At 38.6% G+C, this 72,089-nt stretch overlaps 1 protein-coding gene across 1 annotated transcript; it reads right to left on the bottom strand.

The window, feature by feature from the left end:
- Positions 1–26,014: 26,014 nt before the first annotated feature.
- LOC127623236 (mothers against decapentaplegic homolog 6-like) lies at positions 26,015–64,783 on the bottom strand. The gene is made up of 4 exons (XM_052097582.1): positions 63,160–64,783; positions 59,421–59,477; positions 58,650–58,727; positions 26,015–28,976 (listed from the first exon to the last, which is right to left on the bottom strand). The coding sequence occupies exons 1-4, from the start codon at positions 63,965–63,967 to the stop codon at positions 28,435–28,437; spliced, it is 1,485 nt and encodes a 494-aa protein (XP_051953542.1). The 5' UTR covers positions 63,968–64,783; the 3' UTR covers positions 26,015–28,434.
- Between the last annotated feature and the right edge of the window lie 7,306 nt (positions 64,784–72,089).

Here is a 72,089-nt window from a genome sequence, read left to right as displayed (position 1 = left end):
CCGCTGTCAAGCCTGAGGTTAAACTTGCACTCTTGTAGCTGCAGGGTCATTCCTAATGTGGATTCTTGGCCTTGTTAATGAATGTTTGAACGTTGTCAGCATCGTCATCCCTGACAGACTGCCGCCACTTGTACCTGCAGCCACAGGCGAGGGGAAGGGCGCTTACATAAATCTCCCCACAGGAGTCCGTGAGAACCAGGCCAGGAATGTCCACATATATGCAACTTTGCCCAGTAATTTTTCATGTTCTGAATATTGAGTTTTTCTTTGAAGTTTGTAAGAAGGTTGCACATTTTGTTTTAGCTGCCTGTACCTGTGGGTTTAACAGTATACATTCTACAGACATCAATCCGTCTGTGAGGGTGTGTGCTAGGTTTGACACTAAACCGCCATGGAAAGGACCAGATGGAAACACTTCGATGCTCCCTCTTACTTAAACCAGGCCTGCAAAGTTCCACCAATGACATGTAATATATTCCTCCAATAACCTGCCTTAACATTCTCAAGGTCTTCTTCAGGCTCAGAGCCGATTACAAACTCCAGACATTTAGAATACATGTAATGCAATTACTGTATCATATGCCAGATTTTTTAAATTACAACCTACAGTGACTATTAATCCAACCCTGTATTATTTTTTTTTCGTTCAAGTAATTTTTCCATCTAACACAAAATTTGTTATCAGGCAGTATGTTAATGGTGCTCTTGATACTATGAAATTGAATGGTGATCAGGGCCTGTCAAGCTCCAAAAATTGTAAAACAACATCATGAAAGCACCATTACAATGTCCATATGACTCACGCGCTATACTATAAAACATCTCATAACAAAGGACAGCTTTGTGTAAGTATTCAGTGAATAACAACCAACATTTTTCTATCACGTGGTTTCATAAGACTTGGAATATAGTGCATGAGTCTATTATAATGGTACTTTTATGGTGGACTACAGTTATGGAACTTTTATTGTTCTTTTTTTGTCATTTTAGGAGCTTGACAGCCACTGGTCACCATTTGCCATCATTTTATGGAAAAGAACAGCTTGAGTACATTTTTGTTAGTTGAAAGAAAATCATACAGGTTTGGAACACCATGAGGGTAAATAATGATGACAGTGTTTACATTTTTAGGTGAACTATTCCTTTACTGGATTTATTGCAACATTTACTGAAGGTTTGGCAGAAAAGTCTTCTATCAGTAAATGTGCAGCTCATATAAACCTTCTCCCCATCTTTCCTTTCTCTCTCTCTTTCTTTCTGTCTCATTCACTTGTCCCCCTCTCTGTCCCCCAAACCTCAGGTATTTACTCCCATGTGCTGACAGAAGTAAGCATTCATAGTCAATCAATGCGGGCCTTAACAGGGCAGAGCTGACAGACAGGTCAAGATTAAGGCCTTAAAGAGCCTGCAGTAGGATGGCACAAGACAAGCGAAGTAGTCAGGAGCTCCGGCAGTTTCAAAAGCTTAAAATGTAGTCAAACAAAAGACAGGGGAATGTGAGCAGGGGCTTGGGTTACACAGCGGATCAGGAATAACACAGGTTATTAACAGGGTGCTGCCAGGTCCTTTTAAAGCCTTTAGCAGAGTATTTTCTTTTCATTCAGGTCTGAAGGCCCTGGTCCCTTGGATGAAGATATGGCCATGTAGAGGCACATACAGAGAACAATCAGAAAATAAATTCAAGTTTTGCTGCTCTTTACTTTGTGAAATATTTACCCGAACAGGAAACATTATTGTCAGGAAGCAGATTGAGTAAAACATGTTTTTAAAGAAGGTCAAAACAGTGACTCAATTTGATTTCTTATGCCATACAGTACGCTATTGGTTTCAGCTTGTTTTTATTCACAACTCAAATCAAGTTGGCAATCCAACATAGTACCAAAATTGTTTAGCATCCAAAATGTCGGTTGTCAACAAACATTTTAAAGATTTAAATATATTTATATAATCATTAACTGCAGAGGCCCAAAAATATGCAAAGTTATTAACATGACATAGGCTGAAAATGAAAATTTTGTTAATGCGTAAACAACAGATTTACCAGGCTAACACATGGGGATTAAACACTGGGCTAAAAATGTTAATATGAGTGGCATTTGCATGCCACTCCCCCAGACATACTCGTATAAAAGGAGCTGAAATGCAACCAATCATTCAGATTTTTTCTTCAGAGCCAAGCGGTTGTGTTCAGCAAGCTGAATTACTCTGCCGATCCATTCACCTCTGAAACCAGTGAAGCTGTAGGATTTATGGTGCATTTCAGGGGATTTTCCCCCTCTTGCTCCAGCGTCGTGCAGAGAACGCCCCTGGGTGCTTCATCAGCTAAAAGGGGTATACAGTCTTCCTCTAAAATAATATATTTCCTTCTAAAAGAGTGGCACCAACGAAAGCATCACTGTCTCATGTGTCTGGGCGCTACCCATGCTTTCATGAATGTCATGTCCTCATTGTGTAACAAGACCATTGCAACTTTGCAGTCATGGCTTTCTTTTTTGTCAGAGGGAAAGCCACCCCAGCTGCTCCCTGCCTCAGTCCTTCAATGAGGCAGAGTCGGTTAGCACTGGGGGCGGTTTGGGAGCCTAAATGCCTCACAAGTCATTTGTAACTCTGAGAAATGCAGTCTCTGTACTGTGATGGGGCCTAAATCCTGACTGAAATTGTTCATACAGGTGAAACTCGAAAAATTAGAATATCGTGCAAAAGTTCATTAATTTCAGTAATTCAACTTAAAAGGTGAAACTAATATATTATATAGACTCATTACAAGCAAAGTAAGATATTTCAAGCCTTTATTTGATATAATTTTTATGATTATGGCTTACAACTTATGAAAACCCTAAATTCAGAATCTCAGAAAATTAGAATATTACATGAAATCAATAAAAAAAAAAGGATTTTAAATACAGAAATGTCGGCCCTCTGAAAAGTATAATCATGCATATGTACTCAGTACTTGGTTTGGGCCCCTTTTGCATTAATTACTGCTATCAGCCTGTGGCACTGCTGAGGTGTTATGGAAGACCAAGATGCTTCAATAGCGGCCTTCAGCTCTTCTGCATTGTTTGGTCTCATGTCTCTCATCTTTCTCTTGGCAATGCCCCATAGATTCTCTATGGGGTTCAGGTCAGGCGAGTTTGCTGGCCAATCAAGCACAGTAATACCATGGTCATTGAACCAGGTTTTGGTACTTTTGGCAGTGTGGGCAGGTGCCAAGTCCTGCTGGAAAATGAAGTCAGCATCTCCATAAAGCTTGTCTGTTGAAGGAAGCATGAAGTGCTCTAAAATGTCCCGGTAGATGGCTGCGTTGACTCTGGACTTAATAAAGCACAGTGGACCAACACCAGCCGTTGACATGGCTCCCCAAACCAACACAGACTGTGGAAACTTCACACTGGACTTCAAGCATCTTGGATTGTGTGCCTCTCCATTCTTCCTCCAGACTCTGGGACCTTGGTTTCCAAATGAGATGCAAAATTTGCTCTCATCAGAAAAGAGGACTTTGGACCACTGAGCAACAGACCAGTTATTTTTTTCTTTAGCCCAGGTAAGACGCTTCTGACATTGTTTGTTGTTCAGGAGCGGCTTGACAAGAGGAATACGACATTTGAAGCCCATGTCCAGGACCCGTCTGTGTGTGGTGGCTCTTGATGCAGTAACTCCAGCCTCAGTCCACTCCTTGTGAAGCTCCCCCACACATTTGAATGGCCTTTTCCTGACAATCCTCTCCAGGCTACGGTCATCCCTGCTGCTTGTGCACCTTTTTCTTCCACACTTTTCCCTTCCACTTAACTTTCTATTAATGTGCTTTGATACAGCACTTCCAACTTCTTTTGCAATTACCTTTTGAGGCTTTCCCTCCTTGTGGAGGGTGTCAATGATGGTTTTCTGCACAACTGTCAGGTCAGCAGTCTTCCCCATGATTGTGAATTCAACTGAACCAGACTGAGAGACCATTTAAAGGCTCAGGAACCCTTTGCAGGTGTTTTGGATTAATTAGCTGATTAGAGTGTGACACTTTGACCCTACAATACTGAACCTTTTCACAATATTCTAATTTTCTGAGATTTAGAATTTGGGGTTTTCATAAGCTGTAAGCCATAATCATAAAAATTATATCAAATAAAGGCTTGAAATATCTTACTTTGCTTGTAATGAGTCTATATAATATATTAGTTTCACCTTTTAAGTTGAATTACTGAAATTAATGAACTTTTGCACGATATTCTAATTTTCCGAGTTTCACCTGTATATACCATTTCTATCAGGAAGACTCACAGACTTGAGTGAAATTTAAGATGACATTTATTTGATGAATACAAAACAGAAAAGTAATGTCTCTCTTTGTTGTAGGCCCCAGTCATATCCTGACAGGGATAGGAGGCAGAGGCGAGGATCCTACCCCCGTGCAGGACGGGACTCCACTGGTGGTGGTGGTGGTGGAGGTTGCTGTGTAAGCACACTGAAACAGCAATGTGATAGATTGTGAGCAGACTTATAAAGCAATGGCTTACATGTGATTGGCTGGGAATTACCAAGCTAATGGTGCGATGATGTACAGCTTCTAGTCTTCCTGCTAGAACTACGCTGTGCTTACATTTCTATCAGGATGACTCGCAGACTTGAGTGAAATTTAAGATTACATTTATTTGATGAATATAAAACAGAAAAGTAATGTCTCTCTTTGGCGTAGGCCCCTTCTGGATGTCCGAAGAAGTTGAACTCAGAACCATCATATCCTGCCTGAGATAGGAGGCAGGGGCGAGGTGCCTACCCCCCAAAAGAGAGAGAATGTTGCATACTAACCCCAAAAGAGATACGGGCAGTTGGGTACGAGCCAGGCCTTGTGTTCATTCTGTAGAAGAGGTGAGAGAAAAGAGATGCGAACATCTAGATTTGACATGAAATGCGCAATATTTCTGACATGGTTGTGCAATACCTTTGCAATAGGAAAAGTCGTGCAATAGGGAAAGCCATGCATTCACCTTCGTTCTCTTTGAGTTTGATTTATTTCATTTTTTTTATTCTCCTTGAGTTAGATTTTTTCCTTGTGCTTTTTTTTTCCTTCTTTCTCCTTTCTCCTTGAGTTAGATTTTTTTTTCTCTTTCTCCTTGAGTTAGATTTTTTGCCTTGTGCGTTTTTTTGTTCTTCTTTCTCCTTGAGTTAGATTTTTTTTTTCTTCTTCTCCTTTTCTTTGTCCTCGAGTGAGATTTTGGACACTCTGTCGAGGGCCCCGGTTGTGCAGATTCTTTGCCAAAGATGAACAACGGGGTAGGGATTGCATGCAACGTCGGCCTAACATTGGGCCACAGTGCAATCGTTGCGTGCAATCCCTTCTTTGAAAGAAAACAACATCTGATTATGAAAACCCTCCGACGAGGAAAGAGTTGTTTGATGGTTATCTTTGCCCTTTGTCCTTTATCTTTGATGGTTATCTAAGGTGAACAGCATACATAAAGCCATACGATAATGGCGATGTTGTCGTGCAATACCCTGTTGAAAGATATCGGTATTTACACTGTCAGTCATATTGGTTTTGATTCTTTTGTTGCTGTACAGCGCGAGCTGTAAAGGCACTGCCCTCTGATGGAAAGGGGGTGGGGCGCAGCAGATAATTTGCATTTAAAGAGACACACAAAATCAGCGGGTTTTTGATTTCGCTCAAAGGAGACATTTACAATGTGGTATAATAAATGATCCGTGGGGTATTTTGAGCTGAAACTTCACAGACGCATTCTGGAGACACCTGAGACTTATATTACATCTTGTAAAAGGGGCATAATAGGTCTCCTTTAACGGTAACAGAATTATATAATGAGCTTGACTCGGCACAGGTTTTATCCAATGATTGCCAGACCTACTTACCTGCTACTAAAATATACCGTCCCTGACCATGAACATTAAAAGGAAACGGCATCATATCGAAATGCTTTGATACTTAAAAGTAATGTAGTTGGGCTGACATGACTTTTAGACTCATGGGCTTTGAAATTTGGAACATTGATAAATCCCCAAGTGCTTGAAGATCCCTATAGATTGAAACATGGTCTAAACAAAGATGAGTGAATGATTTATGAAGACATACCATACAAATTTATGCACTTTAATGATGCCTGAAGGAGTAATAAAATGTAAATATGCCATGAAATAAGAATTACTCCCTGTATGACCTGATCATATGGTGATATGCATTACGCTGGTAATTAAATGATCTGATGAATAAAGGGATGTGGTGTGGAGCCTGCCGCTAGGTGTCAGAGGCATGCCACACCAGCGGTGTTTCCAATGAGAACGTGGAAGTACGTATAGAGTAAGAAAGCGCTGCATTTTGCGGATCGGCATAATGCACCCTTGGAGGCGCTCGGGTAGGGAACACCGCTCGAAATGTTGAACCGAACAAAATACATTTATTTCACCAATGACCCTTTCGCAAGACTTTAGTGAGGGCTATATTGAACTGTGATACCATGCTCCCTCGGAGTGCCCACAGCACTCTGTCTTTCCTAGTGTGTAGGGCATAGGGATGATGAATTGTATTGGAAAGCACCCACTACGTGATTAGAGCGAAGGCGACCAACAAAACAGGGATATCTTACTGAGTGGTGAAGGGCCACCTTACAATAAGCACTGACTGCACATGATGATATTCCTGATTAATGATCTTAATTACCCGATGGGGAACATTCGGGCATGCAACACGGTGAATGACATGCAAGTGAACCTTGACCGAGTTACCCTCATGTGATCACGCGGTGAACGCATGATTGCCTGCACTATGAGAGTGAATGCACTGTTGACATGAAATACTGGCTTTTGAAATTAATGCGGATGCGTTATGATGAACAGACCAGGGGTGCCCAATACGTCGATCGTGATCTACCAGTCGATCGCAAAAGCAGTGCTGGTAGATCGCACAAAATGTAAATGTGCTTTCATTCAATATTAATACAAATATAATGTCTTTCCTTCATTTAATTTCTGTCTGATTTGCAATTGATGAGTACATTTTGACCAGGCGAGATTTTTGTTTATTCAGTTGCCGTGACAACTAGGTTTGCGCCTTCCAAGGGCTTCTGAGAACAGAGAGCGAAATTGCGAAGATAGCAGTGTTTGAGACTAGCTACCAGCAGCTACTGCCCGGATTATGCAAAACTGTCTGATTCATTCAGTGCAAATCATCAGAATAAGGTAAATGCCCTGGCTATTGTAATCTATTGTGTTGTAGGTGTGTTGGGTTTAGTGTTAAAACTGAATGATATCAACATTGAACATTATTAAATATTGTTTAATTCATTAGAAGATGAATTCCATGTAGGGATACATGCAGTAGTCCCAACAAGCATTTTTTTTGTAATTATTTTTTTAGTTGGTAGATCTTATTGCGTTGGTCATTTAAAAGTAGGTCATCACGCAAAAAAGTGTGGACACCCCTGCCCTACATGGAATTCATCTTCTAATGAATTAAACAATATTTAATAATGTTCAATGTTGATATCATTCAGTTTTAACACTAAACCCAACACACCTACAGCACAATATAAACAATAGCCAGGGCATTTACCTTATTCTGATGATTTGCACTGAATGAATCAGACAGTTTGGCATAATCTGGGCAGTAGCTGCTGGTAGCTAGTCTCAAACACTCGCAATTTCACGCTCTGTTCTCAGAAGCCCTTGGAAGGCGCAAATCTAGTTGTCATGGCAACTGAATAAACAAAAATCTCGCCTGGTCAGACAGATACTACACGCAGTAGTCCCAACAAGCATTTTTTTTTAATGAAACTTTTTTTTAGTTGATAGAGCTTATTGAGTTGGTCATTAAAAGTAGATCATCACGCAAAAAAGTGTGGACACCCCTGGCCTAGACCCATGACTAAGTCAGAATGCATTTGATGGATGTGATAACAACTTAGCTTATTTCTGATGGAAAACAACTTCTGCCTGAGCCGGTGATTTTGACGGACTTAGCAAGGAGCGCACTCCATCCATGCCGGGTTGTGCATACCAACTGAGGATGCAGTGGCTCGATTGAGGGAGATCTCCTAAGTGAAAGAGACATGGATGAAGATCCGGGATTGCTGGTTATTTACTCCCCATGGGGTTGATGTGGGCAGAAGTTGAGATGAAGTGATGACGTCGTTGGAAAGGGAAGGCAGGCTTCCAGAGATGTTCTGTGCACTGGCTCTCCAGTGGCCTGGAGAGGTCGGAACATGTCTATTATGATTCCAGGAGTTCGCGATCCCACTGAGAAACCAGAAATGTACAGAGGTGTGTTGCGCCAGGACTGCTGCTACTGGATGAGAGGTAAGGAGCAGTGAATAAGTCTGTGTCCAATCTGGATGTTAACTAGTCTGATAGCGAATTGGATTCAACGTCAGACAGTGCCATCTGATGATATTGCCGTGTTAGCACACTGAAACAGCAATGTGATAGATTGTGAGCAGACTTATAAAGCAACGGCTTACATGTGATTGGCTGGGAATTACCCAGCTAATGGTGCGATGATGTACAGCTGCTAGTCTTCATGCTAGATCTACACTGCGCTTACATTTCTCTGTAGAAATGAACATAGTTGGGAGGACACAACATTTTCTAGTATTTTCAAGTAGATTTGAAATCGGTCTGTAACTAGCCAGTTCTCCAGGACCAAGCTATGGCGTCTTAGTAAGTGTTTTGATAACTGCCATTTTAAAGTTTTTTGGGACATGTCCTAAGGATAGTGAGGAGTTAATAATATTAAGACGAGGTTCTGTGATTACAGGGAATACCTCTTTTAAGGGTTTAGTTGGTATTGGATCTAACATACATGTTGAGGCTTTTGATTTTTGAAGTTTTGTTAGCTCTTCATGACCTATGACAGCAAAGGAATGAAATTGAGACACTGTTTTTGTAGGTGCTATGACAGTTGATTGAAAATTTTATTTCTGATTATTTCAATTTTGTCATTACTATTGCACTGCGATGGAATATCTGGTTCAGCCAATGATTTATTCCTAACCAGTTTAGCCACAGTACTGAATAAACACCTAGAATTGTTGTGGCTATTTTCTACAAGTTTGCTAAAATTTGCTGACCTGGCAGCTTTTAGTGACTGTCTGTAGCTAAAGACACTATCCGTCCTTGCACTGCGAAATACCTCTAATTTTGTATTCTTCCATTAGTGCTCCATTTTCCGAGCTGCTCTCTTGAGTGCATGAGTGTGATCATTGTACTATGGTTCGGGACTATCAAGCTAGAGAAGACTGTATTTATATTTTCTTTTATTACATCAAGTTCTTCTAGATATTTTTGCATTACTGAGTATGTGAGACAATTCTGGAAAATTAATAGTGAAGCTATCTTTAGTGGTCGAAAGAATAGTTCTTCCTGAACGATAGTGTGGTGTAGATTGAGTGACATTAGCTGATCGCAGCAAACAAGGGACGAGGTAATAGTCTGAGATACCATCGCTCTGCAGTAGAATTTCTATAGTATCAACATCAACTCCATATTACAGAATTAAATCTAGTGTGTGATTATGGCAATGAGTTGGTACTATCACATTTTGTCTGACACCAAGAGAGTCAAACAGAGCACATCCGTATTATAATTTTTGTAATAATTTTATTTACAATTAGTGTTTTGGTAGAAAGAGATCTAATATTTAGTATCCCTACCTTTATATGATGTTGATCTTAATTTTTGTTTTTTTTTAAGATAAACTGGATGGACTTGATCAAATTAAAAATTTAATCAAATTTTTTCTAAATGATTTAGTGAGGGGGTTGTGTTTGGTAGTTTGGGTAACAGACACAGTCTCTATATGATATTTAGGTGATTCAGTCTCTATGTGTAGTAATTTACTGTATGTGACCTGAGTGATGTCTCAAGGTAGCTAGCAGACGTTCTGATTAACCAGTTTGTCTGCTTCTAGACTTTGTCTTTTATAAGTAAAATACATAAGTAAAAAACTGTGAAAACCACTTGCAAATCAGCTGATGTTGATGTTCAATTAATAAAACACGTCATTCGCTGTACATCCAGTTCTCTTTCCATAGAATTCAGAAAATAATAAAATAAACAGCATTGTTTCCTTAATCAAAGCCATAGTGTGGAAGGCCCTTGTCCTGCTCCCTCTTTTTCTCTCTCTCTCTCTTTGAACACACACACACACACACACACACACACACACACACACACACACACACACACACACACACACACACACACACACACACACGCACACACACACACACACACACACACACAGTCCAGTAGGCACCAGCAGCACTTAAAGCCACTCCCGTGGTTTCTCTTACTGGATTCCTCAGAGTTTTAAGGGCACAAGCTTTTCCGCAAATTAGACTAAAACAGCAACGCTCTTTCTTTGTTTCTCTTCTTTTCTTTTCCCTTTCCGTTTTCTTCCTTCATTTTGTCTCTCATATGTGATTGTTTATGGCTTCCAGTTGTATCAAATACATGTGGTAGTGTGTCTTAACGAAATCAGTTTGAGATGTTTTTTATGTATTTAGATGTTTACCACAAAAACTGGCATTCTGGTTCTGAGACAATTGAGTTATTATCTATAAACAGTCTCCCATGAAATTGAGAACCAAACATTCAATTTCCTGGTTAGGAGTAATTCTTTATACTGATCAATTGTTTTACGCAAATGACGCAGTGTTTAGCAAATAAAAACCCATGCCCAGAGAATTCAATTGAAGATTGGTTATTAAAATGAGACCGACGATTCAAACTCTGCATGGGTGTGGCCTCTGTGACTCAGATATCAGAACGATTGAAGAGGGCGTTCAACATCTGGAAAGTACATGTGTGGGGGTAAGTCCCTGGAGCTCTTTGGACATTTACAGCCCAATTAGAGTGGCTGCCTCTGGGCTCCTCTCTCTCATTACTCCTTTCCACAGTCTGAGCTGGAGCCTGGTCCTCAAAACAGCTCCATTCTCCCACAGTCATGTCAAAGTGTTCTGCACAAAAAGCCCTCTACAGACTAATGCCCGGTAATTCTGCTCTTACAATACTGTAATTAAACAGTATGTTGGATATCATATCTGCAATGAAATGCTTTGGAAACCAGAAAAATGTGACTATAGATTTATGAAAAGGAATACTGTGTGCTGGGTTATTATTAAAAAGTAAATAGCAACATGGAGCTTTCATGTTGTTTCAAAAAAGTATGTTTATGTGTACATGAACAAATTAATGGAAATATACATGGATGCACACATTTATCTAGCTATATGAATCGGGGCATATAAGGCATTTATATGTCTTGTTATTATATAATATTAAATAACTTAAGTTGCTGACAAAAGTTGGCCAGTTAGTTTGCACACTTTTATTTGCCAGCAAAAACATTTCCAAAGTAAGTCAATGCAATAAGCACCACTCTGGTCTCTGTACAGGATGACCAGACATCCCGACAAAACAGGGACAGTCCCGATTTTATGAACCATGTCCTGATAATAAGTCTTAGCCTAATATTTTATGAAAATGATAATTGCTGTCACTGTACTTCATGCTTTTTCTGTAATGAAAACTTGCAACAAATAATGAGAGAATCATTCACTCAGATAAAGCTGGCTGTTACGTGTATGTGTTCATGCATGTTTTTAAGCATTTTATGTGGTCAAAAGTTTATTTATTTAATGAGAAAGAAAGGATTGTGTATTCCTTTGGTTAGGAAGGTGCAGCTCTGCATTTTGGGACATATTTTCCAGAAGAAAAAATAAAATTACATAATGTGAACAGATTGTCCATCTTTTTAATTCAAGAGAGTAATATAGCATTACAATAGGTTGTATTTTGCCTTATAGACTTATAGCTTATAGACGGTAGGCAATTAAGACCACAGTTATAAAAACTTTGGACACTGAAGAGACCTTTCTACTGACTCTGAAAAACACCAAAAGAAAGATTCCCAGGGTCCCTGCTCATCTGCGTGAACATGCCTTAGGCATGCTGCATGGAGGCATGAGGACTGCAGATGTGGCCAGGGCAATAAATTGCAATGTCCGTACACTGAGATACCTAATACAGTGCTACAGAGAGACAGGAAGTACAGCTGATCATACTTGCAGTGGCAGACCATGTGTAACAACAACTGCACAGGATCGGTACATCTGAATATCACACCTGCGGGACAGGTACAGGATGGCAACAACAACTGTCCAAGTTACACCAGGAACGCACAATCCCTCCATCAGTGCTCAGAATGTCTGCAATAGGCTGAGAGAGGCTGGACTGAGGGCTTGTAGGCCTGTTGTACATCTCCGGCAACAACGTCGCCTATGGGCACAAACCCACCTTTGCTGGACCAGACAGGACTGGCAAAAAGTGCTCTTCACTGAGGAGTCACGGTTTTGTATCACCAGGGGTGTTGGTCGGACTTGCAAATTGTATTTGCAATTGTGTTTTCTATTTGTGGATGCATAAATTGTGACATAATCCAAATGTAATTGCAAATTGCGTATTACTGTTTTCATTTTCATTTACTGAAATGTACAAAATCTGCCAAATTTAAAATGGAAATGCAAAGTCCATTTGCAATTGCATTTCCTAGGGCTTATGTTTCATGAACCTGTCATATTGAAAAAGCAATATTAATTAGGCCTACCCCTAATTAAGTTTGCTATTCCACTTCTCGTATCGATGGCGTCTCGTATGGAGCATGCCAAAATTCAAAAGGAATCGGAATTCCCTTTGCACTTACATTTTTGATGCCTTACAGAGACACTGGTCAACCAGTTTTGGGAGTGGGAGTTTATACTATGGGGCGGGTTTGTAATTGGATGTAACGTTAGTCACAATCGGCCGTATTTTAGAGCACCTGCTGCCTTGTTGTCGACGGCCAAGAAGAAGATGTACGTTTGTCTAAATTACTTTATTTAAACTTTCCATTAGGGTTGGGAAATTAAGCTGAATGAAGCTGTGATGCTTTCTGCTGAGTGTTTCGAGAAAAGTTTTAAAGGCTCGGGAGTGTCGAAAACCATCCGATGGTTGTTCAAATATAAAGCAGTCATAAATCAGGGTGCACAACTCCGTTAGAGGGAGCACCTATTAAAGTTTTAATCTATTATGCACAAATAAAAGCTTTACAACGCTAAGTATGTTTATTTTAATCTTCTGAGAATATGATTCCAAATTTAAGTGTGCCATTACATTGCAATTGTCCCCCTAAAATATCATTAAAATATGTGTATTGTAAATAATATAATGATATATTCTTAAAATAAATGTTTAAGAAATAAAAAAATACAAATGCAAACGGGGCAACAACAAAAAACCCCTTGGTGTCTCCTTCAAAAATTGCTCTTGAGAATTGTTATGTTTATTGTCCCCCCCAACATTTTTATGAAATTTTCGCCCCTGGGTAACACTACTTAACATAATAGATAAGAATGAATATACATGTTGATTTCATTGCAGTGATTTGGTCACGGTGAATGTCGAGGAGTGCAGAGAAGAGTTTGATTCGGAGGTGGGGTCTGTTGATCGCACTCGTTCCCGCGGCTCGGCGTCGCTTGTGTGTAGATTGCATTACTGTATTACTAATATTGTGGTAACTATGTTTTTTTCTTTTTTTGGTAGAAACCATAATTTTAATGCAATTAACCATGGTATTTGTACAGTAATATGGTGGTAATAGAGTAACCATGGATATTTTTTTGGTTACTGTAAATTTACCAAAAATACCATGGTGAAACCATGGCTACTGTTTTAAAACGAAGGTCATTTTTTTCTAAGGTAAGTTTAGGATTAGGTTTAGGGGAAGGGGTTAATGTTATGTGTCTGTAGGACTCTAAATAAACACAATAAACACACTGCAGTGATGTCCATATACTGTATGTTAGTATTTAAATATGGGTGCAAATAGTATCTGACACTATTTGCACCAAGGTGCAATTTGTATCCACCATTATTTGCACCAGGGTTGGGTTGCAAATAATATTTGCCACTATTTGCAGTGTGGTGTAAATAGCATCTGCCTTGCTTATATTAGTACCGTATGTGAAGTACTGTATATATAGGCTAGCTTAATGAAATTAGTTTATAGATTAGTTTATATAGATTAATTTGTTTATTTTTTCAAATGATAGTGTAAGCATATCTATTTTTCTTTGTTGAATGAGACAGAAGAGACATGCTGCTGCTGCTGCTGCTGTACCAACATCAAGATAAAGCCCCCCAACAGCTATATTTAAAGATAATACTAGCAAAACAGCAATGTCTCCCCTTTCCCACCTCCCCGCAGATCAGGCCGACAGATGTGGGCTGCAGTGAGGTGGATTACAGTTGCCATGCTTGCCATGAATCCCTAACTGTGTTTTTAATGGATTTATCTAGAGACCAAAAACAAGGTGTATGTGTGACTCTAGATTTAGCTTAGGATTTAAGTTAATGCTAGACTGGAGTAGGCTTGGTCTTTTAGGCACTTGTGAAAAATGTTGCGTAGTGAGGATTTCTTCAAAAATAGTGCCATAATTAGTTTTAATTTTTCAATGAACATCATCCAAAGACTAGTAAGTATATATACAAAAAAGCTAAATCAATATTTGGTGTGACCAACTTTGCCTTCAAAACAGCACCAGTTCTCCAAGGGAAACCTGGACACAGTTTTTCTTGGTTATTGGCAGATAGGATGTACCAATCTTCTTGGAGAATTTGCCACAGTTCTTCTATATATGTAGGTTTCAATCGATTCTGTCTCTTCATGTAATCCCAGACTGACTCGATGTTCAGTTGGGGTCTCTATGGAGCCATGCCATCTGTTGTAGAGCTACATGTTCTTCTATTCTATTCTATTTGCGGAAGGAATGTTTGAGAGTCTAAAATGTATATTATCTATTGACACACTACATCTAAAGATATAAATAACCATCTTAAGACAAATGTAATTGTACTTTTGCACAGTACTGTATTTAAAAGAGCACAGGACACCCCAGCAACCACCTGAGCAATAGTATAGTGACTGAGTCAGACTCGTAGCTCTAGCATTCAGAATGTCTTTGCAACTGCATGATGTAAAGTTTGTAAGCTGCTGAAGACCAGCGTCCCATGCTTTGTGGCAGCGGGAACCTTGGGTGCTGCAGTAGTTGCTGCTCCCCTCCTGGAGGAGTACTGGTTTATGCTTCTGGATCAAATCTTTGGTTAAATATGACTGCTTAGCTGGAGAATGACCACCAACTCGTCATAGGTTCCCATCACCTGAAGAGAGGATCCAAGTCAAGGTGGAATTCCAGGATGGCAGGAATCGGGACATGCAGGAGAGGACTAAATTTATGTTAGTATGGGCTATAAAAATTGATAACCATGCCATGTCTGTTTATGAATGCTAAGAGGAAGACGGCACATTAATAGTAGTCAGGAATATTAGTATGAGGTCTAAAGAAAGCTGAAGGAAAGAGTTTACATGTGGATTCTCCAGACCTGAAAACCCATAAAGCTATGAGGAAAACGAAACCTAGAGCTGTTGTGTGATCATCAAGAACACCGGACCACATCTTATGCAGTGACGGTAGTGAGAGAGCTAAATGTTTATCTTTGCCTTTGGGGAATTCCTTAAGCCCATTCAAGAATGACGGAGGGCAAAACTATTGATGTTGGGATCTTTTAGTCGTAGATGCAAATGAGTGCCTGTTAGGGAGGCAGACGAGTTGGTTGCAAATTATATATTTTTTTAAGTTAAAACAAATTAATTTATGCCAATATAATGGCAGATGTTGAAAGATGTTGAAAGAGCGATAACTGACAAAACCAGCACAGAGGATAGGAATAGCTCAGGCATGTCATAAGAGGGGTGTGGATTTAGCCACCCCAGACCTCATATTTTGTCAGCAGTATACATGAATAGAAAAATGTAGGAGATCCCAGTGATCTAATATTATTAATCTGATTTCGTAGATAAAATCTTAAAAAAGTTAAAAATGCAGACCAGCTGAGTCAAGCTATTGATAGGGATCAAAAGTGTCCTTCAAAACAGTACTGACTAATGCTTCAATGTCACATAGAAAATAATCAGCTGCCTTGACATACCTCACCCCACAAGACACACTATTACTATACCCAGGGCAAGGGAAGGATTCGGCGGCCAGTCTGTAGACCACTTAGGTCTGAATATCCAGCCTGCCAAAAGAGCTGCACCTTTAATTGGGGGATGTAGTAGGCTAATCAAATTTGTCATATTATTTTAAACCACTCAAATATTTATGTGAGCCCAGATATTCATGAATAGCATGATATGGCGAATTAGTAAATAATCACTGAAAATGTTCTAAAGCATCTTTACACAGCCGAGTAGCTTATTGTCATATTTCAAGGTTAACTTTATCTATATTCATAATTTAAATATTATCGTCGTCTTGCCTTGTCTTGGTTATGGGCACTCATTGTCGGGGATTCGGTTGGCAAAGATATTTTCCTGGTAACAAATCCTACGGGATTATGAACTTGAAACCTAGAAAGTCAGCATGTGAATCCTGTTCAAGACCACGCAGGTCGATATTGCTACACGTACTGCACTGCTGTAGCCATTATATATTTTGACAAAAGGGAAAGCTTCCGATTGGGTGCATAGCATGAGGTATACCTGTTCGACCTATCAACCGTGCCATGTAGAGTTTCCTAACTGAACTAACTGTCATGAGTTTGAAACTCTTTTCATAAATGTTTCTTAATTGTCCACTTTACATTTCTGTTCACTTTCATAGGTTACTAATGTTGGAAACTCTTTAATAAATGGTTCACTGTTGTTCACTTTACATTAAGGTACACATTCATAGGTTGCTAATGTTGGTAACTCATTAATAAATGGTTCACATGGGTTCACTTTAAATTTGGGTACATTTGTATAGGTTGTTGATGGTTAGCTCTGCAAGATACAATTAATTAAATTAAGGTTTTGTGGGGAAACTACATATTTTTTTGATAAACAAGAGAAAATCATTATGATTATAGCTGTAGAAGAGCATCAAGACCTCAAAAGTGTTCAGTAAGACACCAATATGAGTGAGTAGCACCATTTATTTTGACATAAATGTGACAAGGAAAGTGACAAAACACATTTCATCTCACTATTTTTGCTGCATCATGACATAAATCATGAAATATGACATTTCATGATTTTGATTAAAATAATTATTAATTTATTAAGTATTTATAATGTGAGTTTAAATTGGCTTACTATTTGGCAAGTATCCCTTGAAAGTCTCCTTTTTTATGTTGTTATACCTGTATGTATATGATTTATAATGCATATGTAGATGAGTTAGTTATTAGTCATTAATGAACCCCTTCATAAACCCTTTACAAAAGGAACCTTAATGTAAAGTGTTACCCAAAACTTTTTGAAATTTGTACATGAATCGTTTATTTCCAAATTAAGACGTCCCCAATGGGAGGTGTCGTCAGCTCACTCCTGGGGAACATTTTTCCTCTAAACTATAGCTTAGTTTGTACACACACATAATCAAAAACTCATACAGGTATTTCAGTGTGGAGACAGGCAGTAGTGTTGGTCCCTGGAATGTGTAACTTGACCTCAAAGCTGAAGCCAAATTTATTCTCTCATCTTTTTCCCCCCCCTTTCCCCTTCTAAACACACACACTGGACTGAAGCTGCAAACAGCAACTCAAAACCACAAAAAGAATATTTCTTAAAGTTAAGAGGCATTTCCCCCCTGGGCAGTTCTGTGGGAAATACAGTGTGAGATAAAGACATGAATGAGAACTACAACGCTGCTCTGTCTGATTTGCCTGCAAGAAGCACTTCGGATGTTTGGCAGTGGCAGACCAAGCTCTGTGATTGATTAGCTGGAGTAGAGAAAGAGGGAGGTTTTCACAGAACATCTCTGATCTCCTCTGCTTTGCTGAAGTGTCACATGAAGTTCTCCAGATTCTCAGAGACTGGAATCTTCAGGACATGCAATGTAGACTGTTCAGAAAACATGGCATAATCTTAACTCATTCACACACACACACACACACACACGCACATACACACATGCACATACACTTACACATACATTTTGAGGGCACTACAACAACATTCTCACACCTCATGCAACAAATATTATTTGCAGACTTTAATGAGCATAGCGCAAGCTTATTAACACATCACTAAGCTCGTATAACAGCCTCAATTACTCTGTAAAATATCTTACCACTCCAAACAGTTTGCATAAGGATTACATTGCAAAGCAGCATAGCACAAAACAATACAACACAACACAAACCACTCAGCATTTAACTAGCAAAATAGGCGACGTGGACACCAATACTCCCAAGAGGAGGAAACCTGACACAGGCCTGCCCAGGAGCCCGGGCCCGCAGAACTACTACCACACTGGGCCAAACCTCAGCCTGGAATCTTGGAAAGGCAAGTGTGACTGCATTTCCTGAATCCACCCTATTTAAACTCACAATATGGAACATATTAGGGGGAAGAAGATGGGGGGAGAGAGAGAGGCTGCTAGCATTCTACATTTTTTGTTTAATAGCCCCCCCTTGGAAAAAAATGTCTCTCTTTGCTGCTGATGGGACAGACTGGTTGACCAGTATAAAAGTAAAGCTGCTTGTTCACCCCAAATTAAAGTAGCATTACATAGTGTTAAATTACTGAATGCTATGCCTTGTTAAAAAAAAAAAAAAGAAACTGGAAAATGGGACATGAGGGAATGTTGTGGCAAAAGTACACAGAGGAAGAGGGCATCAAAGAATGACTTCATTTTTACAGTTTGAAGCAGTCTTAAGCAATTTGGTTTCATAGTCTGTACTTACAGTCCAAGCTAATATTTGATGCAGAGCAATGACATGGCATTGATGAGTCTTTTGAATGTATGATGTTTTGATTTTATGTTCTTATGTGTCTTAAATGTTTGTTTGTTTGTTTTTTGCTCTATTATTATTATTATTATTCTGGAAAGCACTTTGGTTAACTGAAGTTGTTTTGTTTTTAAATGTGCTATAGAAATACAGTTGTATTGTATTGTATATTTAGAACCAGTCATAGTTCAACACGTACACAAATAGCAATGCCAAACTCCTACAAATACATTCTTGTGTAACGTCCTTTTTTCCAGTAGCACATTAAGCAAATGTGGTGATAGCTATTGTCGAAAAAGTATTGGCAACAACTACTCAAATAACAAAAACTTTGACCTGAATAACTACTCTTGTCTGTGGTGGAACCACAGACAAGATCCTTATGAAAAACATCACCTTTCCGAAAATTTAACCAGCAATGTCATTTTAGACTGATTCCGAATGGAGTCTTGTCCCCTGGTAGGGGCTTACTGAAAAAGGGATGCCTTTCTCAATCTTCTTGGCCAGGTTTCAGGAGTAGGGACACAGCTCACTGTCATGGCTACATGCTGTTGAGAGGGAAGACTGTATTGGACAGCAGTGTCTGTGTTGAATAAAAGAGAGAAAAGGAGACAAAACACACTTATCTGCTCAATTAAAAAAACAGAAAAAAAGAACAATGACAATGTATTACTCTTTCAAATTTGCACACACACACACACACACAAAAACAAAACAAGAGGTTGGTGTGTTGTATGAGTGCTTGTGCTAACACGGAGTACAAGACCTTTAAACGAAATATTCTTAAATAAATTGTGCAGTAACATAAATGATCAAATAATGATCTTTATCAGATAAAAAGCCAAAGTGAAACAGCAAAACTGAACAAGTTCTATTGTGCGTTGTATTTGTATTATTATTATTATTATTATTATTATTATTATTATTATTGCCTATAGAGAGCTTTGATTGAGGTGAAGGCTATGAAGATGTATTGGTTGATTTATGTTATCAGAAACTTGCCTAAGGCTGTGTGTACGTGAGTGTGTATTTTTAAGTGAGTGCATGCAGGGGAATGAAAGTGAATTTGTATTTATTACATGTTAAACTCAAAACTCTCTGAGTGAGTGTATCTGCGGAGGGTGTGCTATGGCATTCTTTTAAGCTCTGTGGAAACTCACTAAAATAAATCCTGTGTGTACGTCAGTGAGGCCCCTCTTAACCCTGCAATTATAGTGGAGAGGGAGGGAGTAGCGCAGAAACACTGGCGCAGCAGAGCTCTCAAAAGCACCTCATGGTTGCAGCACAAGGCATTTCACCATTAGCAGTTGGTGAACGTTTTGCAGAAACTATGCAAGGTCAACTTCATCTGGAATTGAGCTGATATATTCATGATCTTGCCCAATGTACTTCTCTGCAAAATTTTAATGGCCAACCTTTTACTTAGATTTCAGGGAATGTAAATAATCAGAGAGAACAATTATTGTGCATGCACGCTGATATACACTATATAAAAAAACTTATTCACAAAACCTGTCAACGCAAGAAAATCTCTTTTACATGAGATTTAAAATTATTGGGCTTTTCCCCTGGTTTTTACATAAAAATGTAAACAGGCATACACACAACATGTGTGCACATTAAATTAGCCACCTGATTGCTGGTAAAGGTATTAAAATTAGTACAATTTATGATAATGGGCAAAATTCTATGTGTATTGATAATAGAACAATAAAAGATCACTGTTCACTATCTTTTAAATGACCTAACACGTTGTCAGGCTGTTTGACCATTTTGAGGTTAGACTGATAATTTGTCCAGTATCTGGCCATTTTTTAAATTTGACTAATAAATCAAACAGTTGTGACGAATACTGGACGAGATGGATTCAGTTGCAGAAAACAGATTTATTGACAGACAGGTCGAAGTACAAAGGGGCAAATCCAGAGGAGCGTAGTCGAGACGAGAGCGTTAAGTCAAAGCCAGGGGATCAGATAAGTAAAACAAATACGAGAAAGGACTAACGGGGAAAAGACAAGCGAAACACTAGAGTTGGCAAAGCAGAGTGAGTGACAAACAATAACCAACAAAGCTAAAGTGAAATGGCAGGGTATAAATAGAGAAAACAAACAGTGCAGGTGAAACTAATACTCAGGTGATTGGGAACGAGGGTGAGAGCTGGAAGGGGCGGAGTGGACTCAGGAACTGGAGTTCGTGACACCAATATTTGGCCATTTTGAGATTAGGCTGAAAAGTCTTCTAATATTTCACCAGTATGAGGTTAGACTGTTTAATTGAACAATATTTTGCCATTATGAGATTAAACTAATTAATCTGCCATGGTTTGGCCATTTTGAGGTTAGACTCATAAATCGCCCAATAAATGATAATTTTGATTAATTAAAAGGGAAAATATTTTGGCCTTTTGGAGATTAAACTAATAAACTGGCCAATATTAGACCAATTTGAGGTTACACTGATAAAGCAGCCAATATTAGACAGTTTTGAGATTAGACTGGTAAATGTGCCAATATATTACCCATTTTGAAATGATTGACATTGGCCAATAACAATGTCAAACTGACCAATTAACAGAAGACTTAATTCAGATCAAAATCTGCCTAGTCAACAGCCTAGTCAACAACCTAGTCAATGCACTTAAACAACAGCATAGTCAATGCACAGTTTCTGTTTCCAAAATTTTTAGTGAAATTTGTGATAAAATTGCTATTGGCCATTAAAAACCTGTATCGGTCAACCACTGCTATTCAGGATTAGCATGTTTATCATACTGTACTCTCTAGGCTGTGTATCATGTACTTGAGCCACACTACATGTTAATCAAATCATAGGTTTCAGACACAAAGGGAGGGAACATCTCAGATATTGTTATCCTCATACTCTGATCCTGAGTGTGGACTCATCTTCTGCTCTGTACATCCCCAAACCATCAAGTGCGAGAGTGTGTGCCTGCATGTCCGTCTAACTTTACTGTCAGGTAAAGTACATTCAGTTTGCTATAATTAAGGTACCCTCAGCCTAGATGAGAAGACTCATGACAGAGCAAGCAAGAAGTCTTCAAGGCACTCCATGTAATCCTCTCTCGCCCGCCTTCAAATGTGCTATTACTCCACTGTGTTCGTGCCAGCACCAGATGTGCCGGCCTGGATCATGTTGTCAACTGCAACAGCAGCTACTGTGCAGTACAGTAATCAGGCAGCTGCTCCTAACTGCTCTTCCACTCATTGTCCGTCAGACAGCTTAAACATGGAGTAGGGATGATTGTTTACAATCTCAGTGAGACAATTTTGTGTTTAATTTCTAATAATGAATTTTCAATAATGAAAATCTTGTCAGAAATTACTCACTTTCATCCATGGAACACAAAAGAAGATGTTAAACTGTAGTGCCGACAATTGTTCAAAAGTTGTCATGGAAACATGTGTCAAATAAGTAGTAAATACATGAGACCTGCACTATTCATAAATGTTATCCTCAAAGGGTGACTGATTCACAGTATGTGACACCATGCAATAACAGCATCTCAACACAGTCCAGGGCTATATCATCAAGCACACTGATAACAGCATAGTGAATTTCCTGGGAGTGGTGTAACAGTGATCTAACAAGAATAAACCTGACCCCTTGATATCACTTCACATCTATGTTTCTCATTAAACATTAAGTATTGGAAGTATTAAAAAAAAAAGGATCTTTTTAATATCTCTTGTTTCTCCTACACAGCAACAACATATATTGCTTACAGTAAATGTCCTGCTTCTCAGGTTTTACTCCTGAGAAAAGATCCTCAAAATTTCATGTTTTCACTTTAGCTTCAGAAATGATCTCAACAATGTCTACAACTGTGCTCAGATTTGCCAAAATGAACAAAGTCTGCTATCAAAAGTCAGAGATTTTAATATGAACATTTCTCATCAAAATTTCTAGATTTAATATTACATTGCTATTTTATAGCACTATACTATATACTATTTAGATACCTTAGTTCTTAGTTATGACAAAATACAAAAATACTTTTACAGAAACATAACTAAGACTAAATTAAGTCTTTGGCAATAGAACATAAAGCCATTGTTTCGTTTATAGAAAGACAAATTTGGTTGGGTGCTGTGGCAAACCTTTAAATAATTTTTTCAACCTAGAGGTGTGGCAGAGATGCAACTGACTAATACATACACAGGGTTGGGAGAGTTACTTTTTAAAGGTATTCCAATACAGAGTACAGAATACATGTCGTAAAATGTAATTTGTAATGTATCCCGTTAGATTACTCAAGGTCAGTAACATGTACTAAATACTTTGGATTACTTAGATTTTTTTCACTTGTTTTGACTATAAAAACTCTTCAATACAGTAAGACAAAATACACTTGTTAAAAACACAATCTCTGAAAAACCTAAATATCTTATGCAGTGTTGTTTCTAAAACAAGATCAAATTGATCTTGTTTTAAGGATTTTTTTTTAAATATTTTTACAAGAAAACAATAAAGAAATTATTATCAAGAATATGATTTTTGCCCTAATATCAAAGGTCTTACTAGAAAAAAATGGGTGGGTTAATTATGATCCAACTTGAGTTATCTTGATAAAAAATATGATAGTTAGCTTAGTGTAAAGCTGACAATTTACACAATGTTTATTTCTATTTCTTCTGCTCCAAACTTACTTCAAACTTCTCTGTCTGCTCGTATGAATGTAACACATCATAAGAAAGTGTTACAATGGCAGCATTCTCAGGTTCATTTCCTAAACTTTCTGTATTACAATGTATTGTTTTCATTTGGACAAAGTTGTATTGAATGGTTACTACTGCATTAGCATGGAGGTCAGCATTTCTTAGACTTCACAATTACCTCTGTCATGGACATCTAAGATAGTTGCAGTTCACTTTATGAAAGCTTTTCGACAAAAACAAGTCCATTTTTGGTGTTTACAGTAATTATCCTGCATGCAATAGGAGAGCTGACACAAGGAGGGATTTGCGTCCTGAACTCTGTGGCCTATGGAAATCATTGAGGGTTTGGCAAAAAGCCAGCTATAATCACAAGGCTTCCAAAGTATGCTTTAAAAAGTATGCATATCAGATGCATATTCAACACACTCACAAGTAAGTTGTGTGAACATTTTAAGACTTTGTGAATTATAGTGTATTGGTGTAGAATGATGCTGGTTCTCTGGTTGCGAAGAAATGTGCCACATGATTTAAAACATTAGTTTTCATATAGGAAAGAAAATTAGAAACGAGATCTTAATAGTTATTTCTAAGACTGTGATATTAAATGGAGAGCTAATGGATGGCCTACTTCATGTCCAAGTTACCCCCAATAATTTCACGTCTCATAGAGTTTCATTAGATCAAAAAATGTCACAATCAGTGCTCAAATTTGCAAAGATACCAACCAACATCTGCACTTCAAATTCAGACAAATTCAAACATTTCCCATCAAATTCTTCCAAGACCTAATGATCTGAGCCATGCTTTCCACATTAATTTCATAGCTCTTTTTAATTATATCTCGTACTGTATGTCGTTCTGATACTTAAGCTAAACAAAACTGAGATCTCCATTAAGTCTTCCGAGCTGTGAACAACAGAGCAATACAACTTTTTCTCGGTTACCCAACAGTAGTTCGGTAAACTTGTTCTTCATAAACTTATCAGTAGAGAGAGATGGAAAAAAGTTTGTTTTAGTCATAGTTTTTGTCATTGTAAAAGACCACCATATTGTACGCTAAAGGGGCTTACAAAATGGTGTGCTTTTTGGACCACACCAACTCATAGCTTCTTAAGACATCTTTGGCAACAAGAGTGTTCTGAAACCCTGTTAATCAATACCATCCCTGAGGTAGCGGCACACTTGCAAAGCTGCTTACACGGCTCTTCCGTTTCTCCTCCCTCCTTCCCTTCTCTTTCTTTTTATATCTTACCCATCCATCCCTCACTTGTTCACTGCAAACTAGTGTTACAGAGCTCCCACAAGTAAGAGAATTGAGGCTCGTTCCCAGGCCTGGTAGTTGGATGTTTACCCTGCCTCTGTCTCACTTTTTCTCTGGACCTCACCCAGGCCTGGTCTAATTAAGCCCCCTTTTGTACCAGATGATGTGCCTTGTGTAATCTGTGTAGGATGAGTCTCAGGCCCTAGCCCTGCCCAATATAATAGTCTGCCAGTTCCTCCCTAAGTGGTGATATGGGCCTTCTTCTCACAAAGGAGCAAGATAATGGCCCCCAGTTGCAAGAGAAGAGCCACTCCTCTGGGCTGTTTGAACTCGGCACGGAGCTGGCGGCAGACGGTGCATAGGGAGAAATACCACATCCAAGGATAGTGAGTGCATTTACAGTACATCCACACTAGATAACTACCAAAAACGAATTAACTAAACCTTACAACACAATAAAAAAATTTCAAGACATTTTAAAACATCTGATTTGATGTCAAAATGTAAACCATGCATCATGCACACAAAAAAGGGCAGTCAGTCACCATAAGCAAAGCATCACCATACAGTAGCAACGTTTTTCCTACACCATGTCCTACACCTGTATTTTCTTATTTAAGACGATTCTGTCACAGGCTCTGCAATCCTTGTATATTGTCACGTGTTTAACCGCAATTTGTTTTATTATACATAGAAATGCATTATTTTATATACATTATTCTAAGTGTCAGATGTATTCAAAGTACAGAGTATTTACTGTAATCTAATTAGTTAGTACAAAAAGCAGAGAAGTGCATTACATTTAACATTTTTGTAATCAGGTTACTGTTACTGACTTTCACGTAATTACTTTTAAGTACATTTCTTGGGTCAAAGATATTTCTAAAATTATTTTATTTTTGTCAAATACATTTGAAACATGAATTACGTTAATATGTAAATCCATTTGCAGCTGAAAAGTGTGAGTCTCCCAAGGACTCAATGAACAAGGAGGAACTCTAGACATTAGTTTAAATTCATTGAGCAAAAAAGTGTTTTAGAAACTTAAAAGTAATTAGTTATGTGATTACCCTTTTCAATTAAGTACTCAGTAATGTTAGTAATCTGATTTCAATTTTAGAAAAGTAATTTGTAGTGAATAACTTTATTTGAGTAACTTAGCCAACACAGATTATACCGCATTGATATTTTAGATCCTCTTACCCAACCCCTAACAAATTATTCACAATATAAAACATGTAAGACAGGTGAATTTAGTCACAATAATTTTAATTAAATTATACAATTATATAGATATTTTTGATAACCTAACACCACCCCTACAATCCTCAACAATATACAAGATGTAACAAACAGATGCAAGTTCAGTCACAATAATTTATTTCAAAAAATGACAAAAAAGCACTATAAAAGATTTATATATATATATTACATAATCAAATATATATAAAAAGAAGTCCTCCAAAGTCACACACGATAGCCCTGAGTGAACTGAAGGGTTTAATTGAAAATTATTAAAAAATGTTCCACTCCATAAGTTCATTTGCATTTCATTCAAAAATGATTCATCCAAACATAAAAATGTCACAATCAGTCACAAGACACACAGGAACCAATGGCATTTGACATCACTGATGTCAAAGCGGTCATTATGGTTGTTGAGGAAGCAATTTTTAAACATTTTAATTAGTGTCGGTCGGGATCTGAAAATTAAATAAAGACTTAAATTTAGATCTGTTCCTCATTCAAAACAGTCACACGGCATTGAAAAAGCTGAAACGTAATTCCACCAAAACCTGGAATATGGAATCAGAAGCACACAAATTGAGGATTACATTTATGATAATTTTTATTGTGCCCTTATTTGAGTAATGTTTTTTCGTTATACAATTTTAATCTGGAATCTGGCCTGAATAAAAATGTGTTCAATACAGCACCAGAGTGACTTTTTAAATACGCACCAAGGGTGTCGTTCCAGTGCAGGCGAAAAGTCACCCAAGTGAAATATCGTCACATTGCATACATTGGATAAGCAGGCAAGAATAATGGTAAAGGTGTTAACGTGCAACGCAAAATCAGGGTAATGGGCAAAAATCTACCTGTGTCAAGCATTTAAACCATTTATGACCTTACCCGATTTGCACGACCCCACACGTTGTCAGCTTATGAAGCATAATCAGTTTAAACCTGTGCATGCATGTAAACGTGCTCATTGTTAACTGACTCAACTCTAGTTGGGTGATCCAGCTGCACTTCCTGCATTTTCTCATCTCTTTGTTTACAGTACAGTACAGTAAACTTTAGTCAACAACTGTTTAATAAACAACATTTGATGTCATTGCAGGAGAACATTTGTTTGCCTGCACGACTAGATTGTTTTCTTCAAACTGATTGTTGTTGGCAAGTTAGCCTATGGCCCCCTCCTCTTCTTCCCCAGTGACTTTGACAACCACCACCCACAATTATAAAGGAAGCCAACCCTACCACATCCACCTTGGATGCAGTTTTTCTGGCCAGTGCTTAGTTTCTATTAAAGGTCTTGGTTTTGCCATGTGACTTTGTGGAGATATATCAATACACTGGGACTGAAGTCACCATCTCCTCTCCTCACAGAAGGCAGAAGCGCAGCTGGACCTATAAACCACTAACCACGCTGTGGAGGCTAGTCGCCCAGGAGGCATGCACACTGAATTTGCTGGAGCGGCTGGGACAAAGCACAGGCCAGCCTGAGCAGGGAGGAAGCCATGCTTGAGGATACATCATCTTCTCTTCTTTACACTCCTCCTCCCTCTTAAAAGCTGGCCAACAAGGCTCTCAAGGACCTCAAGGAACTCTGGCTGCAACCTCCTCTCAACCAAACAAGGCTCATAACTAGGAGATACATGTGGACGTGTGTTTAGGTCTGGAGTGAAAAGGAAGATTAATGCTTGAAATAACATTGCATCACCAAAATGGTTAATTCCAGAGGTTTGAACAAATTATGGAATGATAGCTAATGCCCAAAGACCTTGTTTACTCAAATCCAGTTTCAAAACACTGTCATTTCTGTATTTTTTCCCCACTTCCACAGGGATAGGAGATTGTTTCAACAACCAAGGATGTGCATGAGTGACAACCAAGAGATGATGTTGATACACAAAACCTGACATCAGACAATGATAACTGTCCACAGTGCAGTTCTCATTTACTTTCAGAGATGGAGACATTATCTTGTTTTTCACATACAAGTAGTAATTTAAAATCAAGTGGTACTTATGGGTGAAAAATTCATAAGTGAAAGACAGAAAGCAAAATGATATTATGCGAATACTTTATTATCAATGTGTGAACGGTGTTAGCTTTTCATCTGGATATTAATATTATATGAAAACTATACACCAAAACCAGCTCTTCCTATTTTTGCTGTATAATTTTTCAAATTGGTATTGAAAGATTCTTTATCTTTATAGATATTTATATATATAATATATATAAGCCAAAGTGCATTTCCCATTTTTTCCTCTTGTCCATGTACACATTGCACCATACATAAATAATTACATTGTAAAAATGACTCCAGTATTTACAGGTATAATATATATTTCTTTTAATATATAAAACTTTATATTAAATCTAAGTAGATTATATTTGGGATAGTTTGTGGAGTCCAACAGTCTCTCAACATGAGTGAGTCTGTGTGTGTTATCTGTGGTTGTTGAGGAGGATCTCCAGCCAGCAGGGGCAGGAGGTGATGAACTGGCGAGAATAACAAGGGCCCCAGCCCTTCGCGAAACTGATACGCACACTGTTCGGGTCATATGGTCCTTCTAGCAGCTCAAACTCTGCACCCTGCCTGAGCATGGATGAGCGTTCATAGTCAAACACCTTGATGGAGTAGCCAGGCATCACCTTGCGGACAACCAAGCTACGACTCCCTGGTACGTCCAGAGTAGGCGAATTGACGAAGATGGGGTGTTGGCTGCGGTTGTAGGCCCAGACTCCATCCTGCTCTTTGCTGAGGAGCAAACCATAGCCGATCTTGCCTCGAGTCCGCTGCACGGTGCTACTTCGCTGGTCCAGGCTCAGCTGCCCGAGACAGAAGCCTGTGCCTTGAGGTAGGTCATAGAAAATGCTTACGGCGGGCTGGTACACCGTGTAGAGGCGGCCCACCCGCGTCCGATGCTCCCAGTATGCCACGTTACACCAGTGACTCTGCTTGGAGGCATCAGGTGACAGACTGGCATCTAAAACAGGAAAACAGAAGAAGTGTAAGTCACAATTTTCCCTACAACTTATCAAACAAAAAGTATGATCATATTTACTGGCCAAAAAGACTGCAGTTAAAGAATGTTTATTATGTGGAGTATTTCAACTCTGTTGTTATTATGTGCTACCTCAAGAGGGCACTACCTCAAATCTTTATTCATTAAAGGTATTCTCTCTTAAATCATGTGCAAAACATAGCTGAAGAAACAAAAAGAAAAGATTGTCATTTTAAGCTGCCAAAAAATATGATCCCAAAGTTGTGACCAAGAAAAACATTATCCCATTTTCATGCAAAAGTTTCTACATCAAGGCTTGCTGCTTTCAGCAGATGTTTAGCAAACATCCCCAGCATAAAATTATGAAAAAATATACAGAAAAGTGCATACCTGCAATGCATACATGATACAGAGCTCTGAATGAACAGCCTCAAACACTCCAAATCATCTCATTTAATTCACTTTTCATGGCTTGGGAGTCTGTCTGTGGACAGTGTGCAGTGCCAAACCCTGAGTGAGTTACAACTCCCTGAATACATGTCTACCTCAACCACACACGGACATAAATGCTTCCACACTATCCAGCACCACACATTGTGTACATTTCTACCTGCTCTTTCTTGATCCAGGGATAAAGTATTTGTGGGAAGGGGGTATTTGGAAAAGCTGTGAGCTCATATCCAGCAAAACCTTTCATAAAATTAAATGGTGGTGATGGCTTGGGTGGAGAGGGAAAATCTCCTCCTGCTGTGGGCCTGGGGACAGCTTTCAGCTCCCTGACAACTTAGCGCAAGCCTATGACCCCTGACCCCTGCAGCTTCACGCTATCAGCTCTGATTAACTTCCACATTGAAAGATGCTATTATTTTGCTCCTGAGAGCCATTTGGAAGAGGGAATTTTGAGGGCCAGGTCTTTGGTCCCATTCATTTCACTTACTGTGCTACCAGGTCCTAACAAATGCACGGCCGGCAATTTACCAATGCCTTGAAGACCCACCGTAGTAGTAAGACCCCAAAAATTGGCCCCAAGAATTAAGAATGGCAATCAACACAAGCATGCATGCTAAATTCCTACATTAGAACATAAAAACCTCACATTTAAAAATTCAATATATGACAACTGCTTCCCATTCAAGCACAACTGTTTACATATGTGGAATTAGGACTGACTTCTCTTAACTAAAATGGACCCTTTGCGCTGGGTGTCTGCATGTTAACATTAATGAGTTCTGGGGGCCTTTGGTGGCTCAATGAGTATTTAGGCTGACTACCACCCCTGGAGTCGTGAGTTCGAATCCAGGGTGTGCTGAGTGACTCCACCCAGGTCTCCTAAGCAACCAAATTGGCCTGGGGTAACCTCCTCATGGTCGCAATTAAGTTGTTTTCGCTCTCAATGAGGCATTTGGTACGTGGATCGGGGAGAGTAGCACGAGCCTCCACATGCTGTGAGACTCTGCGGTGCCATGCACTGGGAGCCACGTGATAAGATGCATGGATTTACTGTCTCAGAAGCGGAGGCAACTGAGACTTGTCCTCCACCACCCGGTTTGAGGTGAGTAACCACGCCACCACCTATTAAGAAGTGGGAGTAGGAGTAAAGGGGATAAAAAATATTATGAAAACATTAATGAATTCCTTAGATCCTCCTTAAGCTTGCAAGGTGGCTTTTCCTAGTTGAATGCCTTAATGAAACAAATCCTCTGGCCTTTGCACCAAAAAACAAAACAAACAACCCTTCAAAAACCCATCATGGACAAAAATGTTGTTGGATCATTATAACTGTATGTTTCAAAAGCAGTTGCAATTGTATCCATTAAAATGGAAGTGTGTAACATTAGCTTAATTGGTACTTTTTAACATTGCAATGTTTGTTTAAGCATCCTGACCAGCCTGACAGAGCAACATTGGTCAACAAATGGCATCAGTTTGCAGGACTATATGTTTACTCAACCAATGGCTGACACATGCAAATCATTATTTGCACAATTCCGTTTTGTGATGCTAGTGGTACAGATAATACACACTTCAGCTTAAAAGATCTATGTTATGTCAGAAGTTCTACTTTAAGCCAACGGAAAGGATGCAGGAAAGCAAGCTTTGAGCTAAATAGCCTACTGAGGGCTGAATTTGAACTTGTACCTAATCAAACAGATGCAAGAAATTAAACAATTTAACAGGAAGTTTCACATGGCTGTCTAACATAGAAGAGCTATTATGTGATTAATATAATATCCTCTTCTTAATGTGAAAGAGAGAGACAGAAAGGGTGGTGGAGTCTGCGCTGCCTGTTCTGTGGGTTTTAACAGAGGCGCAAAGATTAAAGGTTAATAATCTATTTAATGTTTAGCTTGGGAGCGAACAATGCTCAGCCTAGAGACCGGCCCTTTTCCTGAGGGTGTTGTGCATGTGTGTTCATGTGTTTTAAGTATATTAGAGTTGAAACGAATATCAGCCAATGTTTGTTTTTGAGAGAGCAGTGTGTGTTTTGGCTGTTGTTGCCTGAGCGGTACTGTATCAGTGGAAACGGACACAGGGAAGGAAGAGAACAAATCGGGCAAACTCATTAGAACCTTAAAACTCTGTATCTGGTTTGTTGCTGGTCAAAATGGTCAATTTGAAAACCAGTTACTAGCTTGGCATACTATCTTAAGGTGGTCAAGCTGGGTTTTGTAACGTGGTAGTTGGTTTTTAGCTCACTGACCATCTTGGACAGGCAACAGACCAACTACCAGCTGGTCATACCAGATTAAGGGGGTCAAGCTGTTTTTTGGAACATGGTGTCCAATGAACCAGCTAATTACCAGTTTGGACCAGCTAAGGCCATCTAGAAACCACCAACAATGTTCCAATACACAGATATCATCTTAAGGTGGATTGTGCAAATATTTATTTTGCACAATGTCTTTAACGTATCATCCTGTATTCTGACAGGCCATTTATCTATGCCCTTCAACTCAAGGAACAAGTTTTGGTCCAAGACAAAATGTTAAATCAGTGCACCACATGGAAGCGTGTGTGCGTGCATGTGTTCAGGTAGGGGCTGGAAAATGCACACCAGCGAGTGCACAACAAGCAGGATGCAGAGTTCCTGTCTCCCCTTCCCTGGAGGCCTCACTCATGAGTCAGTGTAGTGCCTCTGACAATCAGCCAGTGCTGGAAATACCATCTTAGTCAGAGCAGGAGACACAGACAGACAGACGGACGGCACCACAGCACTCTAATCATGGCCAGTGACCGTACTTTAGTATAATAAACCTAATTTAAGCTATCAACGGCGGCAAGTGAGTGTTAGTTCAAAGTCAGCTGCCATCTAAACTCATGTACCGTAAAAACTCAGCACTGGTTTAGTTAACAACACTTAAGCACTATGGGCCTGTCACTTTGAGTACTGATAATAATGACAGACATAGTGGTAACTGTGTTCTTCTCACTTAAGTGAGAACGCCTCAGAACTATTCAGTCTTTCATTCTCTTTAAATGCTTGCACACACGTACGCACTTCACAAGGGGCGGAAGACAAAAGCTGAAAGCAATTACACCATTCTGCGTTCATTTAACCCCTGCACCTTTCAACAGCTCAGTTTACCCATTAGAAAGGTAGAGTGTGTTATTATTGTTATTATATTCTCAAACTGTCTCCGCCGGTGTCAATCTCTTCAGAGACACACGCTGTCAACAGCATTGAGTGAGATCCCAGTGTCAGAAATTAACTTTTTTATTATTATTAGGGGCAATATATAGCACCTGGAATTGATTTTCATTTTAAATAATTTTCTGGTCCCTATGTTAGTTTTTACAGTGCCCCCCATCAAAAACCACTTAATCTGATCTACACTCACCAATGACACTACAACACAGATATTAGACTGTTACAGATCACTACATTGTCTGCAGAGGCACTCAACTCATAACAAGATAGGCTTAGAATAGTAAAATACAGTACAGTGTAATAAAATTGATCAAATATTAGCAAACAAAATGGGAATTCACTAACGGTGAATTTTATGCCACCACATTTTAAATATCGGGGCCATTTTTGTCACTTTTGGTGGCATTTTTGCCCCGAGCCTTGGTTCATTTCAGACTCTTGTCTGATCTCTTCCATAGCTCTGCCAGAATGCCAGAAAAATACAAAGCTTCACAAACACACTGCCCATATGCCAAAATGAATTAAAACTACAGGGTTGGAATTACATTTCTGGAGATGTTCCTTTATGGTATCAGCCTTCACCGATCGACATGTACCTTTGGTGACAGTTCAAGTGTGTGTGTGTCATTTCACAAAATGCAAACAGCCCACAGGCGCAAAATTGCTCAAAACTGCATTAACATACGGTATGAGAGATGAAAACAGTTGCTTGAGTTTAAGTTTTTATTGGAGTAGTAAGTCGCTCAAAGCTAAGTAAACATGGGGTATGGGAGGCTGAGATCAAACAGCAGCAGAGGCCGTGTTGATTCACAAAGTAAGAGCTTAAGAAGGAGTCCGTGAGACTAAAGGTTACTTTGTCAATGGTCTAAAGTCTTTGATTTAGTCTCAATTTTGATTTCAGACAAAGAGCAACTCAAAGCTTGAAATGCACAAAACGCTCATACACACACTCAGCTAGACAGCCACAAAGGCATTTCCTTTGAATTTCAGGGCTTGGTACATAATGCTCTTGTGGACGTGCTACACAATCAGTAAGGTAAACATGCATTTCACAGCTGGCCACATTTCCATTACAGAAAACAAAAACACTATGTAAGTCTGAGCGGTGTGATGGTACATACCATGCACGGCAATCATTGGGCGGGACTGCTTAACGTTCTTTACATGTGTGACAAAGAAACAAGGGTAATGCGAAAATACAAAGCAGGTTGATTCCCATACAAGTCAAGACGAGGATAAGCTTGCTATTAAAGGGTGTTGTTAGGCACAAAGTGAAACATTTAGTTGTTTACGGCTGCCACGCAACAGTGCAGATTGTTGCAGAATTCAAAAGATGTGCCACCACAGGCATGTTTACATTAGCTATTACACCGACTGCAAATGAACAAGGAATTATGCATTTTTTTAATATTAGTTTTACTGTTTGAGTCTTTTGTTTTTAACTCAAGTGTTACATAAAGCTGTTTTAGCACTGATACCAGACTTATGAGAATATAATCAAATGGGAGTTTGGGCGGGACTGCTTAACGTTCTTTACATGTGCGACAAAGAAACAAGGGTAATGCGAAAATACAAAGCAGGTTGATTCCCATACAAATATAACAAAAATAAATAAATACATAAAAATAACGATATCAGAATTGACACAGAATTGCTTGTACTAAGTTTATGTGGCATACAGTCCATGTAAAAGGGATAGTTTTGTCAAAAAAACAAAAACAGAAGAATGTAAGTCATACTGATTTGGAACAAGATGAGGGTGAGTAAATGATGACGGAACTTTCATTTTTGGGTGAACTATCCCTTTCAGGTAAAATCGCCTCATCTGATCTCTTTACTCTTTCAAAAAGCAGCCCATTCAGGGGGGGCTGTTAAAGTGACATGGAAAGGTTCGCATCCATTGTAAATGTTGTATTTAGACCTACGAAAGTGGTAAATTATAAGCAAAGACAAAATGAAAAGTAGAATATGAATTATGCAACAAAAAATGTGGACCATACATTGATCATATTCAATTTCAAAAAATGAATTGTGTTACATTTTGTGGCTGGACACGAGTGAGACTTCATGTGAGGTGAAAAAAGAGAGAACACAAGACAAACAGTCAGACATAAGTGGAGGATCTACTTGCATACACACCCCACCAAAAAATTTATTTGGGGTGATTTGGGGTAATTAAGTACACAAAAGGGAGTTGATTTCTATGGCGATACTATGTGATTATCCACTAATGCTTTTAAAAGCACTATGCAGGAAGGAGTAAAGAGAAGAACAGAGAGAAAAGAACAGCCTTCGGGTAAACACACGTCCATAGAGCTCTTGGCAGATCCAGAGCCAGAGAGACAGAAAAACAGCAGCTTGTCATCTCTTCCTACCAAACTACAGGACCACATCCCTGTCTTTTTCATCCCCTCTAATCCAGGGAATTTTGAAAAGATGAACTCATTCCTCCACAGCACTCCTGCCAGACCCTTTAAACAGAGAGAGAGAGAGAGAGAGAGAGAGAGAGAGAGAGAGAGAGAGAGACTGCTGCTTTGGAAAAATTGTGATCCTAACATTCATGACAGTGAGGCTTTCTTGAATTGAACTGAACTGTGAGTGAGCAAGCAAGCGAGAGCAAAAGAGAGAGGGAGGGAACGGAGGGGGAGTTTGAGTCTCTTATCCTGTGCCAAGGATTAGATTCCCTCCAGCTATTAGACTGTACCACTGGGCTGACATGCAGAAGGGGAGAATGACAGAGAGTGTTTATATGAGAAGAAGAAACAGAGAGAGAGAGAGAGAGAGAGAGAGAGAGAGAGAGAGAGAGAGAGAGAGTACAGTGAAATGTTATGGTGGACAGAATTCATCTTTTGACGCCAGTCTTAACAGGCCTGGGCATTCTTCTTTGTACTGAAGTCAGAGAGAGAAGCAGTTCTCTGAAATTATGCTTGCCGGGACCGGGAAAAAAAGTGAGACAACAAACAATGCCGCCATACCTCTCTCCCTCCAGCTTTTTTTTTGGTACGGCTCTGATTTTTTAGACAACTATCAGTACAGTACAGGGCAACTTAAAACACACTAACAGGCCACATTTAGGCTGGCGTCTGTGCTATCTCTGCCATCAAAGACTGCTTTATCAGCCAGATGCACTAACTGGGGCTGCACTTTCACACAGATGGGTTTCCATCTCTTTGACCCTCTCTCCTTTACTTTCTTTCGCTTACTTCACTATACAGTATGAGAGTTCTTACTATTTTCTCAGACTCTGTTTATACATTGCAATGCTGTAGAGTGGTGACCGTGAGACAATATACAGTCAGAAGTGAAAGCTATGGAATCATGTTGAGGGAAATACAACAACACAGGAAATACAGCAACTTCAGTATGTTTTGCATTGCCACTCTCACTCTCATTCATTTCTGTCAGTAGAAACAAATGCATTAATGCTGACGAACAAACAGTATATTTAAGTACAAATAGTAGATTTACTTGGAGTCTAAAAAATATAAAAAAATATAAGATTTGTATACAGAAATCGTAATGATGCTTTAGCTCAATGGTTTAATTTTTGTTTAGCTTGCACGTGGACCCGAGTTTAAATCCCAACCAAATAAATAATTTTTAAAATACATCAAGCAAAAGTGCATCGCAAATGATGCAGGCACTTTCTTTATATGGAAAATTGGGGATTTCTCCTGAAGTCCACTATCATCTCCACTGTTTTGAGCATGTTCAGCTCAAGGTTGTTTTGCGAGCAAGAACCACACATTATAGCGACCACGAGGAGGTTACCCCACGTGACTCTACCCTCCATAGCAACCAGGCCAATTTGGTTGCTTAGGAGACTTGGCTGGAGTCACTCAGCACACCCTGGATTCGAACTCGCGACTCCAGGGGTGGTGGCATATTGTTTCTAAGATTTCCCTAGGATCTGCCACATCATGCCGTCTCACCAAAAAGCACTGTCTCCTATCAGAGATTTTTGCATCAGCCAGCATGTTAATCTTCCCTTTGGCATGACCAGCAGCATGGGAGAACCAGGTTTGGATCCATTGATGACACCAGGAAGTATTCACGTCCGCATAATCAGTGACGAGCTTGATTCTGAGGTTGTATTTTTCCCAGTAACATTACATTTTTACTTCACTGATGGTTAGGTTTGGGTTTGTGATGGGGGATAGAGTTAATAAAATATGCTCCCTCTTAACTGTATTACAGCCTGTACAGCTGAAAACAACTCACTTCAAAACTCACTTTGAGCACTCCTCCATGGAGCTTCCACCTCGAAAATTTTGTTTGCACGTGCCCATACGTCCAGCAAGATTCTGCTTTGGCCGCAGGGTCTGTGTTTTGCATTTCGGTAAGCACAGACTGATTTCAGCTAAAGAAAAGTCAACCAAATGTTTTCGATTCCACTTTGAGATCTGTTGAAATCCTTCTCTCTTCTTCATAATCCGTCTTGTTCCATTTATATCCTCTTTTCCTGGAAACGTAATGGTGGATTTTTTTATTTTGTTATTCTAGTAAATGGGAAAGCTAAAATAAAATTGACTGTGGTTTCCCATTCACCGCTACAGAACTTAATCCTGCAATAGTTTATTACCGCATTTCAAAACCTGAAATGTGAAAAGGTTCCATTACTCTTTTTAAATGTACACTTGTTCAACTTAATTATTATTGCTTTTAGGAAACTCTGAGGGGGCAGGTATGGCATAATTTCTTCTAGTTCCCTCCAAAAAAGTCCCCCCCCCATGTTATATTTTAATCCCTTTGCCATGGCTCTATAATGTTAATGATGACTTGATCAGATGTGCATAAGATTCACACCACATTCCCAAAAAAGGCCCAGATTAGCTTGTCGGATTCACTGTTGACTGCTGCTGCCCTGCCTCTGGGGATTCCTTAACATTCACAAGTGTTGACATTTAAACACATGGGCCATCTGAGCCCATAGCAACACATGAACAAGTACACGGTCTTCCCAGGTTAGATCGGTGGGCCTCTGCAGTGATTTCCACAGCTGAATCAAGTGGTGCGAAGACCTACAGATCTGTGTACTGATCTCCACAGGCAAGACTTAGCCAGAAGGAATTCCTTTACCATGAGAACAGATGGGGCAGAGTGAAGGACAAACCCCCAGAAATACAGACCATCTACAGCTAACTCTCAACACCAAACGGCTGCTGCTTCTATTAGGGGAACATGGGAAAGATTTTTGTTTAGAGTTTAAGTGTGTGTTTAGAACTTTGTGTATACAGCGGCGTGAAATAAAGGCATATTCTGCACAGTATCTAAGAAGCCATGAAAATGACAATTACTAAAGCCATAAAAATTCAATGAACTTTGAGACCCTTTCACTAATTACTCATTTGTCATTTAGTTGACACTTTTATCCAAAGCAATGTACAGTACGCTCATTACAAAGGACTCCACTAGCATTTGATCCTACAACCTTTCTGATACCAACCCATATTTTAAGGAGATAGTACACCTTAAAATGAAAATTCTGTCATTTAATCACTCTCATGTTGTTATTTTCTTATATGGTACAGGTCGACGATAGTAGATTTTGCCGATGGGAAGGTGGTGGGGAAGGCAGATAAATGATTAATTGGCAGATAGCTTTTAAAATTTATTTATAGAATGTCAAAAAAATGGCGGGCACAAAAAATTGTCCAAAATGAATAAAATTCCAGATGTGGTTTATTTTTTTAATAAAAATCCCAATAATAACCAGAAAAAAATTAACATCTGGTGTATTACATGGGACTTTTAAGCATAATTACGCTTTAAACACACAGGACACTTAATTTGTAATGACGAAATTCTGAAAAAAGTACCAGCAACTATCGGCCTACATTTTTGCCAAAAAGCAACTATCGGCACCGATTACTAGGTAAAACTGATATATTGGTGTACCTCTATTACATGGAACGCAAAAATAAATGTTAGGCAGAATGTTAGGGGCTGACAGCCTCTCATAATTAACTTTATTGAATGGAAAAAGAGCAACGTCAACATCTTTCAAAATTTCACCTCTTGTGTTCCAAAGAATAAAGAAAGTCATATATCTTTGGAACTACGTGAAGATAGGTAAATGATAAGCACTAAACACATCATCCTACTAAAACGGACACCTTATAACAATGATCATGCAAGCAATAACAATAAGAAAACATAGACGATCTATAATTGACCCTTCGCTAAGCCCCGCCTTAAAAGCACTTCTTACCAATCCTGTCTTAGCAAACGTTGCCCTGCCGTCATTACTCTGACATGCGTTTGCTATTTTCCAATGACAGCCTATGGAAGTAATGTGTGTTTGAGTACTTTTAAGCGGGATTTTATCAAAATAATTACAAAAATTTGAAACACGTTGCCGGGTCATCTGTAATAGTGACACGAGTTATCCAGAGAGGATGTCAACACTGTTTTTCTTTCTTTTTTTTAAATAATCTTTGAATAAATCTGGAGAAGAGATTGTTATGGATAAAACTGTGTAAGTCCTCATTCCCAAATGAACATATAACATCTGCAACGACACCTAAATTTGCTCCAAGGAAAATTAAAGCTAAAAACTGAAAGTTACTAAATGTATCTATTGATTCAAGTCATGTTAAAAGCAATAGTAAATAAATAGTTCACAGCATCAAAATGAGTATATTATGAGATGTTATAAACAGCTCTGTTCACTTACACTGATGTAATTAGATGTGTAATCGCTATTAAATTCAGTTTTTCAGTTTTCAAGTGACTGTAATAATTGTTTGCCTTGATTCTGATTCATAGTCTTTACAGTTTTCAATCAAATTACTGTGTAATTTAACAATTTATTTTACAAAAACCTTCAGATAAATACACATTACAATGTTCATACCAGCCCACGTAAAAACGTTTCCAAATCCATTTCTTTATAAGAATATTTTGCCAAAAACCACGTCGTCCACAGCAACTCCTATTCATTCCAATAGGTAGTTTTGCAGAGCTTGTCAGAGCGAGCAACCATAAACAAGGGCCCCCCTTGATCTTAGTGAAGGGTCAATTCAAGTGATTATGATCTATTAAGTGTAATTTAACAAAGAGAACTGGAGCAACTATTCCCTGCAACTATTGCTGTCATAAAAGATATCAATCTGCTGTACATGAATGGAAATGGGCTCTGGCAGCTGAATGTTACGCAGCAGGTACAATTTCAGAGTGGAGAGCCATACCAACATTTGAGACAGTTCCTGAGGTCAGGTTGATTTAAGGCAAAATCGGTGTATTTGGATACAGCGCATCTGCAAGGTGATGGACACACTCTCAGCACAGACAATGGCCCGATATTGATTGGTCCAATGGATCATAAACACTCAAGCGAATGCATCGTGTCAAGAGCCGAGCCGTCTTCGCCTTCTGTTTCAGTCACAAAAGCTTGAAGCCATCCTCATGTGGGGTAGCTACACAGCTGCTTTCTAAAACAAAGCAAACTGTTTATGTTCCCCCATTAAAAATGAAGGAGCTAGCAGTTCTGCTACCTCAGGCCTGTCAACATAGACAGAGAGAGAGTAGAATCCTCACATTAGGAAAGCTTGTCAAGTAGAAAAGAGACTAAGCGAGACTCGTCTCATCCTCAAATGACAAGCCGATGTACTGTACCAACCACAGTCCATTCATTGATCGTCTGATCCATATTGCACACAAAACAGGACAGTGAATCTGGCAAGCTCTAATCAGATTGGCAGGCTTTAAACAACTTTCAGGGGTAAAGATGCACTGTGTTTGTTTATCTGTCCGCCCAGAAGCAAAGAGTGCCTTTGGAGCTGAAATATCACTGGATTTGCCAAGTTAGTGGCATCAAATCTTTGAAAGATATTCACATTCTGATATTCAGATCTCCACAAGGAGAACTGTATATTCCACTTTGCTTTCTGAGTTACACATGTAAAACATTTGCCACAACACAGTTATATATATTGTTGAACAAGATTTTGAAATTATAATCATCACCAGTACCAAGGAACTGAGATGTATAAATACTTTACAGTTTAAATAATATATCTATTTTTCACACTGTGGTAAAAAGTAAATCATAATTACCAATTATTATTATTATTATTATTATTTATTTTGTGCATTGATTATTTTGTAAAGAAGAAAACTGGGGGATAAATGTGTAACTATCATGAAAATAATGTCACAATGTAAAAATCTTTATGGCCCCAAAAATAGGATTTAAATTGGGTCTTTTGATTTTGGAGTGAAGTAGAACCAGGACATTTTCTTGAAATGTTTCATAAGAATCAACCACTTATTATTACTGTACTTTTGGACGGGCAAAAATTCAGATTCTATACACACTTGACATTTACGCAAATATCAATACACATTTTCTGCTAAATTCAAGTGCTTTCTATAATTCTCCACTTCATGGAGACTGCCATGCCATTATTTTAATGTTTCCGGTATTGCTATTATGGTGGTATAATCTATTTCCAATAAACCTGTACCTAAACAACATGTAAAAGCAAATGGAATGGTGATTGGTTACTTTATGTCGGTCAGATGGTTTCTTCCTGTCTAAGTTGCCAGCTCTTGGCCATGTGGACCAGACATTTTGCAGTTTAGTCAAAGGTTTGGCTATGTGAGACCAAAGTGAAAAACAAACAATGAGAGACTGAAGAAGCCAACAAAGCCAGTGAAAGAGCCTTGAATCTCACCACAACCATATACTTTAATAGACAGCCTACAGACAAATTTTTTCTTTAGAAAACTACTCGAAACTCTGAAATACTCCACAATAAGCAGGAGTGAATAGAAATGTTTGCTGTTTTGCATTTAGTAAGAGAGACCAAACTCTGGACACAGGCTGATGTAGATCAACTTAGTGTTTCTCTTGCTCGCGGGTGCTCACAAATCCCATTTTGTGTCTCTGAGGGAGTCTTTTCTTCCATGCTTAGATTGACCAACAGGGTGAACTAAAACAGGTACAGTGTGTTTTGTCATACCACTAATCACATCAGAGAATGTGCTGTGGCTAAGTGAGTGAAAGAGTGAGTGATTGCAGTTTGATCGCCAGGCGTGTCTCTCTCTTTCTCTGTCTCTCTTTACCTTAACTATTTGAGTCATTAACGTGGGGATCAAGGGCTCTTAAATGAAAAACTGACAGCCTCTTCTGTAGTCACTATAATAATTTGACTATTTTGCAACAAGTATTGTATATATTTTTGTTAATGTATCTCAACAGGTAGACAGTGCCGGTTCTGGGCTTCACTCCCAGGGGAAACATGTACTAATATATTTTTAGCCTGAATACACTGGTTAAGAGTCTGCCAAATGGTTATATAATAAAAACATAATAATAATAAAGTCATACAAAAGGATGTTTTTTAATAATCATACTGTACAACTTTGTGCAAGACTGTGACTTGCACATTTGAAGAAGCAGAGTAAGTATGTAATTGTGCACATAAGTGTGAAGTCATGTTCTTTACAACAACTTTACATCTCTTAGCCTTTGAAGTTTAGGACAAGGATCTTGCTTCTGTGAGGGTAAAATAGAATTCCCCCTTTTTTAGCTCAGCTCGTTATGATGGACATACGGATCCCACTCGGATGTTCTGAATAATATTTCCATATTTTCGAATAGCAAACACAAGGGGAAAAAACATAATTCTCCTCATGTTGTTCTGGAAAAATCCAAAAATATGCAGACGTCAATGTGAGTTAGTCTGACAAGTGTGCACTGCCTTCAACCCTTTTGATTGTAGCACCCATTTCTCAAACAAACGTACATCATGCTTGTTTGGCAAAACTAGTGGAAAGAAACTGAAAGGCCAAATTGAGAAATGAAACATAAAAAAGACAGGAACCTCAAATGCACTGTGACTAATGCATCCTGTGAATAGCATCACATCAGACAACATGCTTAAAAAGATCATACATCATCTCTGGTTATACACAAAGAAACATTTAAACACTAGAAGGGATGTATCACGACAGCTTGATCTCAGTAGTTATTTGTAACATTTAAACGTACAAGTTTGTAAGTTTGGATAGACATTAAAACTAACAATATGGACGTTCAAAAGCATCTAAAACTTTTTTTTATCTATTTACAACTTTAGGAACTTTAAATATTGACAAATCCATTACAACTATATATGAATACACAAATCGATTATAAATATATGTGTAAATTGTTACTGTTTCATAGATGTTTTAGATCCCTTAACCCTACCCCAACCTCTAAACATAACCACATTTCAACAATATAAAAACATGTAACAAGTAGATTAATGTACAGTGGAAATAATTTTTGTTACAATGTATTAATTTATATATATTTTACTGCCGCTAATCACCATTTATTAAGCATATGAACACGCAACAGGCAGATACATTTATTCACAATAATTTATTCATAAAAATTGCAAAATTCAGTCCAAAATAATCCAAAGGCGTTGAACTGCATCCGATGTGCTCCCTGATGGCATACAATAGCATTGTGTGCGATATAGAGTAGAATTTAAATGATTAATCGCTGTAAATCTTCTCTTGATGCACACCGTAACAGCGCTGTTATATCTCATTCAAATACATCGCAGAATACGGCATGTCGCGAGCGGTCACAAGACACTTGAGAGCCCATGAGCATCACTGCCGTAAAACTGCTGGTCGTAATGCTTGAGGTGGCAATTTTCTAATTGTGAAAATTAAACCAACGCGGGTTGAAGGTTATAGTGGGTGCAACTGTGTTGCGGCAGATGGACATCGTTGAATAAAAGGCTTGAATTTGGGTCTTATCTTCACAGAAAGCAGTCTAAATATTTGGATTATAGCTAATAAATGTATTGATTACATTTCATTATTGTTTTATGGAGCTTTTTGTGGTTTATTTAGTTGTTTTTTTGGCATATTCTGAAAATTTCTTTTGTGTCCCATGGCAAAACATTTTTTTTAATAAATGATTACAGAGTTTTTATTCATTTTAACATTTTGAAGTTTAGTCTTGGTTAATGTTACTTTGAAGTTGCACCAGAGACAATTTAGCAGAGACAGGCCACTTCTATTAAAATGAATAGGAGAAATTAGAATGCCAAACTGCAATGGATGTAGATAGGTATTCCAGCCTTACAGGTAAAAGAGCCAATCACCTTTTAGATACAGACATCGCCTGTCAATCAACTCAAGAACACGCATGCGCATTAGCTATAAAAGCTGGGAAAATTTTGTTTATTAGCATAATATGAGGTAAAGAAGCATCATTTATGATATCAGTATTGTCAGATTTTACTGCTGATTTGAAATATGTTCTTTGATCTTAATTTTGACCAACTGTTTTGGAGATTTTGGTCTTTCCCTATTCAAGTAGATTGGAGCTGCACCGTCATTACTGGAAATAGGCTCCGCAGAGCACTGCAAACATGTCCGACAGTGACTTGCAAGAAAGACATTGGTTTCACTCACGCACTGGAGCAGATCCAGCAAGAAGCAGCGATCTCCTGACAATTTAAACAGCCAGGATGGCCTGCTTGGATTGTGACCACTGACTATCATGATTTGTGAATAAGAGGACATTTTTATTCTGGCTAATAGAATATGCGCTTCAGAGGAAGATATTTGAAGAAAATGCTGGATTTTCGTGAGGTTCGTGAATTACATCTGTTTAAATAAGATATCTGCATATTTGTCATTTAAACGGTCTGCATATCAGAGCCGCGGCAGATGTTTTTCAGCTCATAATGTTTCTTTATCCCTCATTCTCCACGCCCCCCAGTTTGAAAAACGTGGATCTAGACATTTTCTTCTACTTTATTTTTAGGTTTGATATTTTTAGTGGTGGTGCTTTTATTAGCCTGCTGGCTGCATGTAGAGCTTTAGTTGTAAGACAGTTCCCACCCTCAGAAATGTGGCGTCTTTAAATTCTTCCCCTTTAAGTCACTGCCGGTATAGCCGTAAACGTGCAAATAGGCGTCTTTGGCAGGTGCATCATGTTAAACTGTTTTTGTGTCCACAGCAAGCATTGCATTTCCAAAATACTCTCAAGTTAAAAATAGTACAACTTTTTAAAATGCATCTCAAGACCTCTGCATTCTGCTGTGATCCTCTTTTTAGCTTTTGTTTTGAATGTGTCTTCTGTAAATGGCCCACTAAGAAGTGCAATGTCCAGGATTATAACCCGAAACCAGCCTACAGGGCTTCCTTAACTTCCTTAATCGACTGGTCATTCAGGTAAATTACAGAAAACAGTGTAGTTGTAGTTTTGCACATCTCAAACACACACACACTGTGTCTGTTTTCTCCATCCAAGCTCCTAATGAAGGTTAACGTAAGGATTTCAGACTCCATGGGCCCCTGCAGTTAATCCACACAGTGCATTCTGCAGGCCAGAGAAATGTGTAGGCTCTCCCAGTTTTAAAATTACTCACTGCCATAGGTCCCAGCACAACTGTCAATGTTCCTCTCGGGAGGAAAACATTCTTCAATTTATTTTAGCCAGGCAATCAAACCACAGGCCTAAATCATGGCCCATCCACCCCCGAAACAAGGCTCTGGAATTAGTAATTACTGGGTGTTCAAAACCAGTCAGAAAATAAAAACAGCCTTTGCATCAACTATGGCCACCTTTTTCGGCCCGCTCCCCTGGGCACGGGCCAGCTGAGACCTGCAAAAGCTTTTACAGTGACGGCCGCTCAACAGATTATTGTTTCCCCTTTCTACAGCCTTGAGAGGAGGCTCGCTAAAACACTGAACTAACAGTTGGACATTCCATACATTTTTAAAGGCATGGCTGCCTCTTTATTTGTTTCCCTAACCCCGTGGCCTGGACTGAATGAATAGCTCTATTGGAGGAGGCAGGCAGGCACAGCGGCATGCAGGGTGGAGGGAGAGGAGAGAGGGGTTGCCCCAGCCTTCCCAGAGTGCATTGCAGGACTGGATTACTCATTCATTGTTTTCCATGGGTGGTAGTGGGTCAGTCAGGAACCGATAAGTTAAATCTGTACAAGTGGACTGCATTTTTAAACAAGCTCCATAGGTGATGTACCTTCATATTACAGTTGAAGTCAGAAATTTACATACACTTAGGTTGAAATCATTAAAACAAATTTATTAACCACTTTCATATTAGCAAACTATAGTTTTCACAAGTTGTTTAGGACATCTACTTTGCGCATGACACAAATATTATTTCCAACAATTGTTTACAGATAGATTGATTCACTTTTAATTGACTATATCACAATTCCAGTGGGCCAGAAGTTTACATACACTAAGTTAACTTTGCCTATATGCAACTTGGAAAATTCCAGAAAAATATGTCTAGCCTTTAGGCAATTAACCAATTAGCTTGAGGTGTACTGAATTGGAGGTGTACCTGTGGACACAAAGATCTTACTTTTTGAAGAAATTTCCTATGATAAAACAACAATCAAACTGTTTGGCCATAATGACCATTGTTATGTTTGGAGGAAAAAAGCTGAGACTTGTAAGCCGAAGAACACCATCCCAACCATGAAGCATGCGGGTGCTTTGCTGCAGGAGGGACTGGTGCACTTCACAAAATAGATGGCACCATAAGGAAATACAATTATGTGGATATATTGAAGAAACATCTCAATACATCAGCCAGGAAGTTAAAGCTTGGTTGCAAATGGGTCTTCCAAATGGATAATGACCCCAAGCATACCTCCAAAGTTGTGGCAAAATGGCTTAAGGACAACAAAGTCAAGGTATTTGAGTGGCCATCACAAAGCCCTGACCTCAATCCGATATAAACAATTGTGGGCAGAACTGAAAAGCATGTGCGTGCAAGGAAACCTGACTCCATTACACTAGTTCTGTCTGGAGGAATGGGCCAAAATTCCAGCAAATTAGGGTGAGAAGCTTGTGGAAGGCTACTAAAAACATTTTGACCCAAGTACAACAATTGAATGCAATGCTACCAAATACTAACAAAGAGTATGTAAACATCTGACCCACTTGGAATGTGATGAAAGAAATAAAAGCTGAAATAAATAATTATTTCTACTAACATTTTACATTCTTAAGATAAAGTAGTGATCCTAACTGATATAAGACATAGAATGTTTTCTACGATTGGATTTTTCAATATTGTGAAAAACTGAGTTTAAATGTATTTGCCTAAGGTGTATGTAAACTCCTGACTTCAACTGTATATAGGCACTATAGCTATGTTCTGGATGAACCTGACCTATTTTCAGAGCAAAAACTTAACGCACTTAGATTAACAAGGTTTGTGTTAGCCGAGTAGAGGTCAAAATATGCTTGACTGAAGCAAATGCCACAATAGTTACTAGATAGAGCTATTATCATATTACCAACCATAAACCAAATAGTGATTCTTGATATTGATTTTGTATAATACAGAGCTCTTCGTAAAAAGCTCCACCTCTCTCTCTCCAAAATGCTTTACATCTTGAAATATTTATAACGGTGAAACAATGTGTAGACCAAAAGGAAAATTCTAATCTAACATCCCTGAAAATAAAGTCTATGTTCTTTAATTTGGAAGCCAATTTGTTTGCACCCACTAGGACTTGGTAAAAATATTTATTTTCCAACGAATTGCAATCTTCCTTAGAACCTTGATCTCGATATTGATTCTTAAATCCCAAGACTGATCTTTTCCTCTATGTGGCAACCCTCTATAATGCAAGTAAATCACTCACATATATCACCAAATTTTGTGGTATGCAACTAAAGTTTCTGATTAGCCACTGGCTGGTACATTTTCAGATTTCACTCACCAGCTACTGAGTAGTTTAGTTGCGAAGAAGTTCAGCACCAAGGTCTTTTCTCTGTGTGTTGAGAGTAAAGTTTGATTTGACACCTTCCGTGTATTCAAAAATTAGATCCACGTAATCCATTTGTCATTGAATAATGTCTACTGTATGTTAATATCCTTTCTGTTTAAACAGTTGTTGATAAAAGACAACAAATAGAGACATGTAATTCTAATCACGCATAGCATGGATGCAATAAAGGAGCGTTAATTCCACTCTCGTTAATATGCACTCAACCAAAACCCTTCTTTGAGACACTCTCTGAGCTGCCACAATTGTTAAAGAGACAGTACAGTTTTAGCACGAGTTCTACATATCAATGTATCCTTATTAATACATTATGCAAGTAAAAATTAAACATAACTCTTGTACATGTTCGTAAAATTTATATTTTCATATTGTACTTAGTTAGAAGGTCCTAGAATTAATAGCATTAGCTGAGAGAGAATGTCTTTCATATGTAAGAACAATTTGACATAAATAACTGAAAAATACCCAAATGAATCAGAATCTAATCGAAAAAATTGGATAGAATGGAGAAATTGTGAATCGGATCAGGAACTTCAATACCCAGCCTAAGCCTCCACGCAAATTCATAGACAAAGACACAAACACTATACATTCCCACTGAGACATAAACAACATGCTGATGCAAATCTTTTTTCAGACAATTTTCTGAATCTGTTGTGGGTGGGATACAGTCATTCAGGACAGGAACACACACTCAAGGAGAGACGTATGGTATAGCCATGACAGCGCAGTACCACCTGTATTTGTGGATTATATATTTATTATTTCTATGCTCTGAATCTCAATGCCACAAATCAACAAAATATGCCACACAGACACGCATACTCTCTCACACACATACTAACCCATCACCCCCAGGCCACTGGCCATCTCTTCAACATTCCTCAGCTTCCCCCTGCCGTCAAAGGGGTAGTTGAGCAGCCCCTGCGCTATAAAACCCAGGCAAGTAAAACAGGATGTTTGGCTGAGACCTCCTTCCCCTCAAATAAACAATCCGCAGAACCTGATTTTCTAGAGGCAGGGTGGAAGTACTCCAGTCACATTATTTCCACATCCCGTATCCTGGAGCACTCGGGGCCCAGGGGGAGTGTGGGCAGGCTCTGGGGCTGCGGTGGAAACCTAAGGCCCCGAGCCAGGCAACGGGAATGGGGGAGAAGGAGAAATAGATAAAAGTAGGGAAAGAGAGAGACAGGGGGACAGATACCGATGCTCATTGATGTGAAGGAATATGAGGGGGGAGGCAAAAGGGTGGTTGCCGCTTTGATAAGGCCCCTCTGTCCACCGACTGATTCTCCTTATTTTTCACTGGAAAGGTAAAGCTGCCACAGACTTTGACTTAGAGACAGAGTAGGGTGTGTATGTGGGTCTGTACAGTCTTTCTGTCATACTCAGATAATACAGAAGGGCATGGATTTGAAAAAAGAATGGAAAGGATGCCTACAATTTAAACGGTTTTACAGCAGAGCTGTTTAGGCTCTTTAAGTTATATAATTCATCATTACAATTTTGCTGTACATGATGCAATCCAGTTGATGTCATTCCATTCATCGCAGTTTTCCTCAGCAACGGACAAAATGCAGTTGAGTACAGTCTACACATTGCATACAAAATATCAATGTTTTTATTATGATCTTAATCAGGCTCACAGGCTTAAAGGGATAGTTATCCTGAAATGAAAAAGTTGTTATTTACTCAACCTCATGTTGTTCAAAGATTTTCAAAGTTTGAATATGCAGAAGTTTTAATGAGATTTAAGAGCTACAGCAAAAGGTAAGATCTTATGTGAATAAAAATGTAATTATCGATCTGTTCAATGTCAGTGTACTGTATGGCTTCAGAAGGCTTGGAATATAGTGCAAATACTACATTATGATGTTTTAGAGCTTGGCATTCCTTGGTCACTGTATGCTTTCATTACATGTTAAAGAACAGCGTGAACATTTTTCAAAATGTCTCCTTTTGTGCCTCAAACCTGTATGAAGAAATTCATACAGGTTTGAAATGAACTAAGGGTGAGTAAATGGTGACAAGGATTTGTATTTATATGTGTCCATTTAATAGCCCAGAGAGTAACAAATAGGAACGATTTACGCTTTGACAGCAAAAAGAATTCAAAATACCGTCCAGCTATTTTCAGATGTCTGTGAACAAGCTAATGAATTCAAATTGAAAGGCAGACATCACATGCCTTTTAAGGCTGTCCAAAATCTATGGATGCAATCAAATCAGTGGTAATCAGCACGCCGTCACATGCTTTGATTACTTCGTTTAATTGTGCCCTGTACTTCCAGGAGCCCTTGCTGTGTACTTTAGGAATGAGGTCAGACCTAGACCATGACCTAGACCATGAATGGCATGCCTTTAGTGCGGCCAGTTTATCAAAAAGGCATGCTTGTTTGTGTCTCTACAATTTAGCCATAGGGTAAGTTTGTGAATATGCTCATTTCAGACTATCAGCATCAAACACACACAGGCACAAGTATGACAACAAAGACAGCATATTTTCTTTAATAAAAAACACAGACAGCTAGTTGTACTATCAATAACGTTCAACCAACGGTTCCTTCAGTTAGCAATGCTACCCGATTTGTTCAGTTCATGACATTAAATAATGAGAATCAAATTAAATTCTTCAATTTTCACTTGGCTTCACTTTACAGTAACCATGCTGATCAGTTTGGTAAAGTCCAGTACAGGTTGAATGAGGCTGTCATTGCTTTCACTTGTTACAACATACCCTAACATATAGAACTAACATAGGAGTGCCAGCAAGGCTGTGGTCTGCTTAACAAAAACAGATAGGAAATTTACATAGGAAATGTACATTTCACAAATATACATGACACAAAGCGTAATATTCAATATTTATTTTGAGTATTCAAAGGAAAGATACCAATACATCAGGTTAAATGCATGTTGATTCCCACATCTGTCTTTTGAAGCAGCGCATAATGGTGAGGAATTGTGGTTAAATTAGCATGTAAACATGCTGGATGAAGCCGAGCTCTGTTAGTCAGACTTCGCATTAATCGGACTGGTACAATTTAAGTTGGACTAAAGCGTTTACATGATATTTTAAAAATACGAATTATTGTTTTAGTCTGAAAACTTTTGAAGTGAATTTAAACATACTGTCTGAATTAAACATGCGATACGATGATGCCATATGACAACAATGTATCATTCTACTGTTTGAAGAAATGAATATGTTTACATGGACACCAGAAAGTGGCTTATTGTGAGAAAGCAGATTATTGCGAGAGGGGAACATTCCAGTTAATATGCACTGTTTGGCATACTCTTTAATCCCATATACATGCAGCTCATTTAGTAAACAGCTTCTTCCACAGCAATGTGATTTCAGAAATGTTGGTTTCTTCCCGCTGAGCTGAAGTGTTCATATGATGTCCATTCTATGACATCTGTTCTACATTTCTACTGTTCTAAAGGGTTTTATTTTTCCCAAATTCTGTGTTTTTAGTTATTTATTTTTTCTGAATTCAATTTTTTTTAAAGATTAATTATATTATATAAAAAAACTTTCTAATCAAATAAATTAATGGAACTTAAAGGCGCATTCAATAACTTTTTGTTTGTGTCATCTTGGACTTACAGTGACACCTAGTGGTGTGGATGCAGCATCAACAGTTGCCATTGTAGAAATTCACTATTCACAATCAGCCATGAGTAATTTAATCAAAATTAAAGTGTCCAATAACAAGACGGTTACTGAGATTAAGCGAGTAGTATACAGATGGTCATGTGATTATAAAATGGCAGCCCCCATGAGGGTGATTTTATTATATAAATATACAGTCTGCATGTGCTGTGCGCTTAATAAGTGTCACATTACATACATACCAAGCCAATAAGTGCTCTGCTGTTTGTCATCTTTTACACAGACACAAAGTGATGTTTATGATGAGGGGTTATTAGAATATGAGCAGCCAGCATCACATATTCATTTTGAAGCTGAACACCACATTGTATATTTATTTATTTAGATCTCAGCCTTTTGTCATTTAATCATTGTACTTGGGCATATCACAATTTTACTTTGATTAATTGTGCATTCATACATTTATTTTATCCCAAATATTCCGCATTTTATAATTACTTCCATTTTCATGACTGGATTCCATGATTCCATCTGTGTTTTCCACATTGTGGAAATCATAGGACGCTTTACTGTTCCATGTACATGCGCATATGTGTTCTGTTTCACGTGCAATTTTTTTTTTTAAGTAGGCATTATAATGTATACTGCACAGTATTGAATAAGCAGAAAGATAACATTCCATTCTGAAAATTCTTAAGGAAAACTAGGAAGAGCAGAGATATAAACAAAATATGCACACAATGGGACTGCAGCATTCCTGAGAGGGATGACATAACTCAATCTGACTTTTTTCCAATTATGACATCTCTGAGTATGGATAAACGTATGTAAACAGTTTGAATTTGCTTCCTTTCCACATCTGGTGACAAATTCCAGTGGTCTTTCTAGTGTGCATCTCAGCTGTAGCACATCTATGGTTGGTCTGATAATAATTTGTAAACAGCCACTGATCTTCTCGCTTATGCCTCAGCCAACATCTAGCTTTGGTAATAAGGAGACCACCTCTTGAATAAAGAGGCTTGTGAACCACAAAGATCACAAAAACCCCAATACTGGGAGGAAACACAAACTCACATGCATGCAGTTATACAGGAAGCAATGAGGACTACTTCAAAGGGCAATATTCTGATCTCCATACGGCCACAACAAGGAGTGAGGAAACAGGTGGGTTGCATTACAACCCAGTCACAGATATATAATGTGACTGCGAACACACACATACACACTTTTAGAGACACACATGTAACACATAATGGACACATGTTTTGACAGCCATGCTTTGAAAACATAGAGAATAGAGACATGTGTGAATACAAGCATACAGAAATGCAAATATTCGCCCAGATCCCAGGATGTGCGAAAAAACATCCCTGCACAAACACTGTCTCGCTGTTACTGATGGGGGACAATACTAAATACATTCAGGGGGAGATTACGGAGAGGCAATAAAGAATTTGAGCTGAAAATCCTAATACAGTGTGCAAAATAAACTCATTGAGGCAGCAAGACATCAAAGACGTATAACATAAATAACCCCAGATCTCACGCATCCATAGACATCTCTCAAAGATGAGAAAGTTTTCTCGAATCTCACCCTTGGGCGGCAAAGACTTTTCATCAGACTCTTTGAGATATGTTCTGTTGCTTTTGTCAGACAGAGTAAATGAGTGTTTGGAGCAAGAGTTACACTCGCCTAGGGGGCTACAAGCTGCTTTCCTCCCACCGTCGGCCCCCTTGGCATAACTTTTAAGAGCTTTAGTTGTTCCTGCATGTGAGTGGGGTGAGGAAAACGCGGTTAGATTGATCTTTTTACAAAAAATATCTTAATGGGTAGCATGCTGGAGAGTGATATAGGGGTATGTTGATTTGTATTAGGATTGCTTATGGAATTCTGTGGAATGGTAATGGTGTGAAATTCAGCAATGTGTTTCAACAATTCAACATAGGATGGAGAGCACAATTTTTGAAGAAGTGTCAATTCAATGCTTTGCATCAATTTTCCAGCAGAAAAGACCGGCATATATGTTTTTCAGTTCTTAACTAGTAAACTGGTGAACAGCATGGCTAGGTTGTAGGACTGCACAATTATGACAAAAATCAATATCTATGAAATTGTGATTCATTTTGATAAATAGATGTGAAGGAGGGGGTGTGATCGAGCACTGATCAGTGGAGAGTGAGGTCCAGAAAAGCTGAGTGGTTAAGGATTTACACCTGTGCTAACACCTGTTTTGTATTCCCAGTGAGCTGTGAGTCAGAGATAAAAGGAGAGGAGATGGCGGCAGACGGGAGAGAGAGCCAAGTTTCAGAGCTGTGTGTGTGTGTGTGTGTGTGTGTGTGTGAAGAGGTGTTCCACTGAAAAGCGAGTAAAAGGAACAATAAATTAATTGAACGAAGTATGCCATCAGAATTTACATTCAAATACTTTTTTATGTTGGACAACTGCACTATTCTTTTTGTACAGTAGTCTACACTGAGAACTGTACCTGAATCACTGAAACTCTATTGCTGTTTTATCCATCAGTAAATTAAGACAATTTCTAAACAGTGAACTTCACATTGGCCTTCTTATGCCATCTCCAGACTAATCCAATAATGTCATATTTTTCCAGAAAATTTGGTAATAAAGAGCGTTTTCAAAAGTCTGTTTTCAGTGGAAGAAAAAACCCATTCAGGTGAGGATGAGAGGCTTAAATGTAGCAAAATTAATGCATTTTCAAACAAAAATGTATTAGTATGAACTAGTAGCATTAAAAGCAAAACTGTTGTTCAAGATCTAAACCAATTATAGACAGAAATAGAGCAACATACTTATACATGTTTGTGATTGGTTACAATGGAAGAAAATAAATGTTGATGTAACAGGAGTAGACCTAAAAGAAAATGAATTGACACTTTTCATGATTAATTAATTGTGATTGCTGTAATTGAAATCTTGATTATTTATTCTATTAATTGTGCAGCTTTACTATGCTGGTCCACCAGCACCAATCCAGCCTTATCAGCATGGGAATTGGTCTAAGCTGGTCTTTTAAGCAAGGTCTTCCATTCCACTTTGCAGAATGTCTGAGCCCACTTGCCCAATCAGTTCCTTTTAATCAAGTATAGGACAACAATAAACTTTCTAGGTAAAAGGTTACACAGAGACTGCATGCATATTAAAAATGGCCTGATTATACACCTACAACAAGTCATAGTTCAATCCAGGGACAAATCTAAGTAAGAATTTTTAACGCAATTTGTTTACGCAGGGAGAGTCGCCAGCTTGTGAAGTGGTGGTGACAAAGGGCATGAATGTATAAAGGGGGGTTTGCATGAAGCCACAAGCTCAGGTAGCTCCTTCTGGGAAAGGGGTGGATTGACCTGCTCTCTTTGAATGCTATTTCTAGCTGTGGAAAACAAGGCCTTAGCCTTTCTCTGTCGCCCACGATCCCATGCATGCACAGTGTGGTTCCAGATTTATGAGATAAACATGTTGATTTCATACCATGAGAGGGGAGAGTTTTGTCTCAAATCATGAAACAGGCCAGGGCTGTTTCTCCTCTTTTCTCTTGGTGTGGCTCTTTCACAGGAAAATAAATAAATAAACCACCTTTGTGAGTGTGTTTGTGTTGGTATCATGCTCTGATATGTGTGTTTGTGTGTGTGAGCATGTGTCTTCGGATTTGTGCTTGTGTGTGTGTGGTATGTGTGCATGATCAGTGCCAGTGCATATAACGTGACAGTGTGCCCGAGTGTTTGTGTGTTCCTGTGAGTTTGGATCTTATTACAGTTTGATCCCACTCAAATATTTCTCAAGGAAAAGAGAGGAGGGGAGGCAGGCTCTATGACCAGCCAACACGGCCCACTGAACCTCTTGCTGAGCTCACAATGAGAGCTTTATCTCCACCGCACTCTATTTGCTCCTAATGGCCTTTAATGAGGAAGAGCAAAGTAAAACATAATAAAACAAATTACCTGCGAAGTTTGCTCATTTATCCAAACACACTCCATGGGAACATGTACAGCTTTTGAATTTTCTACAGCTTTCAAACTTTTACATAGCACTTAATCCCTTCCTATATAGAGCTAGATAAATGACAAAAAGATTTGAATTTGAATTTAGTCAATTATAATTTTAGACGTGGCATTTAATGTGACATTTTAGACGTTTGTCAAAATTGTCCCTTTTCAAATACTGGCTATAAATGCAGTAGCTTGAAACAAGTCACAGAGCAAAGCAATAGTCAGTCATCTATCAGAATAATCATAGTAAAAGAAGGAGCGCTGATGGCTGTGATTCTCTCGTTGACATACATATGATTTGATATGATGCATCTACTGTATAATGGTCACGTCCTCAACACATTTTCATGAGTGTTTAAGGTATAGAAGGGAGACCATTTGTTCATATCAATATAAGTTAACTTAGTACAAAGTATAAACTCATTTGAATGAATATTGTTTTAGTGATATAATCTTAACCTCTAAAACGTTACGGATGTGACAGCACTGAAACACAGCAATATCATAAATATGGCTCTTATAATATAAAAAAAGAAAAGAAAAAAGGTGCTGTTATGACAAAGTGTGCATGTTTTTCAGCTAATTTCTGAGGCCTATCTCTTGGGAAAATTATTTTCATTAACATAAAGTGAAAATAAATAGTCCTTCGGTCCCTCTTTTGGTTGTTTATTTTGATTTCTTTCTTTTCAAATTGAATGGGGGTTTGGGGTGGGCTGTTCTATTTTATCTAAACACACAGACGATTTTCATTGTTGCATTTGGAGTTTGATGGAGTGAATAATAAATGCTTTAACGATACCAAACACAGCACAAACCAAGCGAGCTCAAACGATGGAGACAGGTGAGAGTGATTGACATGGAGTGTAACCTGATAAGGAATTATCTGAAAAATATGCACACTTTGTCATAACAGCGCCTTTTTAACATTACAAGAGCCACATTTATGATATTGTTGCGTTTCAGCACTGTCATGTCTGTTACATTTTATTGTTTAAGATTATATCTCTAAAACATCTCCCTTCTATACACCTTTTTCCTGGGGGTCTTACTGGGGAAACTAATGTGGGTGGGACTTTCGCCAGAGGCTGTTCTATAGCATTCCCTAGCTCTGGCTGCAGTCATTTTAGACCCTGTTTACAGCTGGTAATAAGACACATTTTGGATGATCCGATCGCAAATGGTCAGCGCTTAATATAGTTGTAAACGGGGTGCAAAATATTTTGTGATTAGATCACAAAAACACATACAGTGGTAGTCAAAAACCACATCGCATTTGAAATTTAAAACAGCATACTGATGCGTCCCGGACGGCAGCGAAGCACCACCTCTCACCTGTCAATCACCCGCTGAACAAAAGTTTAAACTTATGTGTGGATTTAAAAGGAAATAACTGTCCGATTGGAAAACTTGAAAAAGCGATTACATACCCGAGGAGAACTTCACGGCTCTTCCTCAGTGTGTCTGTCTGATTTGAACATGCAGGGTGACAACAAGTACAAGCACACACATCTGAAGCTGAACTAACACAGGTGCTCCACAAAAAAACAACCGTTAATTTTGCTCGAAATGTTGTGCTTGTGCTTAAATTAAATCTCAACTGCATCTGGGAGAAACAGCACACTGGTTTTGTTCGCGCTTCCTTTGTCTTTATTACTTTTTTTGCAGTTTATTATCATTCAGTAACACACTGATATAGCAACTGATGTCCTCATGAAATTATACACGCTCTCCTCAAAATCCCAACACCACAATGAAAGAATGAATGGATGAACATCCATGTTCAAAAAGCTGTGACAACTTGACAATGGATGTAATGGCCACATTTCTTGCTAAGCATCACGGGACGTAGAAAAAAGGTGGATACTTTAAACACTCATGAAAATATGTTGAGGACGTGACCATTATAGATGCTTCATATCAAATAATATGTATGTCAACGAGAGAATCACAACAATCTATCTGACTATTGCTTTGGTCTGTGACTTATTTCAAGCTACTGCATTTATAGCCAGTATTTGAGAAGGGACCATTTTGACAAACTTTGCGATTTGAACTGCAATATCATATTAATTGCTGCATTACTCTGCATGTTCCGCTTTCATTCCTGTCAGGGCTCCGAAAGACATATTTAAATATGCAGCCCATAGGAGCTTTGTATTTGTGCAAGGCCATATCACAATTTTTATCTTATTTAAATCCATCATGCAGCCTTGATGGTAATATCATACAGATGTCTCAGAAATCAAAGTTACAAGTTTTTGCGTTTTGATTTCCCCCTCATCAAGTTCTGCTTTCACAACTGTCACGTCCATAACAAAAGGTTTTCCTCATTTATGTGAAAACATCAGTTAATATAAACGAATTACTACATGTTCTTAGGAGTGTCAATCCTTCTATATTATGTGGCTGGTATTATTTCTGGACTGTGCATTTCAATTCACAATGTTTTTACTTATGTCCTCTTTAGTCATGTTTGCATCGCAAGTTCATTTCCCAATCTAAAGTGGAAGAAAACTTGTTTAGATTTTCTGATGTCTGGACTCTGCAGGTGTCTATGATAATTCATTGAAATGGTTGAATATATACTGGTCATGGGTACTTGATATATGTACAATTTTAAGTTTTCACTGCAAATGCTGGAATTGCCATTGTAGCTCTGTGATTGGCCAAAATGCTCCGTTCGACTTTTCTGAAACCCTTTACTTTTCCCTGTGGAACCCGGATGCTTGACCTCTGGCCTACTTTCTGTAAGATCTGAAATTCTGCATATTTACATCTAATTTCACCTCTAGAAAAATTCAGAACACAAAATCTGCTCAGCTGCCTCCGCTTCTGAGAATTCAATCTGCGGATCTTATCACGTGGCTTGTTGTGCATGACACCACGGAGACTCACAGCACGGGAGGCTTGTGCTATTCTCCGCGATCCACACACAACTTACCACACGCCCCATTGAGAGCGAGAACCCCTAATCGTGACCACGAGGAGGTTACCCCATGTTACTCTACCCTCCCTTGCATCCGGGCCAAATTGGTTACTTAGAAGACCTGGCAGGATTCACTCAGCATGCCCTGGATTCGAATTAACGACTCCAGGGGTGGTAGTCAGTGTCAATACTCGCTGAGCTACCCAGGCCCCAAAACACCTTTTTTTTATGTTTTGCTTTATGAGTGTACTTGTGCTATTTTTTATTTTAAATGCTGTGAATTAAAATGCTCAATTTTGATTGGCAATTGTGACTCCATTCCTGACACATGGAGTAATGTTTCAGAACACATATGATAAAATAGGATGTTTGTAACATTATAATACATTAAGAGGGGAAAAAACATGCCAGCTCATTGCTCCCTCTTGTAGAGGGAAAAAAAGAAGAGTAAATATCTGGTGCAAGGTCACCATCACAGGCACGTAGCCTTTGTTTAAACAAAGATATTACAAAAGGAGCTCTCCAGGACTGGAAAAAACAGCAACAAGTCTGAAAACTGTATCACAGGCCATACTAACATGAAGATTCCAAACATATCTAATTAACACGTATGATAAATTCTAAATTCCAGAGCATAAATATCTTAAATAGGCAAACCCACCTGAAAATTCCCCTTGGGTGACGTTTGGCGAGCTGGCAGTCTCCGTTTCAGTGGAAGACAGTGTGGAATCTGACAGATCTGAGAAGAAAAGGCATGCCTAAGTCATCTCTGGTAAAGAGCTTATTTTGTTTAGGAATAGATCTTAAATTTCAAATTGTGACAACTGTAAATATGTGTTATCAGGCTACTTATGCTGGTCTCTAAAAAAAGTCACAAATACAAGCCAAGCTGCAAACCACCAAAGCATCAATTCCATAAGGACCCTCTCAACACCCCACCTCCTGCCAACAGTGTGCCCGATGTTAAGCTATGGTACCGAGAGGATATCCCAGCCTAGTCACCTTCCGAATGCCAGACACCAGCAGCCCTCACAACAGAAGGGGCGAGCCTAGGCCGGCTCTAGATTGGCATGCTGAAAATGGGCCCGCCTGATACTGGCTGCAGAATCCACTGGCTCTCAGCTGGTCACTGTGCATAATTGCCATCATTAAAATTCTAAAAATTCTTCTTTTGCTTCCCCTTTGGCTCTCTGTAAAGCCAGGGATTCAGCCAGTGGGTTACAACTGATGGCACCGACTTCACAAGGGCCAGGTTATTTTGTTACACAGATTGATTTGTTAAATTATATAGCCATTAAATGATCTCCCATCATCTGTTTTCTCAGAGTGTGCATACATATACACATTTTAACTACTTAAAAAGCAAATTTTTATAAGTAACTACAAGCAGGTAAAGTGTGAGAGTGAAAGAGACAACAAGGCAGAAACTTACCCAGTGGCTTATGTTCTTCGCTGGGAGAAAGTCTTGAGTATGGAGGAGGGGGTGACTCTAAAACATACCAAAACTATGATTACAATTGGAACAAACATGGAGAACAGTTTTTTGTTTAACATCTACAATCTAGGCAAACTAGGTGGGAAGTCTAAGGCTTACTAAAAGTAAATGTTATGTAAATGTAACAAATGTTATTTTTTGGCCCACATAGAATCTGCACATGCAGAACTCTGCAGAAAGCTCCAAAGATTTCCACAAAATTCAAATGCACCTCATTCACAAAGTACTACACATCCTAAATCCCATGCATGTTCGTTTCTAAAATATTTTAACTAATTTCATAATGCTAATGGACATCAATATTAGTGGGGTACTCAGCACTGGTAAACATGTTATACAGTATTTAACCCCAAACAAATTCATAAACTTTTCATCACTGAAGCAATTTGAAATAGTGCAGCTCAGTTTAATACTTTCATTTAATGTTAGGCTAACAATAAGAAATAGATACAAGCCTATTCTTTTGACATGATACACTATTAAATGACATATGCACTAATTGCTATGTACGATTAAAACAAAAACAACATTTTGCTAGGTAGGCAATGGAGTTTTTTAACAAAACTCCTACTAAACAAAGGAAATCATGAAAAGTTAGAAAGCACAAAGGGAAAAAGTCTCTGGAGTCTGGACAAATAATGACCTCGCCTTTTAGTTGTGAAGGGGGAAAAAAAGCATAGCTAATATGGACTGTCTCTTTAAGAGTGGCGGCAGTAATTGCCAGGATCCTAAACTCAGTCACTCATATACAAAGAGTCAGTCTGGCGGCAGTTGCAAGCAACTGCATATTACCGCCACTCCTTCACCTAAACAGCATGAGGGGTCTTCTTCAGGAAAAAGCAGACTTTTAAAATGTAATTTGAAACTGATATCATTCAAAGAGGAAACCTGTTTAGTTCAGGTAAATCCAAAATGGACTTAATCAACACAAAACAAAATGAAAGTTAGATGTCTTAATTGCTAATATTGATAAACAAATCATTTTGTAAAAAAAAAATAGCTTCTTTGTGAGCCTTTTTAGCACAACAGTACGTGGCCTCGCTAAATACATTGAGATGTTTGCTCAAACACTGTTTTGCGTGATTAAATGCTCTCATAAGCACAGGGCAAGAACCCAACAATAGGATTTCTCTCTTTAATGTCATCTGTGAAAATTAACCTTGAAAAAAAGATGTCAAAACCATTGATGGAGTTTGAAGTTTGAGGGGGCTCTGTTGTTCATTCGCATGAAAGAAATACCATCTTCATGGAGACACGCATGAGCGCCTGTGAGCTATGTGCGTCTCTGCACTCCAGCCCCAATAAGATAGAACAGAGGGGAGAGAGAGGGGGCTGCTGTCTCCCTCAAGCGACTCTGCATTGAGAAACTCCAATAAAATATTGAGCAAAGAGTTTGAACTCTTAGCTGGTCTCAAAATTTTATGAAACATATCAGTAATATATGTGAAGATTTATTACAGAAAAAAAAAAAACATATTTAGAGGTTGCCAAATGTCTCAGGTTGCCAACTGTAGTTCTAACAGGACTGTCAATGTGTCACATGAATGCAAGAAATCTTAAAATGAATGCTAGCCCATCAATCTGCTTTGCAAAACAGCGTGTGAAGAGTAGTGTACTAAAATAATCTGCTTATGTGACTAATTTCAGTTCTGTTTGAAAGAACATACTGTATGCCACAACTGAAAAAACACTTAAAATATATATATTATATAAATATTAATTATATATATATATATATATATATATATATATATATATATATATACACACACACACATACACCAATCAGCCACAACATTAAAACCACCTGCCTAATATTATGTAGGTTCCCCTTGTGCCGCCAAAACAGCGCCAACCCGCATCTCAGAATAGCATTCTGAGATGCTAATCTTCTCACCACAAACGTACTGAGTGGTTATCTGAGTTACCATAGACATTGTCTGCCACTCACTGGATGTTTTTTGTTTTTGGCACCATTCTGAGTAAATTCTAGAGACTGTTGTGTGTGAAAATCCCAGGAGATCAGCACTTACAGAAATACTCAAACCAGTCTGTCTGGCACCAATAATCATGCCAAAGCTCCTGACCCGTATCTGAATGATTTTATGCACTGCTGTCACACAATTGACTGATTAGATAATTGCATAGAAGATTGTTGGTGCCAGATGGGCTGGTTTGAGTATTTCTGTAAGTGCTGATCTCCTGTGATTTTCACGCACAACAGTCTCTGGATTTTACTCAGAATGCTGCCAAAAATTAAAAAAAAACATCCAGTGAGCAGCAGTTTTGTGGATGGAAATGCCTTGTTGATGAGAGAGGTCAACAGAGAATGGCCAGAATGGTTCGACATAATTGTGGTAAGAAGAACAGCATCTCACAATGCTATTTACAGTGTGAAGAATTTAAATGTTTCCATTGATCATTGTACAAATATTGGAGGGGGTTGTACTAGCTTATTTTGATTATTGGGGGGTTCTTCCCCCATCCTCCCTGGAATCCACGCCTCTCTCTCTCTCTCTCTCTCTCTCTCTCTCTCTCTCTCTCTCTCTCTCTCTCTCTATATATATATATATATATTAGAAACTTAAAAGTATTGGTCAGTATGAGGTCAGAGTATAGAATTGTCTTGTGACACACACACACACACACACACACACACACACACACACACACAACAAACGTGACCTTCGATTAAACTGGATTGGGCAAGAAACCACTGGTTGACTAAAAGATGTTATTGCTATTTTAAATAATACTATTTCAAAATGTAATAATAATTTTTAAGACGTATTAGAATAGAATAGTGTAAAATTTAAAGATATGTTATGCATGTGTTTTCATGAAGTTATAGTCTAGGATAATTCTCTAGTCTAAAAGAACTAAATATAATAACTCGCCTTGCCAATTATGGGTTATCTGTCCCTCTTGCTCAATAATTTGAGGCAGTAATTTATAGTCACAAGCCATTGGCCGACAGATCATTTATAAAATATGCAGCATAATCTAATGCAGGGTCACAAACACAGTCCAAATTGTTGTCTATCAGTTCAGTTCAGCAACGTCTAATAAATACACCTATTTGTAAGAGAATACGTGTGTAAAATACCATGCATTTTCTGACATATTGACATTAGTATTTTTGTATTCAATCTGTTCATAGCTTCCTTGGTTGAATTAAATGAAGCAGCAGTAAATATTAAGGTCAGAATTTCAGTAGGCTACAGTGCAGGTCCATTAGGGACAAGGTGCAAAATGTGTGTGTACATTGTTATTCAATATCAAATATTTCAGACAAGTAAACATATTTTTACATCCTACTAAGAGTATCTGTTATATTTTCCACCTTTAAAAGCAAGTCTAAATTTCCATTTGCTTCTGCAACAGCAGAATTTTCAGCAATTACTGTTGCTACATTTTATCAATGGCTGCAATTGGTGAATAGCACTGTACAACTGAATAATACCACTCCAATGCACCCAGGGGCAAGCTGACTGATATTATATCAGGGCAAGTAAAGCAACTATACATAAAACGACACACCAAAAATCCAATAATGTGTTAATCTCAGTTACAACTTGCCTAGCCAATTTAGACTGTTTAAGTAGGCTACGCAATAAAAGTCAGACAATAGCATGAGCATCTTCACCTCAAGAAGCTCAGGAAAGGGAGCGCCTACCTGGCCCACAGAGTCGGCTGTAATGATATGGATTGCAGCACACTACCGGACCGTCCTGAGCTCCGAAGCTCTTGCACTCACAGAGCGCTTTAAGCTGGGCCGTGTGCTGCAGGTCGGACCACCGGTAAAGCTTGCAGATGAGCAGCTGAGGAGGAGCCATGTGGCCGCCCAGTCGCAAGTCGGTCCGCGATACCATCACACAGTCGCTCGGCATCCCTCCTTTGGACTCCACGGCTTCCAACAAAGTATCCAACGTTTTCTCTTTTAACCTTTTCAATAGCGAGTAGGTGGCGGACTTGAGCTCCTGCTCCATGATGGAACGAGATTTCGTCCCCTGACTCTCCAGAGGACCGGGGTCCCGAGAAGAACCAGTGTTTCTCAGCACAAACTGACACGAGCCTGGCTCTTTATCTTGAGCCGCCTCCGGGCTTCTAGATCCAGGATGATCGTCCCGATCTTTAAATAAACAGCAAGTGACTGTTCTACAGTCGCTGTCCTGCACAGACCGAAGGCTTCCCTGCTCCAGAACACACACCGTACCCCCATCTTGGTCCAAAACGCCCCTTGGTGAGCCACCGTTGCTCTCAGTGGGATTCCTCGTACACACTTCCCTATAGTCCGCGCAAGCCGACCCGCTAGGCGTCATCGGTCCGAACTCCGTCTTGGGAATTTTCTCTGGGTTGGTGCCAAGCAGATCGTCCCGAGACCCCTCACCGCTTTTGCCATATCCATCGCCCCCCTCTTCATCTGGAATCAAACGGCTTCTCCAGAGTCGCCGCACAAGACCTGAGCGTTTCGTCCTGAACATACGACAACTAGACACTCAAGATGCGTTCTTATTTACGTTCAGATCTTTGCGATTTAAAACTGTTTCTGAGGTCGCGAAACATTAATGTTCGCCGAACGCTGTGCAGCGCGTGCACAGCCGAGCACCGTATATTGGTGGCAAAACCACAACATTAGTTTTGAAGGCACAATGTCATATTGCATTAAAATACAAAACATTAAACAAATGCAAGACTACACAGAAATCAAAATGCATTCATTTTAGAAGAATGTTGTCAAGTACGTGAACAATGTTTGCAGTAACGTGGACCTACAATCCGATAGTGTTATATTTTATGCACTACAAGTTTTAAGGGGAGCGAGTAATTATTCAAAGGCAGGAGATCTAAAGAAGCAACCCAACCGAAAAGCTACAGTAGCTAGCGAAAAACTTGGGCGCTCTCAGATGTTTTCGGACTTTGCAACACGTTCAAATCCACTCTTCACAACGGGTCTGGTGCCATGAATGAAGTTGCTCCTCGGCGAATTAAATCCATAGACAATTCCTCACAGCATTCACAATTCCGGTTGTTTTCCACCGTTCCAGCGCACTCTTTTTGCAATCCAAAAATATCCTTGTGCGCCGGGGCCAGAAAATGAACTATCCGTGGACTTATAGTAGGCTCCTGGTTCCGTGTTCAGATCTGGTCAAACTGCAACCCAGATCTCTCTCTCTTTCTCCGTTTCAGTCCCCTTTTCCTTTTTTTTTTCTCCCCCTGTCACACACACACACACACACACACACACGCGCGCGCGCACACACACACACACACAGACACACACACACACACACACACACAGGGCCCCCGAGGAGAGTGATGGAGCCATTGGCTGACTACCATCATGTGCTAGTCTAGACACTTTGGCGGCTCTGAGCTGCACTGATTGTTGCGCAAACAAGGTTTCAAGTTTCTTAACTCTTAAAGGCGTAACATCCATCTATTTCTTTTTTCTTCATATATCATAACTAGGATGTTTGTTTATTCTCAGCAGAGACAAAAAACTAAGCATTAAACAAATGTAAACATCCAAAACATTTCAAATATGATGTCAATGTAATTTGAGTTGACTCTGATTTAAGAGAACTTTAAAGCTAAACTTTCAAGCTCTTCTGATGTGTACAAAATATAAAACACAAAATATACGTAGTATAAGATAAATGCATAAGAACTTAGCATACGGTCCTGTCTATGCACCGCATAATATTGACGAACCATTCAAAGTCTTGTGCGTATACGACTCAAAAACCGATATTGATTTCTCTTATTAATTATTTTCATTTTTATTTATAAGTAGACCTAGGCCTACTTGAGACCTGCTATCCACTTCTTATTTCCTTATTTGACGTCTGTCTAAAGTAAACAACTGCCGAGTCAATGATTTATCTGGCCAATAAATCATATTCAGATTCTGAAATGGTTTTGTTATTGTGACACTGACACATGCTGCGTGTTACCTGCACATGAGGAATTTTTAGTGAGCTAGAAGCGCGCGAATTCCATAGAATGACCTCATGAGGCGCGAGGGCCTCTCTTTCGGGTGCGAATCCCAGCTATGGACCATGAACAGACTGTGAGATGCATCCCACCAAAAACCCTTGAATTTGCTTAATTCGTAAGTAATATGTAGCCTAATACATGCACGTAAACACAGTGAGCAATTTAGCTGTGGGCGTTATTGTTGTGTTCATTGAATTCCATATTGATTATTTAATGATCTGCATTTTTTGTGAGGCTTGCATCACGTTTTGACTTTGTGGTTCATAACACATAACCTGCTTACGAGCGACGATATAACGATAATACGGTAGTTACAAACAACTTGATGGCTACTTCAACCCTAAAACAACTATTGGCTAACATCAAGTAGAATATGATACTACTTTTAAAGTTTATACGTTTTTGATCACGCTTTTTCGTGTCATTTTGTGCGGGTGTGCATATAAAGAGTTATAGGCTTTCTCTGTAATATACCAGAGAAGGGTCTCTCAATGTATTAACTTGCTTAAAGTAGCAAAAGGTCAGAAGTAAACACTGCCGATTGGTTCCCCAACATTTACGCCTTAAAATCAACCTTTAGACATTTTGCATGCGATGATCTCATGAATCGGGAAATTGTTCCATTGCATATTGTTCCAAGTGCCTTTTACACTGGGGGGCCTTATGCTGCCTTCATGTGCTATCAGAATGATCATTAATACAAGTTCGTGTCCACACATGAATGACCACTCAAGTTTTAATTACAACTGTGAAACTCTGAGATCATTTTGATACCTGAGTTTTCGAGATGGCAGAAGTCGTAACTTTCAACATGGCGGAGGAGAGTACAGTTTCTGAAGTGAATGACAGGTTTTGTTAATTTTTCTAAATACAGCTGATTGTTAGCGCTTGCCATTTACGTCAAATTAATTTATGTATATCAGCATGTATAACAACATTCTATGCATGTTGTACATTTTTACACAGTGATATGTATTATGATGTCAAAATAAAGGTTCCTCAAGAAATATGTATGAATGAACCTGGCGTCTTCCGTCTTTCCCACTCTTTCTGAAAACAAAGCATGTGAACACGACATACTCATAATTACCACTTCAGAAGTGGGAAGCAGGATAATTCCGATAGCACATGAAGGCAGCATTAAGCCCAGTTGTACTTTACTTATCAAACATTAAAGGGATTGTTCACCCAAAAAATGTCTCTTTATTGTAAGTCCTCACAATGCAAGTGAATTGTGACCTGAATTTTGAAGGTCCAAAAAGCACATAAAGGCAGCATAAAAGTAATCCATATGACATCAGTGATAAATCCATGTCTTCTGAAGTGATATGATAGGTGTTGGTGAGGAACAGATCAATAAAGTACTTTTTTTACTATAAATTCTCCTCCCTGTGCAGTAGGTTGCTATATTCACTAAGAATGCAATCGCCAAAACCAAAATAAGGATGTGAAAGTGGAGATTTAGAGTAAAAAAATTGCCTAAATATTGATCTGGTTCTCACTCACACTTATCATATCGCTTCTGGAGACAAAGATTTATCCACTGGAGTCGTATGGATTACTTTTATGCTGCCTTTATATGCTTTTTTTCTGGACACAATTCACTTGCATTGAATGGACCAAACCAGCTGAGATATTCTTCTAAAAATCTTAATTTGTGTTTTGTTGAAGAAAGAGCATCATACACATCTGAGATGGCATGAGGGCGAATAACAGAAGAGAAAATATAAAATTTTTGGGTGAACTATTCCTTTAAAGTAAAAGTTAAATTAACACAGGGAGTAAATACGACTTTTATCTATAAACAAATTAAGAAATAATTAAACAACCCATATGCACAGTGCGAATCACACATTGACAAACACCTGTCCTCTCCCTCTGCCCCTTGCTCTGTGAGTAAGAGTGGTGTTTGCCTGTGTATAAGCTGTAATCGGATTTCTCCGGCAAGTTCATGGAGGTTAGAGAGAGAGAGCGAGAGAGAGCATGGAGCCCCTCATGCCTGCTCTGTATTAGAAGCACCTGTTGTAAATACATTCTCTTTTGTAACTTAATCACATGTCAGACAGGGTAAGGAAAACTGTTATTGCAGCAGAGCACTCCATGTTCAATCATTCTCACACTTTCCTGAAAAGTTTGTGAAAGCCCCACTTACTGTAATAGCGATAATAGTAGCCATTTCTCCCGCCTTTCCTCCAACAAGTGGTATTTTAGCTAGAAAATCTAAAACATGGCCCTGGAGTTATAGGCAATCCTGTTTATTTGAGAAGTTTTTTTGTCTGACAATATTGTTCTTTTTTTCATTATGACCATATTGTACAGTTTTGTGCCTATAGGAGGCGCAAGCTCTGTGATAAATTATTAGTGACATCATTCATTGGTTATTGTTATTCAATTATGTGGTTGCAATCCAATGTTTTACCCTAGGCTGTTTTCTGAAGCACTGGGAAGCAATGATAAAAACAAGTTTTGCTTTCTGTCCAACACCATGTAAGCCTTGAAGATTTGGCTTTCAGATGGCTTTGGCACTGATCATTGTGTTCCTCAATTTCAATGTCTTTCTGAAAAATGAAAAGAGAGCGTTTGTGAGAGCTATCCATAAAGCATACAAAGAATAGCATTAAGATGATGTTTTTGGCGGCAGAAAGACATTAGTGTTTTTCATTTAGCTGTTATGTCATTGACACATTGTTGCATTCTTTTTATATTAGTAATTAAGCTAATATCTCAAACATTATATTATTCACCTCTTTATTACTTCCTTGGGGTTTCTCTGAGCAACTCATCCTCTAACCTCTGTTTAGGGTTGTAGGCCTTGTCCTAAAGATCCAGTCCTCTCTATTGACCCTTATGTTCGCTGCATGTGTGAAAGTGTGTAAGTAAAGAGCTCTTCAAAGAGGATGAGGTAATTCAGTCAGAGGGCTGAAACAAGGCCCAGCTGTTCACACACACTGTCCCCCTGCTCTGCTCTTCTCTCTGTGACCGTCAGGGCAGAGTGTCCGCACACCTGGAGACCCTGGGGAAATAATTCAGTTGTCTTGCCTGGTACAGTTCTGACACTTTAGAAGGAGAGGATAAACACAACTGAGAGATACGTGCAGAAAAAAGCTCCAGGAATCAGGTATACAAATGGGATCTGGAGAGAAGCAATTGAGATATAAATGTCCTGACTTAGTATTATGGCACAGCTTAAATATGCATTTTCTTTGATCAGTTATGGGACTTTTTTCAAATCAGATTGAAGATAAGAGGTGTGCAAATGTCTCAAATTGGAATAGACAGTGACTGAAAAGCTGCTCTGAACCTTTGGTTTTGTCTGCAGCAATGAAATAGAGTTCAAATGCCTTCTTGTAATATGTCAAATCTCTTATAATTGTGAGTACTTTTAAAATCATACTTTTTAAGTGTTATCTGCTATATCATATAAAATGACCTAAATTAGTAGGTCTGCACTGTTAAATGTTTTATGTAATGTCTATTTGAAAAAAGGCAACATTATTACACTTCATATTTTTAAAGTCTTGTTTTTAAAAGTGAAATTCTACATGAATCTGCTTAAACACATGAACTGCTGCCTTCAAGTGCACCTGGGTCACTTCTATGTTTGAGTTGGGCAAATTCATGGCCATTCGTTATTACGACATGTCTTGCATTCAAGTCAGAAACAAATTAGGAAAGAAGCCAAACTAAAACAAATACACAATCAACGATGACAAAAGCTATTTTTTCAGTTGTACCAGTGGATAAGGATATGCAAATACATCTGCAGTACTTTTACACAACCTAGAAGATTTATTGATGCATGGTATTTAACAAATTATCAATTATTTTGAATAGAACAAACCATGAAGGGTCATCAGTCATAAGCTTTACATTTTGTTTAGTAGACTTTAATATCTGTTAGATATAACAAATTAATGTTATTGAAATCACACATTTGTTAAATAATTTAGCCAAATCATTTTTTATCATTATTCATGATAGCACAGTCCAACGTCGCAATGTGGTTATCATCTAGAATTCAGAGTTTCCGACTGGTAAATACGACATCGCTTGGTTATTCATGTGCTTGGAACTCGTAATTAAGATATTTCTGACTCCTCAAAATTTCCAAAGTCTGCATAATATACTGTAAAAAAGAAGACTGGGGTTTTCTTAACAACAACAAAAAGAATAGGATGATGCAAATTATTAAATCAAAAGAAAGAGTAAGAGACAGTATGTTGGAGTGCATGTAAGGCTTTTGTATGAAGAAAATAAGTGGAGAGAGTACAGGCAACAAAACAATAAAATGCACCAGCCTGTGACAGCAGCCATATATTCAAAGAGCAGGAGGCATTAATTCTCCATAAGGAAATTGCAAGGGAGTTTGGTATGGACAGATACTAATGAGAAACAGGCTTACACACTTAGAACTGTGGACACAGTGGGGGTGGAGGGCATAGGAGTGGAGGGGATTCTGCAGTTAACCTATTTACTCAATGCTACATAAGATAATTTCACAAAAAAAATTATAATAATAAAATGGAACCTCCCTCCCCTCCTGGTAAATTCAATACTGAACAATCATTCTATTCTTTGTAAATACCACAAGACATGTCTGTGTTATAAGATAGAAAGCATGTTGAGGAAAAATATAACGGATGGAGAGAAAAGGAAAAGAAAGGGAGATAGTTAAATCTTTAATTGGAGGCAATCTGATTCACTAGCTTGTATTGGAGATGGGTAGTCCAGGCAGATGGGGCCAAAGACTGCACGTGTCATCCTCTCTTGGTACCAGTAAGTACCATTCATGCCCCTAGGGGCGGGTTGTCAGTGGCCAGGCTCCATGATCACATTCCTGCTGATCTGGCCCATTATAGGTCCATTCTGCCACTGAAGGAAGCTGGGAAACGCAAGGGAGTAAGGGAATGGCTGGACTATTCCCAATAGGCACACAACTTGCCGTTGGTTGATTTGAGTGACTTCTCAGATATGCCGTAAGCTCCTCAAATTCACTAGACAGTTAACCCCTCCTCAAGAGAACCATGAGTAGTTAGCCCCCAAGCCCTTAATTCAGGTCAGTTTTAAAACGTAGCCAGTTTATATGAAAAGTTTAGATATGTATTTTTTATGTTGTTTTATGACATACTGACTAATAAATGTTGGTCAAATTTATGAGAGCAGAGGTTTAAGATGATAGGATTTCAAATGTGATTTTGAATTTGGAATAGTGTATTTAGTCATAAATCTGGCAATAATTTAGGTTTGTAATACATTACTCTCTCAAACTTGCCTCCAAGCATTCCAAATGCAGCACCTTTCCTCTCATGCTTTCTATCAAGAAGCAGTCAAAACCCCTGAAATGCAGGAATGGATCTTTGAGGACACGCTGAAACTGTTCAGAATGACATATCTCCTTAATACTCTTACTATTCCTTCATTATGTAGTATTTACTCTATGCATAGAATATATAAAAGAGCACACTGCATGCAATACTGTATTTTACAATGCAAAGCGCTTGACTTGACCTTCCATTTCAAGTGTGATGAATGAAGTAATATCAGTTGTGCTTTTCAGCGTCTGTTTTTTATTAATTATTTGATTAGACTGCCAAATCGTAAGACATTTTAATGGAATATTGGATAAAAAAATTCTAAATAACTGATTTTATGACCATGATGATAACTAGACGGCATTGTTAAACTAAACATGCAGCATATTGAGGTTATGTGATAGTAAGCTCATGTCAGAACAATACTACTGTTTGAAGCGATTATTATGGAAAAATGCTTACTGTTTCACTATGCACTTACAATAGACTCTACACTATGAACTGAGCCATGTAGTGAATGAATTTTAATAGTGTAGTATCATCCCAAATGAAACTCTTCACAGGTTTTTACTACACGGTATCTAATAGCTGACGAAATTGACCTTTCAAGCGCATGTGATATTGTGTTGCCTCTAGCTTTAGAGCATTATCCATCAATCATTTCAAATAATGTCAATTTTACACAGCGTAGGGTGATGGTAAAGTATTCAACTTACATTTGTAAGCTGCTGTCTTCACTGTAGTTTCGTTAGTTGCCACATTCTCCATTATTTACAATTGTTTTGTCAAACCAGCAACACAGCTAGGTAACCCCACCCCTTTTTCTATGTAATGCAAGCCATGAACACAGAGTGCATGAAGTGTCTAACAATCCACACTCCGTTTTGATGATTAAAGAAGTGCATCATCAAGTTACATACACTTCTGTTACACTTTTGTTGCATTTTCAGTGTAAACACTATTCACACTCAAACTACAAAATGGTGTATAGAGCAGAAGTGTATGGTTTGGGATGCACCTAGTGTATACTGTGCAGTATTCAGAAGGTAGTAAGATAGTCCTCGATTCCAAATAGAGCCACTGACTAATAGGTTAGAAATGCCCCTGTGTCTCATGCTCACATCAAAAAATCCCAAGATCCATACTGCCCCAACTAATTAATATGTGCTCTACAAGTATTACATGAGAAGCAAATGAAGTAGGATACACATGCTGTTTTTTTCAGTGCAAGCACTAATGACTAATGACAGTTTTCTATCAAGTAGTTTTTTTAGAGCCTGGTGTTGCAGAAGGC

This window comes from Xyrauchen texanus, chromosome 29 (assembly GCF_025860055.1).
Source record: "Xyrauchen texanus isolate HMW12.3.18 chromosome 29, RBS_HiC_50CHRs, whole genome shotgun sequence".
Taxonomy (NCBI): domain Eukaryota; kingdom Metazoa; phylum Chordata; class Actinopteri; order Cypriniformes; family Catostomidae; genus Xyrauchen; species Xyrauchen texanus.
The sequence above is the reverse complement of the archived record's forward strand: the minus strand, read 5'-3'. Positions and strand labels throughout refer to the sequence as shown.

Excerpts from the sequence above, each read along its gene's own strand:
- LOC127623236 (XM_052097582.1), bottom strand. The coding sequence starts at position 63,967 with ATGTTCAGGACGAAACGCTCAGGTCTTGTGCGGCGACTCTGGAGAAGC. Across the intron at positions 58,728-59,420 it reads CGAAGAACATAAGCCACTGG|ATCTGTCAGATTCCACACTG; the intron begins GTAAGTTTCTGC and ends TTTTCTTCTCAG. Across the intron at positions 28,977-58,649 it reads CACCCAAGGGGAATTTTCAG|ATGCCAGTCTGTCACCTGAT; the intron begins GTGGGTTTGCCT and ends TTCCTGTTTTAG.